The sequence below is a fragment of the Falco peregrinus genome, chromosome 5, assembly GCF_023634155.1.
Source record: "Falco peregrinus isolate bFalPer1 chromosome 5, bFalPer1.pri, whole genome shotgun sequence".
NCBI lineage: Eukaryota > Metazoa > Chordata > Aves > Falconiformes > Falconidae > Falco > Falco peregrinus.
This window is the reverse complement of record NC_073725.1, coordinates 68,734,840-68,795,787: the sequence shown is the minus strand read 5'-3', so window position 1 is coordinate 68,795,787 and position 60,948 is coordinate 68,734,840. Positions and strand designations below refer to the sequence as shown.

At 59.7% G+C, this 60,948-nt stretch overlaps 1 protein-coding gene across 1 annotated transcript; it reads right to left on the bottom strand.

Moving 5' to 3' along the window:
• Positions 1 to 694: 694 nt before the first annotated feature.
• On the bottom strand, positions 695 to 50,853 carry EFNA2 (ephrin A2). The gene is made up of 4 exons (XM_055806898.1): positions 50,266 to 50,853; positions 7,810 to 8,099; positions 4,690 to 4,755; positions 695 to 3,160 (listed from the first exon to the last, which is right to left on the bottom strand). The coding sequence occupies exons 1-4, from the start codon at positions 50,385 to 50,387 to the stop codon at positions 3,039 to 3,041; spliced, it is 600 nt and encodes a 199-aa protein (XP_055662873.1). The 5' UTR covers positions 50,388 to 50,853; the 3' UTR covers positions 695 to 3,038.
• Between the last annotated feature and the right edge of the window lie 10,095 nt (positions 50,854 to 60,948).

Sequence of the window (60,948 nt, the reverse complement as noted above, 5' to 3'; positions counted from 1 at the left end):
GAATTAATTAACAGCGGATTGTTCCTATTCTGCTAATTATGCTGAAATATGCATTCAATGCCAGGAACAAACATGGGCTGCACAAAAAAAGTTATTTAGTACATAAGGAGAAAAAAACCCACAGGTGGAGGGGTTGCTCCCCCCCCCCGCCCAGGTCTGCTGGTCCAAGGGGTGGGAGTTGCAATAGGGTTAGTGAAGGATGCTTGTACTGTCACCTACCAGCAGCCTGTCCCAGCTTTGGTGGCTTCCTGGGATGTCACCTATGCCGTCCCAGCCCCGGGGAAACTGAGGCAGAGGAGGGTGAGCAGCTGGGGCTGCAGCAACACCCGAGGAGATGCCGGAGCATGCCCAGCCTCAAGCGCCCACCCAGCAGCCTGCAGCACCTCCAATAATTAAGTACTATCAATAATTGCATATTAATTAATTTAATATCCATTATTATTAATTAACACGGTAATTAAATCCTTCCCGTAATTAACACACCACCTAGCAAAGTGGTCTGTCTTCACAGCCCTGGTGCACCGAGGGAGAGGGCTGCATGGGGAGCAGGGATGGAGCAGTGTGGCTGCCCCAGTGCTGGCGCTGGACCCCCCAGCTTGCCCCCACCAGCGGCTCCTGGTACCCATGGGGGCCTGGACCCCCCGGGGAACAGTGTGCAGCTCAACTGTGTCAGGAGGGCAAGTCATTTCTCGAAAGCAAGGAGCTCACAGGACATTTATTTTTATTTTATTATAAAAAAATACAGAATCCAAATGGGGCGGTGATCCGGTTTACCATCAGCACAACGTCGAGGACGAAAGCGGCGTGTCTAAGGACGAAGCTAGGCGGAATGGAGACCAACACGCAGAACCAGCACCAATGATGGGCTGCACCCAAGGGACACAGCCCGGCCACAGCGAAGCACCCCCAGCCCCCACCACCCCTCGCCGCGGCTGCTGGCCCCTGCCAGCCTTGCTGCCGCACTTCACTTTTCCACTCTCCCACAGTCGCTGTACACAATATAGATATTTATATATATAATTATATATATATATAAAAACACAGACCAAAGGCCAGGTTTTTGCCATCACTGCTCCCCCCACAAGCCAGCACCACGGCAGGTGGGTGCTGCCAGCTCCTTGTCAGAGCCCGGTGGGTGCTCAGCGCCCGGCTCGGTGGGTGCCCTCCCTCATCCCCTAGATAAACATGATGCTTTCGCTCGCCTTCGAGAACCACGACCTGGTCTGGACACACGGGGACAGGGACAGGACGGCAGGGAATGCGATTTTTTTTTTTTTTTTTTTTGTATTTTTTGGATGGTGGAGATGAGCTTATTGCGAGATTTCAGCTTCCTAGTCTAAAAAATAAAATAAAATAAACCCTTCCATAAAATTCATTCTCAACAATACATAAAAAAAAACCGCTCACAGTATAGCGCTGTATGTACAGGGACGGAGCCCCCACTGGTGTGTCCCCCCCACTGCTGGAAGGGGCTGGGGTGCGCTTGGAAAAGGCGCCCACAGGAGGGGCTTCAGCTTGGCCTGAGCCCATCGCTGTCATCCCCCGGGACCACTGACCCCCTGGGGCGTGGGGGGGCTCTGCAGGACAGGAACAGGACCCCCCTAGGTGGGACAGCCCCCGATTTAAGGCGAGGAGGGGTCGGGCCCTGGGGGCTGCTGGGGGACCCCTCCGTGGGGACCTGCCACCCCTGGGGGCAGGGCCAACCTCAGCTCGGGAGGTTCAGGGTAGGGGGTGTCTTATTAATGCAAAGAAGGAAAAGGAAAAAAAAAAAAAAATAAATCCCCGTGCCCAGCCCCAGAACCCCAGAACATCCCCAGCTGGGGATGCCAGCAGCAGCCAGGGGATGAAGGGGTGACCACGGGGAATGCCGCGATGGTCCTGCATGCGGCTGCCGGCCCACCCCATGGGGGGTCTTGTCCCCCCATGGCATCAGGGGGGGATGCTGTGCAGAGCAGAAGGCTGCGGAGGAGGAAAAACCTGCCCCAGGGGCAGCGCTGGGCCAGCACGCTCCTCCTGCCCAGCAAGATCAGCCCTGCCAGGGACGGGGGCTCCAGCCCCCAACCCTCGGAGCGACCCCAGCTGCTGGATGAGCCCGGCCCGCCGGCTCCCAGCACCCCCGGTGCCCCCCATGCCAGCCGTCCCCGCTGCTCCCCTCGGGTACCTCCAGGTTGCTTTGCTGCTCACCGAGCTGCCCCAGGGTCCCCTGGGGACAGTGGTGACATCCGTGGCACGAGCGGTGGGGATGGGGTCACCCTGCCGGGTGCTCAGCGGGGGCTTGTGTCTGTCCAGGCCCCGCATCCCCGTGGCACAGGGGGGGCAGGGGAAGCGCGGTGGGGCTGGCACAGCTGCAGTGTCCTGTGGCCGCAGCGATGGCCAGAGCGGGAAGGAGTCTGTGACAACGGAGCAGTCGGCACCATCGCTGGCGTCCGTCTCTCCCAGCATCCCGGCACTGCCCGTGGCTCTGCCCATGGCTAGGCAAGGCCACGGTGCTGTAGCCACAGTGGCCAGGGGCTCAGTGGGATGGGGCTGAGCCTGGCCCCGTGCAGGTCAGTCTGATACGGGGAAGCCTGGACTGAAACAACCCAGCAAATAAAAATAAAAATCTTTTTTCTTTAAAAAACAAACAAACAAAAAAAACCCCAACCCCAAAAACCCCTCAAAACAAAATAACGAGGACTCTATATTTGGTCTAGAAATGTAAAAAGCGACATCCCACAGGGAGGGCCGGCGCTGAGTGAGCCGCAGCACAGGGACGGGAGCTTTCAGCGTGCACCAGGATCCATCCTGCCGGGCAGACCTTCCCCATCCCCCATGCTACGCCCTGGCGTGGTGGCCGTGCGAAGATGGGGACTTCAGGCGGCGGCAGGATCCAGGTGAGCTTCTGGTCAGCAGCACCAACCCTCCACACCGGCAACCTCCCCAGGCACTGTCCTGCTGCCGCAGGAGCCACGGCTTGAAGGCGATTCAGGGTGGCCAGGATCCGTCCCCGGGCTGCTCCTTCCCTGCAGAGCCCACTCCCTGGCACGTCAGTGTCGGTGCTACGAGGCCAGGAGCGTCCAGACGACGGGTACCACCACGAGCACAGTGTGCGGGACCCTGAGGCTGCAGCAGGAGTTGTTGCTGGTGAAAATGGGCTCCGGGGACTCGTAGAGGGAATCGTCTGCAGAAGGGAAGAGAGAAGCAGGTGTCAGCCCTGGCAGAAGGGCAGCGATGCTTGGCACCCCAGGGGTTGGGGGCCTTGGATGCTACTGATGCAGCAGCAGCCCCCACAGCAAGGAGCTGGGTACCAATCCTCCCCCGCCCCCCCAAATCCTTGCACCACCCCCAGGACCTGAAACAGGGACACCAGCACGCAGCTCCAGTAGCCCTGTGCGATGGGGCCAGGCAGTACAGGGATGCTGGGGGTGGGCGAGGGCACAGGGCGCTCCGGGTCCTGCCCTCTAAATGGGATTAGGCAGCGTTGCATCCCATCTTCTCCTAAGCCCCCCTGACAGCCCATGTGCCAGAAGTGGGTGCCATTGTGCGACGGGGATTATCTGCGGCAGCCAGGGTGGCTTGGATGTGGCTGGGGATGGACCAGCCCACATGCGACAGGGGTACCCACTTGCCAAAAGCCTGGTGGTCCTGCAGGCAAACCCCAAGCCCAGAGCACATGGGGGAACAAGTTAAATGATGGCTAAAGCTGTTAAGCTCCCCAGGCTTGGCTTGCTCACGTTTGTTATGGGATTACAGATTTTTATGCAACCAGAGCCAGGAAAAGCAGAGTCTGGTGCTGGCTGGGGATGCTTCATCCCTCCATACACCTGGCCCATCCATTCCTCCTGTCCTGGAAGGTCCCTGTGTGGGGACCCCGAGACTGGGGTCTGCCCATGCTGGGCATTTGTGATTGAGAAGTTTCAAGGACTCATCCTGGGGCCAGACCCAACCGAGGGGTGTCCAGCCCGGGAAGCCCCTGGAGCAAAGCCCCTCTCCCCGAGCAGCACAACAGCAGCCCTTCCTCCCTGTGAAGCACTGGCATAATAAAATCCTGATATTATTAAAATACTAAAAAATAGTATCAGAAGATATTTTTCCCCCCCTATTATGCCCTAGTCCTGAACAAAACAGAATGATTTTTTACAGATGGTTTCATTATATTGGATTTTATTTTAAAGCCATGCAAATAAAAAAAAGAAAGACATCCTTTTAAATGGTGACATTTCGTAGGCACTCTTCCCCAGGGAGAGCTGCTGCCATTTGCTAATTACACGTTAACAGGAGAAGAAAATTATTAATTTGTTTTTTTAAATGGCTGAGTTATTTGATTCTGAAAAGTAGCCACTGTGCAGAGATCATTATTATTTCCCCCCCCCCCCCCCCCCCCATCTGAAACTTGGTGACAAATGTCCACCACACAGGCAATGTGCCCACTGCTGTCCAGACACTGCTGGGATGGCTCCGGCAGGGCTGTGGGCACCATCCCCATCCCTGTCACGGTGCTACCCAGGTGGGACCCGGGGTACCCCATCCCCCTCCACAGTTCCCACTCCCTGGGACCACCAGCCACCAAGAGCATCACCCTCGCCCCATGGGACAGGACTGGCCCCCTGGGCTCCACAGTCCCCACTCCCTGGGACCACCAGCCACCAAGAGCATCACCCTCGCCCCATGGGACAGGACCGGTCCCCTGGGCCACCCCAGCTCACTTACTTGTTGGCCGAACATAAACCTTCAGCTTCAGGCAGGGCCTGTCCACCATGTTTGGGGGGGATGCGGCTGCAGAGAAAAGGGGAAAGAAGGCAGCAGATTAGGGGGGGGGCAGCAGCTCAGGCCCCACCATGGGGATGGAGCAGAGCCCGGCTCAGGGCAGGGACCAACCTCAAGGACCCACCTCAAGGACCCCCCCAAGGGTGCACCACAAGCCCCTGTGGCACAGCCAAGATGCCTGGGGTGTGGTGGCAAGATGGGTGGCCACATCCAGCCCCACCGCATGGGACCGGTGAAAGGGGGGTCCGAGCCGGAACTGGGACAGCCCCCACACAGGGTTTTTCAGCTCATGGTGTCACTGAACCTCAAAAGCCTTCCCTGGTGCAGCTCCAGCGGCAAACCCTGCTTGCTGAGCCCCATAGCAGGGCTGTTCCGGCTGCCCCCACCCTGGTGGGACATGGCAAGTGGGGGGAACATCCCGCATGATAAGCTGGGTCCGGGGCCCCTCCTGGGGTGGGGGGTCAGATAAATGCTGGAGCAGCATCAAACATGGACCACAAGACGCTCTGCTGGAGAGGCTCCCTAGAGCATCACCTTGGGCAGAGGGATACTGGGGGGCCCAGCACCTGCCTGCCCTGGGGAGAAGCCCCCTGAACTGGGGGGCCACATCCTGTGGGGAACTTAGAACAAGGGGGATGGGGACTGAGCTAACACAGCATCCCCAACACAACAGATCCCTTAGCCACCCACCTGCCTGAATTTATAGAGGGGGTGAGGGGTGGGGCTGCCCCTGCCCCATCCCAGGTGAGCCCAGTGAAGGGCCCCTGATGGTCCCAGCACAGCTGGAGCTTCCCTCTGGGGGCAGGGGACAATGGCACGAGTGGCTTTTGTCCCCGTTGTGGCGGGCTGCAAGCACACAGGCAGGGCTGCGCAGCTCTCCCTCAACAGGCAAAATGAGGATAAAGCCACAGAATAAAAATAATACTCATTGGGAGAGAGAAAGGGAGTAATTGCAATAATTATCTCGGTGAAAGTCCCCTCTCAATATGAGAAAATGTGATTTTTATATATATGTTTTTAAAGGAATTTAATTTGCTTTTCTCTTTTTTTTTTTTTTTAATTAAAGAAGGGGAGAGAGCATTATTCGCAATAAAGTTTAATTTCATCTAGAAGAAGGGGGAACCAGGATGCCACTCACAGGAGAGGTGGCAGCAAGGGGCCAGCCTGGGCACAGGTGGTCCCCTCCAGCAGCACCAGGCCACCCCCACCCCTCCCCTCTGGCACTCGGGGGGGGGCATGGCAGGGTCCCCGGCACCGATTGTGACACACAGGTCACTCCGCTGCTCTGCCAGACCCATCCAATTGATTTTTACCAAATAAAACCGTGGGGCAGCTGCAGAGGGGCCATCAGCTTGGGCAGGTCCCTGCCCCCCTCATCCCCACTTGGCCCCTCTCTGCACCCTGGAGCTGCGCAACCACCTCGTGCACCCCAGCCCTCCCCCCCTGGGATGGGGGCCATGCACCCCCAGCCCCCTCAAAAGCCGCATCCAGCCCCTGCACCCCGGTCAGCATCTCGCCCGCACCGGCAGCGCTCCCAGGGGAACGGGCAGGGGAACGGGCGCAGCGCCGGTCATTTCGGGGAGCCACTAGGGATGTTGCAGAGCCCCCACGGCTGGGGTTTATTTTTCCTTTTCCTTTTTCTTTCCCTCCCTGGCGCTCCACCACACCCAGGGAAGAAGGTCACGCCAGCTGCACCCGACGCCCGCCACGCCGTGCTGTGCCATGCCGTGCCGTGCCATGGGCATCCTGCAGCAGCTCCGGGCACCGTCTTGGTCCCCTGGGCCACCCCATGCCCTTGACCCAGCACGGGGAGCACGAGTGCGTCCCCGTGCCTGCGAGGTTAATGGCATTCCAATTTGCGAGCTCGAGGAGGAGGTAATTTCTTTTCTTTCATGTCTGCTAAATACGGTTCCTCAAAGAGGCATAATTTCTAATGTTCCGCATGACATGAATTCTAACCGGTTTAGCAATGATCAGCTTCACCATTTACTTCTGTGTAATCTCTCCCTAACGACATTAAAAATAAAATAAAATAAAATAAAATAAAACGGGGGGGTGGGGGGGTGGGGGGGAAGACAGAGTTGTAGATGCAGTTATTTCACGAGTGACATTTTACAGAGGGAGAGGGAGAGGGGGGAAAAATGGTAATTTAATATAGATAAAAGGAACAAATTAAGTGGGCTGAAAACAGATGCTTTAGGAAAAAGGGGGAGAAATAATAAGGCAGATAAGCATGCTGGCTGGCTCCTGTGCGAGAAGAGAGGCATCCCTGTCTCCCTGTGACACCGTTGAGTGCTTGGGGGTCATGGTTTCTCTTTTCTTTTTTTTTTCTTTTCTTTTTTTTTACCATTTTATTGATTGCCAGACTCCCAGCACCTGATCCGAGCCCCATTAGCTTATTTTTCCATGGCTCTGGCGGGCTCCCAAGGAAGCCGGTCTGGCTCCTCTCCCCCTCCGCTGCCCTGGCCCCCGCGCCCGGTGGCTCCGGAGGCAGAAATCCAACGAGGGACCAGATCTGCTGCATCTCAGGGGGCGGCCCATCCTGCACCCAGCGCCCAGGCGCCTGCAGAAAAGTTTCCCCTGGCGTGGGTCGGCCAGCTTGGGCTTCATCTGTTGGGTGAGAAAGGGGAGCGCAGCCCCAGGAGAGCACAGGAATACACAGAGGGTGGGAATACCTGGGAGAGGACGAGAATACACGTCCACTGCCCCAGTGCAGCACCTTTACCGGTGCCTGGTGGTGGTCCCATGGGGATGGCATCAGCGTCCCCATCATCCTGCAGTCCCAGGGATGTCCCAGTCACTCTCACGGCCACCCCATGCCCACGGCTGTGACTCAGCCCCGACGAAGGGTTTCGGCACCAGGCATGCACTGGTCGGAACCTCTGCCTTGAGCTGGACGTGTCAATGCTGCCAGCACAAAGGCGTGGCTGGGTCTGGGGGCTTCGCAGCATTTTGGGTCACCAACGCAAACCGTCAGCATCTGGGTCCAGCCTGCACCACGGGGTGATGCGGGGGACCCCCACCGTCCCCCGCCCCACCATCCCTGTGGTGACCTGTACTCACAGATGTAGTAATACTCATGGCCGGGTCTGAACTCGAAGCCCAGCGAGAAGGGGGTGAAGAGCTGGAACTTCTCCGAAAACTTGAGGGGCCCGTTGGGGGAGTCGGGCCGGTTGCACTCCCAGCGCTTGAAGCCTCTCTGCCGGTGGTCGCAGGACGCATGCCCCTCGTAGTTGACCATGTAGAGGATGTAGCGTTCCATCCGCTCAGGCAGCGGCTCCTCGTAGTGTGGGCAGTAGATGTCCAGGTAGTCGTTGATGCTCACTTCCACCGTGTAGTCCCCGCGGTGAAACCTGCGGGAGAAGCTGGCGTCAGTGGGACCACGTTTCACCAGATCCCACCGTGGGGATGCCAGAAGCCCAGGTTGACCGTGACCCAGAGCCTGATCCAGCCCAGCTGTGCACCACTCTCCCCTCCCCATCTCCCCCTTCCAGGCACCCCAGCCCCCTGCCCACCCCAATATCCCCATTAACCGACGAGATTAACCCAGAGACTCCGTTTTATGCCCCATAAACCAGCGCCACTTGGTAGTAAGTCGCAAAAAGAATCATTATTCACAGCGATACCATCGAAGCGTTGGCATTGCTGCAGCTGTGCGCTGCAATCCCAGTGTAATTTGCGTTTCTGGCACTGATTATCTGAGAGATTAAGGGATTAGCGGTGCTGGAGAACTCCATGGCACATGCCGGCAGCTCCTGTCTGGCAGCTGCGCCCCCCCCTTCCCGGCTCCTCAGGGCGACACCTGCAACCCCCCCATCCCCAAACTGCACCCAGTGGGGGGATGCTGCAGACCCCGGCCGCAGCTGATGAAGCTCGCCGGCCAAACTCACCGGCTCCCCCAGGACCCAGCCTGGCAGCTTGGCTTCCCCCTGGCTCCACGTTGAGCACGTTTTCTTTGCTAATTAATTTGAGGCTCCTGGGGCACGACCCTCCTGCCAGCAGAAAGCCCCCGCCTCAGCGTGACCAGGGATGGGGCACGTCCCACGGCTCCAGGGGCAGCGCTCCAGCATCCCGAGGAGCAGCCCCGCATCGCCACAGCTCGGCCCAGGGATGGCCAGTGGCTGGAGTGGATGGGCTAGGATGGGATGGTGGCCACCCACCCCCAGCCACCCCACAGCAGCACCCCAGGGCTCCCCGACGTCCCCTGCGCCCACCTGAGTCTCTGGCAGCTGCAAGCAGGGCTGAGACCGGCTCAAACTCATCACACGGGATGCAGCGAACCGCTGGCGGTGGCAGAGGGTGACCCAAAAGGCACCCGGCACCCCAAAAAGGGAAGGGGGGACCGAAGATGGGAGGCTGGGAGGGGGGGGGGCTACTCCTCCAGCCTCACCGGAGCAGCTGACGGATGGCATCGAGCCCCCATCCACCTCATTACCTGCTTCATAAGCACTCTGATCACACAGGGAAATACGCTAATTAAGGAGAAGGGTTTTTCTCTCTCTCCTTCTCTCTCCTTTCCCGAGTCAGTTGTGCCAACCCTGCCCCTGGCAAGGTAACATTTTAAAATGTAAAATTAATACAAAGGGCTAGGATTTACTGGGAAACAATTTTCAAACGCACACACAAAACAATAAATTTTTTTAAAAAAAAAATTTAAAAACCCCCTCTTCTCTCTGCCTTTTATTTTTAAAAAAATTATTTATTTTAATGATTGTTATTAAAGCTCAAGCAAAGGCGATTGTAACAGGAGGGCTCATGCTTACCAGGGGAATAATAATAATAATTATGGGGTTTTTTTGGGGAAAAAAAAAAAATCAACTAACTCCAAGGGCCTTTGCTGGACTGACAAATTGCTGAATTAAAGCTGATTAGCTGTGATAAATGGCACAGACAGAGACAGGCGCTGGTGGGGGCTGCGAGGAGGGGTCACCCTCTGCTGGGGGGGACGGTGGGTGCTGGGGAGCCATGGGGACCCCCGGCACGGTGCACCCCCGCAGGCGGGGGGCCCTGGGCTTGCCCCACAGCCCCACCGAGTGTGGGCAAGCCCCCTGTACCCAACCTGGCTGCTGCCCTTTGGTGTCCCCACCCCCCCCCACCTGCGAGCCCCCCGTCCTGCCCAGCCCAGCGCTCTCGGGGTCCCAAGGCACAAAGCTGGGTTAAAAGCTCAGAGCAGGCTTTCGGGGGCATGGGGGTGGGGTGGGGGGCTCCAGCCTTGTCCCCATCCCCGTCCCCACCCTGTGGCACAGGCGACCCCAGTGGGATGGGACGGGCAGGGGACACCCCCAGCTGCCATTGCCGGACACCTGCACCCCAGCCCAGACCCTCCTGCATCCCCCCAAGTGCCGGGGGGGCACCGGGGCTGCCCAGACACTGTGTTCGGTGAGCGGGCAGGGGCTGGGGCACTGACACCCCCAGGCTGCGCGTCCCCAGGTGCCACATGACTTTGTCTCGGCTCTGCCCTGGCTTGCTTTGCCAGAAAACCTTCACGTCTCCATTTCCCCCCACGGATTCACCCCCGCCACTACCACATTTCTGCCTGATCAAATATTCCCTCCCTGCCAGCTCTGCCCAACGCGGCCACACGCGATGGGGGCCCAAAGCAGCTGCTCGGTGGGAGCGTGGCTGTGCCTCAGCACCGGGCACCGTGGTCCTGGCACACCGGGCACCATGACCCTGGCACACTGGGCACCGCGGTCCTGGCACACCAGGCACCAAGGCTGTGGCACGCTGGGCACCGCAGTCCTGGCACGCCAGGCACCATGACCCTGGCACACCAGTCACTGTGGCCCTGGCACACTGGGCACCGCACCCCTGGCACACCATGCACTGTGGCTGTGGCACACTGGGCACTGCAGCTGTGGCACACTGGGCACCACAGTCATGACACACCAGGCATCACGGTCGTGGCACACTGGGCGCCATGTCCCTGGCACACTGGGCACCGCGGTCCTGGCACACCGGGCAAAGCCCAGCACAGGCGGGGCAGGGAGGCAGCAGCCGGCACGGGGCAGGGGCTTATTCAGGGGTGCCCCAGGGAGGGGGATGCAGGGGTGGAGGGACATGGGAATGGGGGTCCGTGCCACTGTGCCAGGCATGGGGCAGAGCACTTGGTGCCGGGACAGTGGCTCATGCTTTGTGCTCATTCCATCCTGGCTTGGGCACTGGGAATACCGACCTCTGCCCAGCTGCCACCACCTCATCCCGGCTGGTTTTACATCCCTCCAGCACCATCAGGCCGGTAACGGCACCGACAGCCTGAATCTGGGCGTTACCGGGACATCCCCACATCACAGGGTGCTCACCCCAAGTTCCTCCAGCGTAACCGCTCACAGCCGATCCCAGCAGAGCACCCGGCTCTGCTATGCCACCGGGACGCCAACACTGGACCAGCAAGGGAAGGAGGATGGATCCAGTAGGCAGCACCCCCAAAAGCATCCCCAACCTGAGCATGCATCACAGGCACGGGGTGTCCCTCGGCACGGAGCACCCGAGCGCACGGGGAGAGGCACCGGCGCCTGGACACGCTCAGATAACCGAATTTGCTCACAGAGGCGCGTGGCGGAGGCTCACGCCAAGCCAGCCCTGCGCGCACGCACGGAGCCGTCTGTTAATTTGTTATCGTTTAAGTCATTCAGTTCGCAAAATGTCAACAGCATTTTAAAAACCCGCCACCTGGAAAGCGCACTGTCGCCCCGTGTAATACCCGCAGCAGGGCTGCCAGGCCGCGCTAATTAAAATGAGTGGGATTTCAACTGTCTAAACGAGGCACATCGCTAATTCATCTGCTTCAAAACAGAAAAAAAAAAAAAAATTTAAAAAAATACGCCTTTCAGCAGGGCAGGGAAGGGCGAGCGGCTGGGGCTGAGCCGGGTGCCAGCAGCCCCCCTCTAGTCCCCCGGGTTCAGGGTGCTCCCCGTGAGCAGCCACATGCTTGCGGGAGCCACAGCTTTGCAAAATCCATCTGGGATCCCTTTGGGAGCTGCAGCAGGGATCTGGGTAGATCCCTGTGCCTGGCACACACCGCTCCACGCCGGGCATGTACCGCTTGGGCTGAGCCCCACGCCACAGTCCCTGCATCCCCATCTTGGACACGCACATGGTTTCTGCTCCCCATGGGTGCCAGCCTGGGGTGAGCAGGACAAGTCCCCACCGTCACTGAGACCTCAAGTCCCTGAGACACGGGGATACCAGCTCAGGGCAAATCCCTGGATCTTCAGTCCACCGGGAACTGCAGTCAGCAAGAAGGGCGACCTCCCCCTTGGCACCCCAAGAAATGCCAACTCACTACATTTTCCAGCCAAAGGAAAAACTCAGCTTTGAGCAAATCCAGGTTCCTGTTACTCCACCTGGAATTGCGCAGCCTCGGCCCCTCTTCGCAGAAGGGACACCACATCCCCCCACCCACAGAGCCAGGGCAGGTCCCCCTGCCACGCTCGGGGTGGGGGGCTGCGGCAGGCAGCCAGGTGATGCTCCATCCAGCAGCTCCTGGGTAATTCCCAACCCCTCGGCAGCCTGTGTTGAATATTTGGGAAAACAAACCATGGTTGTGCTCTGGAAGATGTGCCAGCGGCACGGCTGCACCCCGGGGCTCACCGCGGCCGCTCAGGAGTCAACAGTGGCAGCCACGGAGCCACCGGCATGGAGCAGCCCCCTGCCATGGGATGGCTTTGCTGGGAGAGGCTGGGGGCTCCCCCAGCGCCCCAGCCAGCCCTCGTTCGATGGCACGGAGCTCAGCAGGGGACAGGGTGGGTTTGCCTGTGGCTTGGGCTGCCTTTTCACGCCCTGCATGAACCAGAAAAACAGAAGGTGGGTGCCAGGCTGCACAGGGCTAGTGGGGTGTCTGGGGGTCACCGCAGTATTGGGTGCAGGACAGCCCCCACCCCTCTAGGACAGACACCAGGTCTGTGCCATGGCCAGGTTGATGCACACTGTGGCACAGGGCTGACGCCATCACCAGGGCTGATGCCATGGGATGGGGCTGATGCCATCACCACTGCTAAAGCCATCACTGGGGCTGATGCCATGGGATGGGGCTGAGGCCATGGGATGAGGCTGATGCCACCACCGGGGCTGATGCCATGGGATGGGGCTGATGCCATCACCGGTGCTAAAGCCATCACTGGGGCTGATGCCATGGGATGGGGCTGAGGCCATGGGATGAGGCTGATGCCACCACCGGGGCTGATGCCATGGGATGGGGCTGATGCCATCACCAGTGCTAAAGCCATCACTGGGGCTGATGCCATGGGATGGGGCTGAGGCCATGGGATGAGGCTGATGCCACCACCGGGGCTGATGCCATGGGATGGGGCTGATGCCATCACCAGTGCTAAAGCCATCACTGGGGCTGATGCCATGGGATGGGGCTGAGGCCATGGGATGAGGCTGATGCCACCACCGGGGCTGATGCCATGGGATGGGGCTGATGCTATGGGATGGGGCTGATGCCATCACCAGGGCTGATGCCATGGGATGGGGCTGATGCCTTGGGATGAGGCTGATGCCACCACCAGGGCTGATGCTGTGGTCCACCACAGCCACCGCAGTCCTGCTGACGGGCACAGAGCTTGCCCACCACCAAAGGGGTTAACGCGGGAGCTTTGTTTTTCCCTGACAGAGACGGATGGAGCAGCCTCCCCGCCTCACCCCGGCGGGATGTTACACTTGACAATTGACTACTCGCAGCTTTCAGCTCTGTCAGCTACCATTAAGGCTGGGATCCTGGCTAATTGGGTGCTTCATTAGGGGCATTCGTTACTGTTAGCAATGCCTGACAGCCGGGCCGGCTCTGCCAGCAGGGCAGGGGACAGGCAGGCTGTTCGGTGGGCTTGTGGCCCCTTTGCTGCCCCTCAGGCATAGGGGCTCTGCCCATGGTGCGGTGGAAACCCCTCAGGGACAGCCCACGGCCTCGCAGAGCACACTGTCCTTGGGACACCGTCACCATCCTTGGGACAGCCACAGCACCCTCCCGGCAGCGCTGCGGAGCTGGGGACGGCTGTGCCACACTCCCACTCTCCAGCACCCTGGGGTTCATCCTGGTGCCAGGACCCCCCACCCGCCGAGCCCGGTGCAGCAGCAGCCACCCCACCCTCCCCAGCTTTTGGTTTGTGTTTCATTGATAACTTTCCTGGTGCTGTCCCGTGCCTGCCCCTTGGCACAAGAGCAGGAATCCACTGGAGTGAAATTGCCTGGAATAACATACTGGGAGCTGCTGAAGCCCTCCCCTCCTCCTGTGGCACCCAAACCCTGCCCGTGTCCCCGTGTCACACCAGGCAGGGTGGCATCTCCATGCAGGAACCTGTTGGACATTCACCGCCGAGGGGAAAAAAATTCCGAGCGCCCATCCTGCAAATCCGTGCGCCAGTGGCATCCTCAGCCCGAGATGCTCAGCCCCCACAGGACAGAGCCAACCGGGGGGGGGCAAACCCTGCCTGCACCCAAACCCCTGTGGCTCTCCCGGCCCTGGGTCTGGGTGTCGCGAGACCCCAACCCTGGTCCCAGCCCCCCGCCGCTGCACCCAGTGCTGCAGTTTCCCCCCTGGGCAGCAGCAGCCCCCAAAACTCCCCAACAAGGGCAGCAACCCAGCGCAAGAACAAAGCGAATTCATCTCTCGGTCTCACAACACCCTGCAAGACCAGCCAGTGTCCCAAGGGTTAAATAATTCAGATTTTTCTTTCCTGAACAGCTTGAAAAGAGATATGATTGCGCTCGCTGAAATACGGGGGGGGGGGGGGGGGGGGAGGGGGGGGGGAAGGAGATATAATGGATGGAAAAGAGCTATTTAAGCTGAAGAACAGTGTTGGCACATAAACAAATGGGTATAAACTGGCCATGAATAAATTGAGGCTGGAAATTAGGAGGTTTGTAACCATCGGAGGAGTGAGGGGTTGGAAGGGGCTCACTGCGGCGGGGGCGGCGAGGCGAGGAGGGGGTTTGGGGCAGGGTGCTGCCAGTGCCAGGGTCCCAGGTGCAGGGGTCCCTGGGCTCCAAGGGCACCCGTCCTTGTGGGGCCTGGCACTGAGATACTTAAAATCTCCCTTATGCTTTCATCTCCTGAAATCTCCTTCATTCAAATAGTCACAGCATGATCAGGAGTAATAAGCCTATTACAGAGCAAAATAAAACACAGCAGCAGCACCCCCTCCCCGCCCCCCAAAACCAGCCCCCAACATCGCCTGCCGCCCTCTCGCTGTCTTTTAAACACAACCTGATGAAAATTCAGCTGAGGAGCGGCCAACGCCAGCCCCCCCGCCAGCATCCAGCCCCCCGCCAGCATCCATCGTGGCCCCTTCCCCCTCCCCCGGGAAATGGGCACAAAGCGGCTGTCGGTGCTGGGGGGGCAGCGGGGAATGGCCCCCGTGGGAGGAGGCGCTCGCCCGGCTCCGTTACGGCTCTTTTTTCCATTAATCCTGTTGCTCGGCTGGTTCCTGGCATGTCCGTAGCTGGCAATGGACTTCACGCCGGGAACGTTTAAGCTGCTTTTCCCATCTGTTTCTCTTGCTCCTTGGACAGCCAGCACCGCTGCGCCGCAGGGCTGAGCGCTGTCCCGCGGGATGCTGACGGCAGCGCCGGGCACGAGCGGGTGGGAGCTGGATGAGGCCATCGGGGGATTTTGGCCACGTGTTGGTCACAGCCTGAAGGCAGATTCGTTTTTCCCCCGCTCAAGAGCGGTCGCAGCGCTCAGGGCCAAAGAGGCAAAAGCAGGGTCCGGGAGGAGATGGAGCCAGATGCACCGGGGCACCTGGGTCCATCTGGTGTCAGTCCAGTGGGGTCGCGTGCCCCCCTGCTCCGCCGTCCCGCCAGTGCTCAGGTTTATTGTAACCGTCTTGGTAAAATGTTTTGCAGGGCCAGAGAGCGAGCGCAGCCGCAGCGGCAGCGGCACCAGCACCCAGCGCCTCCCAAACCTCCACTGAGCCGTGCCAGAGCATCCCAGCACCCCAGCCCTGCCAAGCCCCAGAGCTTGCAGGAACGAGACGATGTCCGAGGTTACGGCAGGAGCCGCCCCAGCCTCATCTCTCCCAGCCGCACGGAATAGAGACAGCGACGAGCCCCATTCCCATCGGAGCCATCCGGCAGTGTCCCCAGCGCCACCATGGCGGGGCAGAGCGGGGATGCGCGGCTGGGGCTGCGGCTCACGGTACGCCTGTAATGTGGTCCTGAGGGACCTGCCGTACACACACCACCTAAATTATTTAATTTCTCCAAACTGCTGCACCTTTATAAATCATTAAAAGCTCCTTTTGATCTGTGTTAATGAGGTTTCCTGAGTGCGGTGGTTGGAAACACAACTTCGGCGCCAGATAGCAGATCGGCTCATTAAAAAAATAAAGGCGTGAGGAGTGGGGCAGGAGGAGGGATGGGCACCGGCATGGGGCAGCGGGCACAGGGCGATGGGCACAAGGGCTCCCTGTGACCCAGCTGGGTGGTGGAGGAGCAGGGGGTGGGTTTGGGATGCCTGTTGTGTTTTTCCCCTTTTCTTTTCCTCAGGGATGGGAGAGTCCACGCTCAGCTCTCACCACCCGTCCCCACCTTGCCGCACGCCCTGACGGTGAGCAGCCAGCCTGGCAGAGCAGGAAAGGCGGCGAGCGTCAAGTGAAATCTGGCAGGAGCAACCCAAGAGGCAGCGACAGCTGTGGCAGAATTACATTGACTTTTGAATTTCCCAAATGTTTGAGCCCCGTGCCCGCTGGCCACTGTTTTACTGGGCCAGCCAGGCTGTGGGTGCCACCCCATGGGCTGCAGCACCCATCGCCTGCTGCCCCCACCCAGGAAGCCTTTTTTCCCCCAACCATGAGCTCTCCAGGAGCTTTCCATCCAGGAAGCCCTGGGAGCGTGCTGGTCCCGGCTGCAACTGCATCACTTGGAAATGCCCATGGAGGCCAAAGCACAGGTAGGGCCGGGGTCCTTGGTCCTCCTGATCCCTGCTGGGGCGGGGGGTGGGAGCTCCCTGAACCTCAGGGTGTGAGGACCGTTTCAGTTGGGGACCGCAGGTGTCACTGCGGACACTGAGAGCCTGGGGTTGTTCCTTCGCTTCAGCCGGCAGTGGTGAGCCACCAACCCAGCCGGTACTGCAGGAAGCAGTCCCCACTCTGCATGGGGGTGCTGGACAGGGTGAGCCCCCCCCCCACGGGGCTGCCGGGGCCGTGCAGAGCCACAGCTGGTGGGAGCTGATGGGTCAGGCGGTGAGATACCAGCGGAGCAGGTGTCAGTGTCACTTCGCCAGCACTGACAGCTTCAATATCAATATTTATCTCAAATACAAAACTCTGAGCCCAGCTACATATTCAGCAGCTCGATTACAGTTATCTGGGATGACGGTGATGGCTCCCACGGACGGGAGGTTAGTTTGGGCTTAATGCCATCTGACAGCCCCAGCACCGCCACGGCCAGCAGCTGCGCAGCGGGGATGGGGACAGGGATGAGCAGCACTGCCTGTCCCCATTGCCCAAACTGGAGACACCGAACCATGCCAAAAGGTGCCGGGCTGGCAGTGGGACACCAGACCAGCTAATGGGGTGAGCCCAAGGGTGCCCAGCAGCCCACTGAGCCCCCTTGGCACCCGTTCTCCCCAGCGCTGGCTGGCAGCGTGCGGGGGCTGCTTGATGCTGCCTGCTCTGAGATGTGCCTGTGAGCCTCTCCTGACACATGGAGCTATCTTACTCACCAGGGCCAGCCCAGCGTGCCGTGACTTGGCTTCAGCATCAGCCTCCCTGAGTCACCCCTAGTCGCATCCCGTGCAGCCTGCAGGGACAGTGCACTCCAGCACCAGTAAATTGTTAATGAATTCATCACGGGAGTGTTTTTCCACCCGGTATATGAAGGATGCGCACCTTGGTGGGAAGGACCCTGAGAGCCAGGTCTCCTTTATTTTTTCAGCCTTAAAAACCTGGCGACTATGGGCTGTGAGCCTCTGCACTGGGTGCCGGTGTGCAGCACCGAGCGGTGGTTTCACCGAGCGGTGGTTTCATGGCACAGGCAGGTCCCCGGCAGGCACCGCGCCTGCAGCGCAGGACCAGCTCTGCTGCGAACCCCAAACTCGCTCCTTCTAAATACTGCTTTTTTCCAACTTTCTGGGGGTGCCGCAGAGGCCACTGGCTCACCTGCACGGGCACCACAGCGTGACAGCGAGCCAGAGCACACGGCAGGAGGACAAGCTGGCACACGCAGCCTCCCAGGCGGACTGGGGTGGGCAGGGCATTGTGCATAATGAATGCAAATTCCCATGCAGAACTGCCACTCCAGCCTGTGAGCCCTTTCCCCAGCCCTGGCACCGGTGATGCCACTGGTCAAGCTCTGGTGCTAGCCCAGCCGGGAGCGGGGAGCAGCAGCCCCCCAGGCTGGTTCAGCCTGGCCCTCCTGACACTCACTCCTTCATTTATGGCTATTTCCCTTTCCCTCCTTTTAATGTAAATGACTAAAAAACCCATAGTGGCAATCAGATGGGGGAGAGCGGAGGTAACCTCATCCCCGCTCTGCCACGCTCCCACAGGAGACAATGGCCCTGTTACCTGGGGCAACAGCCGGGAAATTACGGCCGGCATCTAAATTGCCATCATTATGCTCCAGAACCAACACTCCCCATTTACACTTTATTGTCATCTTTTGCTTTAGGGAGATGCTGAGATATTACAGGACCGGGTGACAGAGTGGGATGCGACGGGATGCACGATGAGATAGACACAAGAGATAAATGGGTACACCCGGAGCTATTATTTCAGCCTGTTCGCAGATCTAGAAAAAGAGCAGCAATCCCCACTCCTGCGGGCTAAGGGTAGGCTTTATAACAGAGAAGAAAACAAAATTTGTTTAAATGCAAGCGCCAGCTTGCTGAACCGGCAGCGCTCGGTGGCAAAACGCCGGTGCCGCGTCCCACAGCTGCTGCCTGGACACACAGCACATCGGAGAGGTTTCCCACCAAACCGGTGCCAAAAATGCAGCTGAGGCAGCCCCAGCTTCCCTCCTGCTGTGGCGAGTGGTGGTACAGCAGAGCCGGCACGGTGCCAGGTGCATCCCACCGCCGTTCCATCATTTGCCCAGCGAGGAAGCACTCAGCCGCTCTCCCCTCTCCAATACTCTCCAGGCTTATCTCACAAGATGTGCCCTCAGCCACATGGATTAATTTGAAGACGCAACCACGCTGGCCGGCTCTGGGTGTACCAGGCAAGTGATAAAAGTGACCTGGATGGAATAAATCTTCTAATGGGCTTTCGTGTACAAGGTGATCCTCGCTGGCACTCACGGGCAGCCGGTGCCAGGCTGGGGCTGGGACCCCACCGTGGGGCTGGGACCCCCTCTGCAGGGCCACCCCCGAGGGCACACACGGGCACCCCAAAGCAAAAGTGCTGTTGATATTTGAAAGTCCAAGTTTGTTCTACAGACACGCTGCAAAGTTGCACAAAGAAAATGAAAAGGCAAACTCGGGCACGATTCCTCCCGCTGTGTAAGGGGGCTGGGGGGGCAGAGCTAAGGGAGAGCTGCTAGAAAAAGTGGAAGGGGAAGAAATGTGGTCTTTCAAGTAGTTTCAAGGAAAAAAAAAAAAAAGAAAAAAGGAGTTAAAAAAATGTGAAGCTTTTCAGGAAAGAGCCAAGGCTGCTTCACTTCCCCAGCCCCGTGCCGGGCTCCAGGCTGCATTTTGCTCTGCACAGGATTGGGAACCTGCCATGGATTTCACCTTCTGCCTTGGCAATTCCTTCCCACCTGAGCACTCTGTGACAAGGGAAGCCAGAGCTGGTAGCACCACACGTATTTGGGTCCAAACCTGACCAGACAAGGCAGAGCTTTTACCACAAGTGCTGATCCGATGGGAGCTGGCTGCTCTGTGATGACCAAGCACAGCACGAATGAGCCGGGCAGACGGATCCTGCATCCTGCTCCCGTGATGCCGGCGCAGACCAGACAGGTTTTTTTCCTCAGGCTCACAAGGTTACTCGCTTATCCGGAAAAAAACACAGGTGTCAATCAGAAACAGGTATTTTTGGCAGAGCCTATCCCAAGGGGACAAACGCACTCCTGGCCAGGTGAAGCCGGCTCCCCCCAGCAGCAGCTCCTGTTTGGGGTGCTCTGCCCTTGCCCCCCAGATCCCTGGAACCGCATCAGCTGCTGCAATCCACACCCCTCATTAACATGGATGCTAGTTAGCCCCGCACTGAGACTAATCAATACTGCCGTTAGATAGTCCGTTAGACTATCCTGAATTAATGCATTTTAACCTGGTAGGCCTTAGGATATTGGTCATTTTTCCACTTAACCTGGCAGGAGGAGGTTGGTTTTTTTTCTCCGTTGCTGGTGCGTGGCAAGCGAGGCAGTGGCTCGGGGATGCAGGGACTATTTATCCCAACCGGACTGGCTCCTCTGAGGTGCTGCTGAAGGGGAGCAGGACCCCCTGCCCAGGAGCCCTGGAGGCAACTGCACTGGGAGCCCTTCTCCCTTGGGAATGCTGCTGAAGGCAGCACTTTGCCACCAGTTTTGCTCAGCCCATGGCTGCCAGATGCTCCCAAAGCTCAGGGAGCATCATCAGCGCAAGCGAAGGGCAGCCTCTGCCCCACGGCCATGGGGCTGGGGACCCCTGAGAGGGCTCTGGAGCTTCTGCCTCAGCATGGAGACCCCCAGGACCCAGCCCTCCAGTGCTGCTGCATCCCCACACCTGCCCAGGCTGGTCCATCACTGCTGCCATGGGTCCCTGGCCCCAGTGCCCTCCCCAGACCTCAGGCAGCAGCAGCTGAGCTGTTTTCCCCCAGGCACCCCAGAGCCACCCTCCCCTGCTGCTCCCGCCTGCCTCACAGTGCCTCTGGCTAAACAGAGATCAGAAATGTTAGATCTTTCTTAACATCTCCTGCCAGCACTGTCAGTGGCCCTCTCCAGAGTACCAGGGCCCTCTGTTATGTAAACACAGCACATTCTCTGTCAAAGATTAAAAAAAAAAAAGGCTCATTTGCACATAAAAGCAGCCTCTGCACTAGTTACGGGCACTGTGGCATGTAAGGAAGACTGTAGGTTAAATTCAATAATAAAGTGAGGCGGCACAGAGGTCCCTGCTCCAGCTCCCCCTCCTGCAGCCCAGCTCCGCCTGCTCCTGGCCAGGCTCTGTGGCCACTGAACAGTGCTGGCCACAAGCCCGTGGGCCAGGGACCAGCAAGGCACAGGGGTCCCGAGGAGCAGGACGTGGGTGAACAGCCCCGATGCTGCTCACTGCACCATGCCCAGCCACCCTGGGACCCCCACCCTGACCTCCCTGCCCTGATGCTCCTTGCTGCACCGTGCCCAGCCACCCTGGGACCCCCACCCTGACCTCCCCGCCCTGATGCTCCTCTGTGCCCCCCTCCTGCCAGCCGCTTGCCCGCAGCACCCCCAGACCCCACTGGATCTGCAGCTCAGCATCGTCTCCATCTTGGCGTGGCATCCCAGCCAGAGTGGGGGATGCTGCCCTGCATCCCTTCCTGCATGCTTCTGGGAGCACCGGGCATGCCTGGGGGGCTGCAGCCCAGAATGAAGCTGACCCCCACCCTCACACCCCCACCCTCACACCCCAGCACAGCTCCACCGGCCATCGCCACCGCAGCAACTCCTGGCTAAGGAGCCGCAAGGAGCTGCTTGCCCCCCATTGCGCATGCAATGACATCTCCTGCTGCTAGCCCTCCGTGCAGGAGGTAAAGCGGTACCCGCTCCACTCCTCTCCAGCACGACAGCACTTGGGGGGTGTCTCTGGCCGCCGCTGCCCCTCGCCCTCTCCGGGGAGTGCCCGCGCCTGCTTGGCTCCAGAAATGGCGGCAGACAGCCGTACATGCAGCCGGGGTCCACGCAAATTTAATCAGCTCAGAAATTCATTGTGGGAGAGACGAGGGCTGGGAAGTGTAGCAGTAATAGCGTTAGTGCCAGCAGCCCGGCTCGCCGCACTGCTCCCGGTCAGCCACGGCAGCACATCGGGATGGGCATGGCGATGCTGGGGCAGGGGGCTCGCTGCAGGCTCAGAGCCCCCCCCCAGGTCCCAGTGGGGAGCAGGCAGGGAGGACGGAGGGTGCTGGCACGAGGGAGGGAGCAGGGCGAGGGCCAGAGGAGGGCAAGCGGAGCTCTGCAAAATCAGGCAGCCAGATGGCTCAGGGGACGGCGGAGCCGTGGCAGCAGAAGGTGTTTACGGTAGCGGCTGACAGCAAAGGTGAGAGGGGCACCGGGCTCCGGCGGCGAGGAGAGGCTGCCCGCACTCTCCAGATCACAGCTCAGCACGGTGCAGCATGTGTGCCCCATGCCCACCCAGCCCAGCGCGTGTGCCCCATGCCCACCCAGGCCTGCGCACACCCTGCCCCGTGCAATCCCACGTCTACATTCTGCTCACGTCCCTGGACCGGGGCAGGAGCTCCTGCGGCCACCGGGCCCCGCACGTCCCTCCCAGCCAGCCACCAGCCACGTGCCAGCCCATGCACGAGGCCACGCGTGCACATACGTGCTGCGGCTGCTCACGCTGAGTGCCCTAATTAACATGTCTGGCGAAGCGGGTGGGTGCTGATAACGGGCACGGGACGGGAGCTGCTGGGGGTTATCTGCCGGCGGCAGCCGGGCCCCCCACCGCCCACGCCGGCTCTGCGCCGCAGCCCGCTGGGACAGTGAGATCAAGGCGCCCGTTTGGGGGTCTCCTGCAAGGGGACGGGGTAAACAGCCCCCGTGGCTGACCTCATTAGCACTGCCGAGCCCCAATACTCATTAAGGCTGGTCCTGGCATGCTGTGGGCAGAGCCCCAGGCTGCAGAGCCCCCAGCACCACGGCCATCGGCGCACAGCCCCATGGCACAGGCAGTGGCACTGTGCCAGCCTTCTTGTCCCATCTGCCGTCACCTCCCTGCTGCCCCACAGCACCCGCAGAAGGGTGAGGGGCAGCCCTTCCTCGGGGTGCCCACCCTGCCAGCCCCACTGCCACCGGGCTGGAGGGAGATGCTCAGAGCAGCCCATCGGTCCCCGCCAGGTGATGGCCACCACCCCCCTGGTCTGCAAACCCCTTTAGCTCGTACTCAGCACGCAGCCCGGCTGTGGTGTCCCCACTCCAGCCGAATGGCTCACGGGCTGGTGGCCAGAGTGCAGCTGGGTGCCACGAGGGCCAGGCACTGGGATGGGTGGCAGCAGTGACTCAAGCTGCCCAGCTGCAAAGGGCACCAGGGACATCAGTGTCACCCTTGGGTCTCTGAGCCAAACCAGCACCCTGGTGCTCCCCGGAGCTCTTTCCATCCGTCTCATCCCAGAGCCATGGCTGGGACTTGGCACAGTCCTGCTGTGACACCGGCGCGGCAGCTGCTGCCTCCGTGCCTCAGTTTCCTTGTCCCAGGGTCGGCGCATCCTGCACGGCGTGGGTCCAGTGCCACGAGCAACAAACAAGGAGAGCCTTTCCTACCCCACTTTGTTTAAGGCACACAAATTAATAAGGATAAATGCGTATTATTGCATTATTTCAGTTGTCAGCCACTTCATTTGCTGGTGGCGTCTCGGTCCCAGGCAGCTGCAGGGGCTGGGGGGGCAGCGGGGCGCACCGGTGACTCTTTAACCTTGCAACACTTTAATTCGCAGGAAATTTCACGCGAGCGGTGGGAGCGATTTCTGAGCGCATTTGCCGGCGAGCACGACTGGGGTAATTTGATCGGCGGGAGCCAGAGAGCACGCCGGCCTCGCAATCACTGCAAAAACGCCGACGAGGTGGAAATCGGGCGCCCGCCGGACCACTGGCTGCCCAGTGGGACGCCACGGCGGGGCCAGGCGGGTGCTTGGAGATGGACAGAGGGACACGGCTCAGAAGGACAGATGCAGCGGGCACAACCGTTAGCACCGGGCAGGGACCTGCTTGCTGGACCCCCAGCCCCCTCTCTGACCCCTCTGCCCCAGCCCTGTGCTACCCCTGCGTCCCCGGGGGATGCCAGGCAGGATCCAGACCCACGGTGACCCCCAATCAAAAGGACAACGTGGGACTTTTTCCCCCAGCCCTGACGGTGACGGGCTGCAGAGCCCGCGGAGCCGTAATTTATCACGCCAGCCCCTGACAGCTCCCTTTGACAAGGTCCCTGGGGGGGGCGAGCGATGCCTTTTGTCTGCCCAACAATTAATTATTTCCTAGCTAATGATGAACTCCAACTTGCAAAGCAGGTAGCGGCTGTGTGCAGGAATGAGAGCCATCCCCTTCGTTCCTCTCCCTCACCCTGCTGTGCCTCCTGCCCACCACAGGACCCCTGCCACCTCCCCCGTGGCGGACTGAGGCAGGGGTGGGGGTTAAGGCTGGGCTTTGGAACCCCCCTGCACCCCAACATCTTTTCTACAGGTACAGTGTCTCCCCAGAAGGGCACCCCCGTAAGGAGGAAGGAAGGTGCCAGTCCAAGGGCACAGATGGAGCGTGCCGGGGAGCGGGCACCGCCAGAGCCAGGATGGCAGGACGGAGTCAGCTTTGGCAGTGCCGGCAGGTGGGTGCTGTGCTGCGGCAGCAGATGTTGGCTGCGCTGGCGGCGAGCACTTTAAGTGCCAGTCACTGCGACCGCAGCCCCAGAGCGCTCTGCGCCGAGGAGCTGATAACTGGATGATGGGTCTGTGTTAATGGAGAAAATCCATTTAGGTTCACTCGATACTCTCCCACAGGCTTTCATTACACCTCAGGGGTCTGCAGTGCATGGGGCCCTGATACGGCCAAGCTGCAAGCCCAGATCGCATCTCTGCCGTTTATCTGCCTCTCGGCAGAGGCTCCGGTGGGATGCGGGGAGGATGCACATGCAGGGAGGGATGCGCACGCAGGAAGGGATGCGCGCACGAGGGCTCAGCCCCGAGCTGGCGGCCGCAGGTGGTGAGAACAATATCGGCATCCCGCTGGCTGCAGCCCTGCCAGGGACAGGCAGCAGCAGGCAGGGCCAAATTCTGGGGGTGCAACGGGGACCCCAGCCCGGAGCAGTTCCCAAGGAGCCCAGCCTGGCTCAGCCCTGCGGCGCAGGCAGGGCAGCCGGCACAGGGACCCCCGGGGCTGCCGGCGGCGGGGTGATGCGCTGGAGCCGGCCCCCCGCAACGGAAAAAGCAACGGAGCCGTGAAAAGAAGTAAAATAATTATCGGGAGCTCCCAGCTCGGCCTCCCCACCTGGTGCTTTCTGTTTAAGGCTAGTTAATAGCTAGTGTTCTCTGGTTAGGCCTGAATGACATTTCCAGAGTTATAATAACTGAGCTATTACTTGCCGTATTGATGCATTCCCCCTGCCGGCAGCCTGCTCATCCCGCGCCGCGCCGCCCGGCCGCCGAAAGCTCCTTTAGTCAATAGCACTTCTATTTTTCATTACTCCCTGGAAATGTGGCTCTTGGAAGCTCATCCGTCATTCAATTACGCCCTGGTTCAGTCCTATCATACACGTGTCATAAAGTTCCTCAGATCTGAACTGCTGTTAATTTTCTGCGCCATCCCAAGGGGATGCCCAAGACGTGCCTGGAAAGCAACCAGGCAGCCGAGGGCATGCCGGGTACGGGCGCACCAGGGAGCGGGGGCTGCAGCAGTGCCGCCGGGTGCCCGGGCATGGGGGGCTCACCGAGATGCTGACGCTGCCCCCTCCCCGCAATGGCAGCAGCGGGACCGGCAGCGCACGACCTTGGCAGCACAGGCAATTTATTCCTCCGGCTGGTTTATTCTTTTATCAGGTGTTGGTTTAACAGGGTGAGCTCCCCCCCTTCCCCTTTAATCCTATCGGCATCTGTGTTCAGCACGTCCGTACACAGAATAATCACCTGCCTGGCAGATTTGTCACTTCACCAGATGTAATCGGGGAACTTTTTTCGTTTGTTTTTTTTTTTAAAACCCTCCTTATTTTCCATTTCTCAGAAGCTGAAGCTCCCAGGCAGAGGCAGCTGTCACAGGCGGTACCTGCTCCAGGACATTTCTCCCCTAACCCAGGGGTCGCTTTGTTCCGCTTCGCTCTCCAGCTGCATTTTGGCCAAAGGAAGCAGGGAGGGTGGCAGGGCACTGGCATGAAGGGTGGATGTCAAACGCTGCTCCCTCCATCCTCTGCTGCCCATGAGCACTCCCGGCCGAGCACAAGCCTGTGAGCCAGGGGCACAGCTGGGCGATGCCGGGTCTGGGGGACGCCAGGGGCAGAGGGTCTCAGTGCAGACAAACCCCAGGTCCCTGCTGGTCCCCAGGGTGGCAGCTTGGCAAGGTGCCGGAGAAGGGGACCAGCTGCTGGGCACCCCACGGGCACCAGGATGAGAGCCCAGGGCAGCGGGAGGCACGCATCCTGCTGTGGGGTCCACTCACCGTCTCTGGGGGGGCTTGCAGAGTTTGCTCCAACATGGAGGAACCGCAGGCAGCCCTGCCTGGTGTGTCCCTGCACAGGTGATGACAAGGACCTGCATGTCCTTCACAGGCTTAAAAACTCAAGCCATGGGAGGTGACGCTCGTTTGTGGAGGGGAGCAAAAGGAGCATCGTTCCTCCTGCTTCCCCAGGCTCCTGCACCCTGGCGATGCTGTGGTCACCTTGAATGGTCACCTCCCAGCTGGGGCTGCTCGGGGGCCAAGCCAGGGATCCTGTCCAGCATCACCACTTGGGTGGCCTCGGCCACGCTGGTATGCCTCGCCTGCCTCCCAGCAGGACAATGACTTCGCCAGCATCCTGCTCCTCTGCACGCCGGTCCCCGCAGGGCCTCCCACGGGCTGTTTTCCCTAAGCCAGGCTGGACACACGCCCGGCCTGGGCGGTTTGCGAACGCCGCACATCACTTGTCAGCTCCCAGGACAGCCGTGTGGTGCCTCCGGCCACGCTCCTCCCCGGCCCCTTCCCGTTCCTCGGGGCAGCTCCAGCCACGCTAATGTCCTCCAAAATGCCTTATAAGCAAACGCTCCCCATCAGGAGCATCCTGCTGCCGCACAGCCAGGGCCAACCCCGGCCACGGGGCTGCCACAAGGTCCTCACAGCCCCCAGGACCATCACCAGCCCCTCGGTCCTGCTGGAAAGAGCCTCTATCCCAGATGCTGATCTGGGAAACGGCGGTACAGAGGGGTCTGCGCGTGCTCAGGGGGAGATGGGTGTGCTTGGCAGCTCCTGAAGCATCGGGGTGCTGACAGCTGCTGGAACATCCCCACTCCTGCAGGAAGGTGATGACCCAGGGGACCCTGGCAGCTCATGGCAGTGGTGGTGCTGGGTGGGCACCTCCTCCCAGCCTGGCTTTTCCCCCACTCCTTCCAGCTCCCGACCCAGACTCACGCTTCGCTCTGGGGCACGGCTAATGACTGGCCTAATTGATCTCTGACGAGGTTCTGCTCCTCACTGGGAGATCGATGCTGGAACCCGCTCAAGGCTCTGCGAAAAGCCATTTCCCCCTGCCTGCCTGGGCAGCAGCACCACCCCTCGCCCGCAGGGAAGTGCCCATGGATCGGGGCAAGGGGCGATGGGATGGAGAAGAGGACGAAGGGGTGGGCAGCCACCCCTGCGGAGGGGACTGGCTGGGGGGGGAACAGACCCCTGGGCAGACTTTGCTCCCACTTAGTCCAACCCCAAGGCGCCGCAGGAAGTCACCAGCCATGGGTGGGACTGGGGAGACCCTCCCAGCTATGCTGCTGGGCTCTCCCATCTTCCCAAGCCTCCTCCCAGCACAGGCAGCTGCCAGGCTGCTCCTGCACAAGGACGTGCTTGTGCCACCACTGACAGCAAGTGGCACGGCCATCGCCGGCCCTGTGAGCCCGCGGCACACGAGCATGCAAACTGCCTGTCCTGCAACACACCACGCTTTGCTGGGTTTGCCCATTGTGGTTGCATTGCCCCCCTCCCCAAAAAAACCCAGGTGCCACCCCTGGGTGCATCGCTGGAGCAAAACGACGTTCACATCTGCACCCACCCGGAGGTGCTGCTGGCGCAGGCGGCACAGGGTGCCACATCCTGACCTGGGAGCCAGATGGATGGGAGGGCAGAGCATCGTCCGGCACAGCTCTGCCCACACCGGCAGCCGTGCCACGCTGCAGCCTGGCACCCCCACCCCATGGGCTTGGTTCACACCTCCAGATCCCCTCCGGATCCCCTCTGGCACAGCCTGGCTCTGCTGTGTCTGGGCACTGTGACTCCCCAGGAGCAGAAGCGGTTGACACAAGTTACCAGAGATACGGCAGGCTTTACCGGCTCACCAGCACGGCGGTACCCAAGCCGCGCTCACGGGCGAGGGGCTGCCACCACCACCAGGAGCTCCCCCCGCACCCAGCTCGGTGGCACCACAGGGTGTCCCAGGTGGGAGGCCTGGGGAAGCCCCTCGTCCCCATCCAAGGAGCCGGGTGACCACCGGGTGCAGCAGTGAGGGGGGCTCCCCACTCCCCACCGTGTGAGGCTGGGGGTGGGAGGCAGCCCCCCAGGCAGGGGAGGGGGTGAGCACCCATGGCAGTGGGGCCAGGGGTCACCTTCATGAGCCCAGGGGAGGTCACAGGGCCAGCAGAACCACACTTCTTTCTTCCCCTGGCTCTTCCTCCCCCCCCCCCCCACCTTATTCCTTCCCCTTGTGTTCCCCCAGCCAAATTTGACCTAATTCGGCGGGACCAGCCAGGGTCTCCACTTCTCAGGGCACAGCAGCCCCCCCGCCCCTCCCCGCTCCTTTCACTGGGGTTTAAGCCTTTTTGCTTTGTCCATTCGCTCCAAGACTAATCAGATTAAAGCCTTGCCCAGGGTGCTCCCCCCACCCCTCGCCCCGCTTCACCCCCTTATCCCCAGTGGGTTCTGGCAGCTGACTTTGAGGTCCGGGCACCCCCACGCCAGGGGCCGGCGGTGGCACCAGGCTGCCGAGGGACCCCAGGGAAGGGTGCAGCGTCGGGGGGCTGCGGGGGCAGAGGCAGCAACCAGGGGCAGGGATGGGGATGAAAGCAGCCGTAGCAGCAACTCTCCGTGCCAAAGCCATCTCACTCTTTGGGGAATCCCTCTCCCTTCTCAGCCAACTTCCCATTTCAAGTCTAAAGGAGCATCTAAGAACAGAAGAAATGTAGAAAAAAGGTGGGTTGGTTTTTTTTTTTTTCTCCCTCCTCTTTTCGCCCAGGAGCCACATGTGCCAGCGCTGCTCCACGCCAGCTGCCCTTCACCAGCATCCAGGGAGCACGACGGGTGCCTGCCTGTGGGGTGGGCAGCGATGGACAAAGCCAGGACCGTGGCTCCAGCCCCAGTGCCCGCACACACGAGACCCTGATGCCCAGGCACTGGGGGCAGCCGGCAGCACCGGCACCCCATCCCCACAGTCCCCCACTCCACAGCAGCACCCCCCTGCCCAGCCTTGCTCCTCAGCAGCTTTGGAAAGGGCATAATCCCCCAGCAGAAACTTTCCAGCTCTGTCCCACTCCCCTCCCCATGTGCTCCAGCCCCCACGTTCAGCCCCAAAATCACCAAATGCCCCCCGCCCAAACCTTAAAAATTGATTTCAATTCACTTTGGCCCAGCTCCGCACACAAATGCATTCGACATGGGCACTCTCCCCCAGCCAGGATTGTATGCAAAGGCAGTTAGGGGTCAATGAATAATTCATACTTCGCTGTCTTTCAGAATTATACTGTGGAAAAATAAATCTGAGCCTATATAAAAAAAAAAAAAAAAAGAAAAAAGAGGCTGGGGGGTGCAAGGAGGCAGCTCTCGCCCCTTCACCCTCTTGGCCAAACTCAGGCAACAGGGATGAAAGCGTTGGCGCATCGGCATCTCCTCTTCCATTGAGCAACTCGACATTCAGGTCTGTGTGGAAACCACCTAAATTCCTTCCTGTGCTTTGTTCTGCTGCCTTTTCAACCGCATCTCACCGAGATGGGGAGCAGGCGGTGGGGAGGGGGGGCACAGAGAGGTCTTGGGGGGGGGGGTGTGTCCCTTTGAAGAAACCCACTCATCCATTCGACTGGTTGAGTTCAAGGGGCAGCGTGCTGGGGCAAGCAGGGGGGCTGTCCTAGCTGTGGGGCCAGCGTGCCCCTGCCCCAGTTCAACCAGCACCTCCCAGCACCCCCGGCGTCACCCTGCCAGGGTCACCTCTGCCTCCCGCCATGGGCTCTGCAAGCCCAGGGTGAAGGAGAGCAGCTCTGCCTCATCCCGGAGTGGTCCTGTGGGACCAGGCTGAGTTTTGGGGTACCCGCACCCCACCGTGCCCAGAGCACCCAGCCCAGCGCCCAGTGTGGGACCAGCTGTGCCCATCAGCCGCATCCCTCCCGAGCTGGCGGGGGCCACGTGCTTGCCGCACGATGTGCTAACGGGGAGGAAAGGAAGCGGGAGTCACTTTAATTTGGCTATTTAAAAATAAAGAAATAACACAGGCTTTGAAAGCCCAGAGGGGTCCCAGCGGAGAGACCTCCATCTCCCCCTTCAAAGGCCGCCTCTGCTTTCTTCCCCCCGTTAGCAGCACACAAAGGTGCACGAGCACTTTCGTCTCTGTGGAAAGACCTTTTTAATTGGTTCCAGGCAGAAGGTTAAAATCTCTCCCCTTCCCTGCATGCTTTTCTAAGAGGGGAAAGGGGCGGGGGGGGGGGGGGGGGGGGGGAGAAGAAAAAAAAGAAAGAAAAAAAAAGGAAAAAAAAAAAAGGAGGCAGAAGGGAGGAGGGTTCGTATGAAGGCAAGGCAGCTCTGCCCAGTGTGGGGCAGCCAAGTCAGGGACACCTGGGACCCCACCATGGGGTCCAGGGTGGCCAAGGGTGATGGGGATCACCAGTGAGAGCAGGGGCGGCTGAGGGGGGTGTGCCAAGCTCCGGAGCAGAAGCTGATGGGGAAAAGGAAGATGCTCGGTGTAAGGATGCTTGGTGCTCCCGTGGGAATGCAGGTTTGGAGGGTTTCTGCAGGGATTCCCAAAAAGACCAGTTGCAGGCATGCTGCCCAGGGCCTCCCCCTGGGGAAGAGGCTGGGCAGAGCAGGAGGGTGCACAGGGGTCTTCTCCCACCTCCCACCTCCACCAGCGGGACACCCTGGGCTGCGGGACACCCTCGGCACATCCCTATCCATCCCCAGTGAGGAGCACCGCAGCCCCAGGACACCATCCCCGAGCATCACACGTGGCACCCCAGCTCCTCGCCACTCTCCCATCCCCACCCCACCGGAGCCTCCATCCTCCCGGCACTTGGGTTTCCTTTCACGGAAGGGGGAGCTGAGAAAAACGCATCAATTATTGAGCCGGGGCGCCGCGAGCCCGACGCGTCCCCCTTGCTAATGCCGCTCAGGTAGAGCCGCGCGGAGCCGCAGCCAGACACCTCCTAACACGATTAGCTGCAGGGCTCTTCCAGCGCGCTTCAAGGTCAATTTTTCTGAGGCTGACAAAAGGCACGGGTGGGCAGCGGCTGCCCCCCGCCACAGCCCGGGATGGGGTGGCAGGACCCTGGGGATGGGCGCTGGCAGCCCTAAATGATGCCACCCAGCCAAGGGAACCTCCAGGGCAGGGTGGCAGGGCTCCCGGTGGGAAGGGGGCACAGCAGGGGGGGGGCTCCTGGCCCTGGGATGGGGATCTGGTGGGTCCCTCCGCAGCAAAGTGGCTCCCATCACACTGTGTGGGAGGAGTGGGTCTGGCCCAGCTGCACACGGAGCAGAAATTGGATCCAGATGTTTTCCCCAGCAGCCAGAAAACGCTCCCCGCCTCCCCCCCCCGCCCCCCATCAGGAAAATGCCAGGCAGCCCCTTCCACCACCCTGCAGCAGCTTCACCTTGGTGGGGACAGGCAGCGTGGGCAAGTCCTGCCCGCACGGCCGCGTGCTGCCAGTGCTGGGATTTATCCCAGTGCTGGGATTTATCCCAGTGCAGCGATGGCACTGGCATGGCAACGCCAGCTCCGCCACGGCATTCCCACACTCCAGGTTTCAGGACTCACAGTGAAGGGACACCCAGGTCCTCCAGCCGGGCTGGCACACGGGTGTCCTGCCAGCCACCGTGTCCCACCACCATGTGCCACCCTCCAGAAACCACCCCGGACTCGTGCGGGGCGAAGGAGGGAGCTGCAGCAGCAGGCAGGGTGGACACCATCTGCTCCCTCGCAACCGAAAGGAAAAGGGGAGGTAGGCATCCAGGGCTCATCGGAGGGGCAGGAGCCCACCAACGGCTGGTGCAGAGCCAGGACAGAGCCTCCGCAGGGCGGCTCTGCTTGAGATGAGCCACCTCCCTGCCCCAGAGTTCCCCCCCTGCAGACACGAGGTTTGCTCCAACACACCAGCACGAGCATCCCTGCGGCAGAAGCAGGGCTGGGTGCCCACCATGCCGGGCAGATGGTAGCAAAGCCAAAATCCTCCCCAAACCTCAGCCTGGGAGGACCCAGCTCCAACGTCCAGGCACAAGCCAGTTGGGAAAGGGTTGGCAGGTGGCTCCATCAACGGGGCGCACGATGCAGGTCACCACCAAAGCTGTTCCCAAGGGGTCTCCTGAAGGACACCAAGACCTGTGGGTCCCGGTCTACCCCTCAAGTCACATCCTTGCTTTGGGGAGGGTGCCCAGGGCAGCGTGTCTCCACACGGGACACAGGACGTGGTTTCATGGCCCCTTCAACCTCGGAGCAAAGTGAGGGAAGACACAAAAAACCCACAGAAACCCATCTGAGGAGCCAGAACCAGAATTCACCCACTCTCACGTTATTTAAAGCCCATCGCAGCTTCCAAGTCCTGCAATGATGTGAGAATCTCAATTACCATTAAAAGAATGCATTTCTGCTCTTCACATTATGGAGAAAAGCCTGAAAACCAACCCCTGGGGATTAAACAACTATAGAAAGAAGAAAAATAAAAAATTCATATAGTTTATATTACTTAAAACCCGGCAGTTGGCAAACCAGTCTCTTGACTGGAGAGAACTGGGGCTGTTCACACCTTGCAGAAGACAAGGAGATGGTCGGGGCTGGAACCCACAATGCCAGCCCTGTGGCCACGCAGATCCCAGTGCCACCCCCTCCACACCCCGCACTGGTCTGACGGCAGGATCTGGCTTTAAATGGGTTTTTAAACACCTCTGAGCTTGTGGGATGCAGCACGCTGCAGAAGGACAGCGTGTTATTTTTATCGTTGCATTAGTTCCAGTTTAATTGCCGGGATGTTATTAACTGCATGGAGCAGGGTCCGGGCAGCGGGGACACTGCTGTCAGCCTGTCCTGCCTCAAAGCCCCCCGACGCCCTCGGCAGAGCGGGGTTTGAGACCCAGCACGCTCACTGTGCACCAGCACGTGCCTCTCCTCACACCGCCGCAGCTCTGCACCGCATCTGGTGACAACCACGGATGGGAGCCATGGACCAGCACCAGAGCCAGGCTCGTCCTCTCCCACCTCCTCCAGCCCAGATGCTCCTTCTCCTCCAGCTCCACCAGACAGCAGAATGGTGGCTTCCCCTGGAACTCCCCCCTCCTCACTCCACTGCAGGTCCCGGTCTCCTCCAGTGCTCTGCAGCAGGAGTGCTCCCGCTGTCACCCACCCTCCCGTCCCGGGGCTCCATCGCAACCCATCAACCCGTCCCACCCAGGACCGCACCATCCTCCCACCATCTCCCCCCCCACCAGCCAAAATTTTGGAAATTGCATGTCTCCAACATGACAAAAAGCCACCGTTCCGTGCCAGCACTCGCGGCTGAGCTCCCTCGGGTCATCAGCAGCCAGGAGAACATGCTCAGCTCTTGCCTTGGCTGCTCCCGTGCAGGAAACCTCCCGCCAGCAATAGTCCAGAGATGCCAAAACTGACAGAGATGCCAGTTTCACCCCCAGGGGCCCACAGGGACGGCCGTGCCATCACAGGGACCCCTCTGCCAGCACCGTCCCCAGTCCCCAGCAGCTCCGTGTCCCCGCAGCGGAGCAGGAGGGAGGGCAGGAGAGCACCGCAGCGCAGAGCCGCTGCTGAGAAATCATCTCGGAGGAAACAAAACCTGCCAGTCAGCGATCTGACTAATGGCATACGGGAATTAAGATACCAGAAAATGCCCTCCCGCGCCTGCCAGCAGCTTCCCTGGCAGGTGTGTTCACAACAACTTGTTTTCACGGGGAAAGCCGGGATCATGCCTGCGCAGCACCAACAGTGTGTGCTCAGCGCTTGGGCTCACGCTTCTCCCGGTACAGCATCCCCAGCCCTCTCGGGACTGAGCCACCCTCCTGGCCAGTCCCTGCAGCCCCCTGAGATGCTGGATGGGATCAGACCCATGATGTGGGATTTGCTGGGGGCACTTTCCCACAGCGCAGGTGGGGACAGGAGCATCCAAGCAGGTGGAGCCCGCTGGGAATGGGGGATGCCAAAGGTGCTCAAGCAGGCTGGGCAGGGACGAGCAGCGTCATAGCAAGGTGATGGTGGCAATCCCAGCATACGAACTGCTTCCAGCAGGGAAAACCTGGCAAAGGAGAAGGATCAGACCCAGGTGGCCGCACTGGGGAGTGAGCAGAGTGCACCCCAAGCTCTGGGACAGTCTTGGTGTGACAGCTGCCACAGAGGGCACCAACCCTGGGACCCCTTGTTCTCCTCCCAATACCACTGGCCTCCCAGTTCAGCACTGGGGAGACGACGCCTGCCAGGGACGGGGCCGCCTGGCTCCTGCAGAGACCGGTGACATCCCCGGGTAGATTTGCTTTATAGGGTCACGGAGGAAGGTACCAGTGCGGAGATATTTAAGTGGCATTTTACCATCGGAAAAAATTAGAGTCACAATATTAATTAATCCTCAAAGCACTTTACGAACATTAACTAATTAAGCCTCCCAACCCCTCTGCAAGGTGGGAAAGGTATCATTGTCCTCATTTTACAGCTGCAGAAAATGAAACACACAGAGGTGACGTGACTCACCCAAGGTCGCTGCGAGCCAGGCGAAGGTGGGAAGGGGACCCCAAAACTTCCCCACGCACCCTCTGCCTCTCCTCTTGTCCCTGAGCAGGATGGGACCCAGCAGCGCTGGGCACCACACAGCACCCTGAAGCCCCCCTATGGCCAGCGTGCATCCCACCTCCCCCAGCATCCCGGTCCCCACCCATCGGACAGAGGGACAGGGCCGTGGTACATTGCATGAGGCGGGTACCACTCGCCACATCCCTGCCTGCCTGCACCCACCGCGGCAGGCAGAGCCCCGGGGGAAAACTCACCAGAGCCAGGGGCAGAGAGTTAAAACAGAAAATGCTGAAGGGTTTTATCGAAAGCACAAACGACCCTGCATGGTTTAAAAGCGATTAGAGGCCCTGGCTGGGTTATCAACCGGTGTCTCAATCACGCAGCATCGATCCAGATAATAGCCGGCAATTGTTCAGATACAATATCATAAAGTCACTTTAACTACAGCCATAAAGCTTCCCCCGCCTGCAGCACTGCCGGGCACTCCCCGCACCACACTGGGGTGGGGGGGACCAGAAGGCGAAGCCTCGGCCGTGCTGAGCACCGTGAGCGCATCTCGGGGCTGAGCGTGGCAGGATGCTGGGGGGCCACTGCCAGCCCACGGCTCCATGCCGGGGCGCCAGGGAGCAGCTGTCCCTGGGCCACTGACCTTCGCAGGAACGAGCCCCCCAGTCGCCTGGGAACGGAGGGTTCGGGGAGCTTGAAGGCAGCCGCTGAGATCCGCCGTTCCAAGGTTTAATCCGTGGGATTGACGGTAGCCAGGACAAAACACGCGGTGACAGCCCCAGCCTCCTGTACAGTGGCCGTGAACCTCCGGCACTCCCCAATTTTGCTCTTGCCCCTGACAAAACGGGGCTCTCAACCACATGCTGCCGGGATCCTGCTCCTCTGTTGCCGTAGCACACCAGGGAGTGGGGCTTCCCACCGCCAGCCCCCAACCCCGGAGTGTTTCCGTGCCATGGTCCCTGCCCCGGCTCTCAGCCGGTAACTGCTGGCTCCACTTTCCAGCTGGAGGGGGACGGGGTTCTGGTCACTGGCAGCCCCCGGGGACACCGCCGGCAGCCCCTGCCTGCCCTGGAGAACACCGCTTCCTCACCCACCGCTTCCCACTGCTTAATGAGCACAAAATATTTCCATGTTGCCAATTACTTGGTTCGTTTGTGCTGCTGCGGGCAGCACTGGTGCAGGGAAAATCCCCCTGGAGCTGCCCTGGCTGCCGGGAGAGCCCTAACAGGGTCCCCCCAGCCCCTCCGTGACCAAGTGTCCCTGTCCTGATCACGCGCCCCCAACACCTCCCCCCACCCCCCCTCACCCCGTCCTGTTTGTTAGCAGCCAGCTAATGGCCTTCCCACAGCCCCAGCGCGACACCGATGCAGCTGTGGTGAGAACGTGAGACCTCCCTGGGATTTACACCGGCCGTCAAAGGACTTGGCCAAGCCTCCCAGTTTGCACCAGTTGCAAATCCCGGCTCCGTGAGTGTCCCCACACAGAGTTACAAATGTCCTTGGGGCCCAAGGGTGCGGTCACCCCAGCATGACGGGGTCCCAAAGGGCTGAGACCCCCGTTCCCAGCTGCCGAACCGAGCTGAGGTGCGAAAGCCAAGTGCCATGAAACACACCGAGATGCCCGTTTTGCCCCTCAGAGGCTGGCGGGGCCAGTCACCCCAGGGGTGCTGATACTCCTTAAGCACCGCAGCAGGATCTGTCCCCACCAGACCCTGTACATGGCACAAGAGCGGGTCCAAGCCCAGGCTAGCCCAGGGCACCTCACACAGCTCCATCACTTGGGAATGACACCGGGAAGGGCTCAGCCAGGCTGCTGGACCCACCCCCAGGCTTTGTAAACCCCCTTTTTGGATTATCCCCCATTTCAGGCTCCTGATTTACACCAGAAGATGATGGCTGGGGGTACGACCTGCCATTGTGCCAGCCCTGCAACCCCTTCCAGCATGGAGAAAACCCTGAGCAGCACCACAGACATGTGCCAGACCTCCCACCATCCCAGCCGGGTCCATCCCGCTCCAGGGACCGATCCCCGCTCCCACCACAGCCCCAGCAGCACCGTTGGGGCAGGATTTAGAGCTGGGGAAGACCTCTCCCCTCGACGCGATCACTGCTGCAACACCGTCATTATAAAAACATTAAACCAGGTTGGTCCCCAGGAACAGCGTTCCTCTTGCTGCAGCTACACCTGCGCCCATAAATCCTCCCTCTACAAGGCAGCCTGGGCGGGGTGATTTATAATGTGAAGCAAATATTACAACGTTTAAGCAAAAAAAACCCCAAAAAAACCAAACCCCATCCAGCTGGGCTCCCCTCCGGCCAGGGATGGGACCACGGGGGTGAACCGGTGACACCAGGTTTTTGCCCACTCTTGGAGCAGCGAGGGATGAGGGACGCGCCGGCAAAGGGCCATAATGAAGTTGGGCTCTGGCACTGTCAAACGCGCTCAGCCGTGCGATGCACGCCGGCGCCAGCCGCGGCTCTGAGCCACCGCGGCTCCAAACCAGCCCAGAAGGAGCTGCACCCCCTCCTCGTGCCCCCGCTTTGGTGGACACGACGAAGGGGCTTCGCAGACGACGCCACCGGCACCGCTTGCCACGCTCCTGGTGCTGCCGGGGGATGCTCTGGCTCCCAGCCGAAATTCCCAGGTGTGGCCACGGAGCAGGAGGAAACACCGCACAGCGCTGGGAGAGCTATGTCCTTTTCAATCTCTCCATGCACTCTACAAATATTAATTGCTTAATTTAGCCTCTGGCAGCGATCCTCACCTTAACGGCGGAGAAACTGAGGCTGGGAGGGGGGAAGCCATTTGTCTCCGTGTAACGAGCTGGAAACCGAATCCAGAACTCACACCCTGCTTGCTGTCTTAACGATGAGAGTATCCCTCCACCTTATCCAAAAGCTTTCTATTGTAAAAGACAACATTATGATTTATTATTATTAATCAGCTCTAAAACGTTTTCTGGAGTCCAGACTCCTACTGCTGTACGCGCACACCAGGCCCCCGACACCCTCCCAGCATCGCCCAGCCCCACCAGCACATCACATCGCAACACCAGAGCGCTCCAGCATGGAGCCAGGGCAGAAAACGAACAATTGTGGATGGCAGCAGGGATGAGCCCGATCCAGCTGGAGAGCCGGTGGTTGGGTGGCTGGACCCGAGAGCCATTGATCCCAAGAAATAGCTCGGACAGGGATAACAGGCAACAAAAGCCGGGAACCGTGGGCAGGGGAAGACGGGAGCTGGTCCAAGGCAAAGAGAATTGATGGCGATGAATGTCAGGCACGCCAGCACCAGGTGAGCTGGATGCCACCTCCGGAGCACATGTCCCACAGCAAAGGGCGATCCCTGTTCCCACCCCTCGTTTTAGCCTCTAATTCCACCTCGCAGGGCCCGGCAGTGTGGGAATGGCGCAGCAGCCGCGGCGCAGGGGGACCCCGGTGTTCCACGGGACTCAGCACCCCGCACGCCCAGCCGGCTCCAGCCAAACCGAGACCTGCAAACCCAAGGCAACCCAACGGAGACGACGCTGGATGAGGACCGGAGCCAAAAGCCATTTCTATTCTGCACAGCAGTTGGGATTCTCTGTTGGAAACCAAACCCGCAGCACCATTTTGACCAGCATTTGCAGCCAGAGCTGGTGCCAGACTTGCCGCGTGCTGGTGCCGTATCCGACACTCAGTTGTAAAACCACAAAGTGGTGCCAGTGGCAGCAGGATAGCCCCTTCCCCACCCCCCCACCCCCCCAGCCCCAGGGATGTGGCACGGCACAACCTGGCAGGACCACGGCTCCATCCCACATCCCGCAGGGCTGCCGGAGCTGGGGCTGGGGGGGGGGCAGAGGGTCCTCCTGACCACCCTGCATGACCTTGGGAAACCCAGGGAGAGAGTCTGGATGATTTCCAAGAGAGACACCATGCCCTGAAGCATGAGGCTGCCCTGGAGATAAGAACCTTGTAGGGTTTGGGATAACAATAATTTCCTGGAATAAAGGATTTCGGAGCCTACCGCACTCCCAAACACCACAGCACTCACGCGGGGAGGGGATGGGGGACAGCCCCCACCCCAAAACGGGGACCCCGCAAGCAGGGAGCTCGCCCACTGCCCTGGCAAACAGACAGCACAGGGAGATGGAAATACAGTTACAGGTTTTGTGCAGTTTTTTAAAAAATATGGAAAATGGTGGAAGGGCACAAGAAAGAGGAGCTGGGACAAAAACAGAAGAACGAGGCTGTGGGGAGAGGAGGCAATTCCCCTCTCCCTGTACCACACAGGGAACACAGCCACTCCAGGGACCCTAGGATGCTTCTGCCCCCAGCAAAAAAGCCCCGTGGGGCAATTCCCCCTACCAGCACCCCAAACACAGCCCCTTCCCCTTCCACCAGCCCCAGGCGCTCTGGAGGAACAAATAAATCCGGGCTGATCCACAGGAGGTGCCAGCCCAAAAGGCAGCAGGTCCTGTTTTTACGGAGGGCAGCGAGGGGCTGACCACAGCCCCTCCGAGAGGCTCTAACACCCGGCGGGGTCCGGGACCACTCAACCACCCGGCTCCCAGTTTTTCAGCAGAGCACAGGGAAATGCCATTGAACACCCAAGCACCAAACCACCAGGAGTGCAAACCTTTGGGAGAGCATCTTCACCAGCAGCATCTCTCCCACCTCCAGCCCCGCTCACCAGCACCGCGGCCACGCCAAGAACTGATCCGAGGTCTGTGAAAAGGCTGGCACACCGACTCGGGCACAGGCGGCTGCGGCACCGGGTCCGGCAAATTGTCTTGGTAAAAATAAAACAAAATTTGCAGAAGAAACGCAAGAGGAAGCATCGGTTAGCAAAGCATTGAAGAATGTTTGTGTGACGGGAAGCTGGGGAATTCAAGCTGGAAGGCCTGAATATAAAAAAAGCTGATATTCCTGGTGCGAAGGGGGAGAGGAGGCTGATAACTGTTCCCTTTCATTCCAGGGCAAGGGGAAAATAACAACTATTTAGCAAACGTTTATGTATTCTTTTAAAGCACCTAACATTTCAAAGCAACACGGAAATAAAAGCTCCCATCCCAGAGCTGAGGGTTGTTCCATTGTGTGAAAACCCTGGCTGCAGCCACCACGGCCCCACACAGCCCTCCAGGTACGGACTGGGGGGGATGCAGACACCAACTGGACCCTCCACTGGTGCACAGGGATGGGGTGGCCACGCCACAGCATCGCTCCCGCATCCTACAGCTGCTTGGGGCTGGACCAGCATCCACTGGCACTTCGGGTGCTGGGTACCCCCGGTGCCTCGCCCGCCCCGGGGGGGCTCTGCCCCACGTTTTTCCACTCAATTTCCTTCCTGAGTCGGCAGGAGATAAATCCCTCTGCTGAGGCAGGCGGCCGGAACGGCAAAGCCAGCCGTGCCAAGTTTAATAAGCAACCCTGATCGAGAAACCAGATAATAATTGGGATTATCGAACTGGCTGGGAAAGAGCTTCCCCAGCTCCTGACGGCCCCTGGCAGCCGCTTGGGCTGTTCCTGACCGCCTCGGCACCTGGCACAGGGTGGCATTGACACCCGTGGGGCTGCCAGAGGGACTGGGACATCTGCCGGGCACGGGGAGGCCGGGACACTGCCAAAGAGCAGCATTAGCTAATTTATAATTTAAAAAAAAAAAAAAAAAAAAAACAAAAAAAAAAAGCAACAAAACCCTTTTTGGATGCACCATGCACGGTCGGTACCTGCAGCACAAAGAACCCAGCCACCACCCTCTGCCCCCCCAGCCCCCTCTCCACCTCCACAAGCGCATCCCTGCATCCCAGCTTGGGGGGGACCAACAGTGCCACCACCACCGTCCCTGCGCACCCCTGCATCCCAGCTCAGGGGGGGGCTTACAGTACCACTGCCACCGTCCCAGCACCTGCAGCTGCAGCAAGCTCAGCCGCTGAAATAATCCCGTCGCGGTTGGATTTTGTGCAGGGCGCAAGGTCCAGGGGCTTTTTTTCTCAGTGGAAACAGGATTGGAAAAAGGAAGAATTGGGATTTTTCAAGTTCTCTACAGGGTCAGGCTTGGCTGATTTTATTTTACTGCAAACATAAATAGGGCTTTTTAAAAATAAAATAAATAAAAAAAAAATCAAGCCAGTCTAAATAAAAACCCACTAGAAGACACAGTGAGAAATCCTGCTGGAGGACACGCAGAAAAATCTGTAGCCGGGCTGAGTGCTCAGAAATATTTGTATTTGCTGTCTAAACACTTTATCTGTTTCCTAGCACATGGGAGAGTTTTGCTCTCCGTGTAATGTTACAGAAAAAAAAAAATAAACCAATACAAATAATTTCTCCTCTTCTGCAGAAAAAAAAAAAAAAAAAATCCTACAAAACTTGGTTGCAGGCACACCAGGGGAAACAGCAAATGTTTCCACTGAAATTAGGCTGAACGCCACACTAATCAAATAGATGGAGGAGACAACTCCGAGGTATCGGGTGGAGGAACTGGGGGGGGCATCTAACAGGTCTTCCCCATTTCCAGTCCTTACAAACCCCCTTCGTAATTTATTTGCCGTTTTGCCAAAGCCGGCAGCCCTGGGGAACGGAGCCAGGGGAGATTAACATTTTGTACAAAAGATCTGAAATACAAAGTTTAATTCTTGGTGGGGATTTCAGGGCTGCACGGGGAAGTAGCTTAAATAAAAGCACGTTCCTGTATTCAAATTAAAAGAAAAAAAAAAGTATTGAAGGATGGGTTTAAACTCCGCGGATCCTGGTAATGCTTCCGCAGTGCACGGTGGGAATATCGGCGGTGCCTGTGCGGATGCCTGCAAACTCACCGCTGCATCCCAGGGGACCAGCGGCACCGGGTCCAGCGCCAGGCTGGTGGGTTGGTGGGACCAATTCTGCACCGGGCACCCGGGCGCACAGGGGAAGCAATGGAACCCCCTGCAAATGCAAGAAGTAAGGCCAGGGAGGGGGCAGGGGAGGGGGGAAATGCCAAGAAAAGCAGGAAAAAAGGCAGGTCAGGGAAAGCTCACGTGCTGAGCAAGCCCACAGCTGCATCACACGGCAGCCCACCATGGCTGCCCCTCCGGCACAGCCCCACTGGGATGCAGCTCAGCACCGTGGCTGACCCGCACCCAGCAGTGGCATCGCTCACCGCTCCTCTGCTCCCACAGCACAGGTCTTGGAAAGCAAATGCAGGAAGAGGAGAAAAATTAAAAAGAGGGAGGGGGGAAAAAAAAAAAAAAGTCTTTATCCCCATTCCTGCCTGCATCCCTCTCCCTCCTTTAATGACCTGGAGGAAAACATCAAATGGATCCAAGCAGAGCTTGGAAATGGGAGTGCAGGTCTCGCCGGCCCCAGAGCTGACTGGCTTCACCAGAGGCCGTGAGATGTCGATAGCCTCGACAGCCACGCTCTGTGGCATTTAAATCACTGCCGGGGATCGATGTGGCTGAGCATCACGGGCTACCACCACCACCACGAGCCTCGCCGGCTGGGTGAGTCGCAGGTGAGCTGGGCAGCCAGGGGCATTTCTGGACAGCGTGGGAGCTCAGGAGCCCCAGCCTCACCCCAAACCCCCTCCCTCTGCCCCAGGACCCCCACATTCCAGCACCAGCTGCCCAGCCTAGTCCTGCCCCAGGCTGATCGCCACTGAGGCACTACGTAGGCAAGCCCCGCTGGTATGCGGTGTGCCCTGCCACCCCACAAAGCCACCCCGGGAGGGCTGGCCAGGACAGTGGGGACCACCCCAAAGCTCCCACCATGCCCAAAGTCCAGCATCTCCCGTGCCTTTGCACTTCCATCGGCTCACACAGGCTCACTCCCCTCTTTGGGGGCTGCAAGCCCCTGCGGGGCCAAACCCCTCACTGCCCCATGGGCACAAGGGAAGGGGATGTCCTTCCCGCTCTTCGTTATTATTCTAGGGGGTGAATTTCCATCCTTTGTTTTTTATTTTTCCCCACTGCTGTTGCTTTGACCGCCTCATCCCCCCCTGAAGTCTGGGATCCTCCTACCCACCCCCACCACCAGCACAGGGGGGACAAAGCCTGGCTTCAACCAGAGCTGGGCAGGGTGGAGGTGGGTGCTTTCCCAATCCCTCTGGAGAAATATCCCTTTTTTTTCCCCCTTCATCACATCTGCAGCATCGCCGTCCAGCACGCAGAGGAACCGCATGCAGCCTCATGCCCACGGTGCCGCCCCAGCCCCAGGGACACACATGACGTGCCAGGATCTGGCAAGCGGAGACCAAACTTCTGCTCCTCACCCCTGGGCTGGACAAGGGCCCTCCACGGTGCTGCCCAGCTCCCTTCTGCCAAAGCGCTGGTCAGCGGTGAGGGCTCCCACCAGCCTCTCACCAAGGGATGGGCTCAGGTCAGGAGGAGACAGTCAAAGCAAAGCAGGATTTATCCCACCAAGGGCAGACGCAGGCAAGGCGTAAGCTTGGAGGAGCCCTGGTTTCAGCATCTATTGCCAAAATAGAATACGTGCCCGAAAGGTTACACAGGTCCCATGGACAGGGCTGGCAGAGGCGTCGCACTGGAGGAGCTGGGAACCTGCTCCCAGGCTCCGTGCCGAGCACCAGCGCCGGAGCCAGCGTGGCAAATCCCGTGGGGTTTTCATTTCTCCCCAGGAGTTACCAGGTGTGGGGCTCAACGCGGGACTTTTGGCAAAGCCATTCCCCAGCCATCCTTTGGGATGAAGCCCCCGGCTAGCAGCTCCACCACCGCCAGCCGAGGAAGCCCCCAGTTTCACGGCGCGGGTGCGGCAGAGCTGAACCCAACCGCTGCCCTGGGGAGGGTCCGGTGACCCCAGCCCTCCCGTCACCCAGTGCCCTGCCAGGCAGCCTGCTTTCACCAGCCTGAAAAGCAGCCCACCCCACAGCCTCCACTCTCGCTTGGCTTTTGAGTAAGGAGCCTCATTAAGAGGTAATTAGCTCTCGAACAATGGGAAGCTATTTAGCAGCCCAGCCACAGCAGCATCAACAAGCAAAGGGGGGAAGAGGAGGGAGGAGAAATAAATAAATAACAACACCCTGACCGCCCAGGAGCAAGCTGGGATCGTGCAGGGTCACAGCATCGTGCCCAGCTGGTGGCACGGCTTGGCACGGTGCTAGCCAGACAGGCTCCCTCCTGGCTGCCCTGCTCGCATAGCCTCATCCCTTCCCAGCTTTCCTGCTGGGGGAAAACCAGTCTGGGTGCATCGCATGGGATGGACAAGCCGGGATGGCCCCATGGGCACCGCCACCCTGACACGACTCCCACCCAGCCCGGCAGCGCGGTGGGGACAGTAATGGGGACCCCAGCCCTGGTGGCCAGGGGAGAAGGGCTGGCCGGGCTGCTGGCAAAGAGCTCGCAGCCAGACAAACACCCCCTACGCACCACTGAAACACAAGCCCCGTTTTTGGGGTGTCCCTGGCTTCAGAGACGCCTCCCGAAAAGACAAAAGCATCAGCGGTGGCCACCTGCTCACACCAGCGTTTGGCCACCACAGCTCAGGTCACAACAGGTCAGACCGCGGTGTCAGTCCCCATGGGGGCAAACCAGGGATGGTCTTGGTTTCATGATGATGCTCAAAGCACTGGAAACGGCTGGACTTGGGGCTGGAGCATCATCAGGCTCAGATGGGCCGTGGTGGGCATAATTTAAACTCTTAGGGGCTGAAAGTAACCACACAGATCTGCTTGCCTTCTGTAAATCCCATTAAACCTAATGAAGCAGGGCAAGATCTCTGCCCCAACTGGGGAAAAACATCTAGGATCAAAACGAAACCTCTAAAATCATGATTAATATCTAACACAAAAGAACCGAAATTTTCACCATCAGGAACAAGGAGCTATTTAAAGAACAATTGCTGCAATTTTACAGACAACCCGACAGATGAACCTTGTCAGACGTACGCAGGTACGGATACGGACAGCCACCGCCACCAGCACGTGGGACAGCCATGCGTACGCAGCCAGACAGACAGACAAGATGAGGCCTGGATGCCAAGATCAGTGTTTGGAGACACGGGAAAAAAAAAAAAACAAAAACCTGTTTATGTCTGTCAGCCCACAGGTAAATATTACACATATATATAACAGGGGGACGGTTCCAGCCACGCACAGAGGCACGCCGGGTGGGCGTAGGTGTCTTTGGGCATCTGTATTATTTGTGCGTGTCAAGTGTATATAGGTGCGTGTGTACGTATACACACACACATATGTATATATATGTATATGAAAGTACTTTTAAAGCTTTCCAGTGGTAACTGAAGGCACCTCTCTTCCTTGCCTCCTGCACTGTTCCCACTCCACATGATCTTTGTGCATCCCCGCACTGGGACAAGCCGAGGGACACTGGGGGTGCTGGGGAGCAGCACATCCCCCCAGTCCCACCAGGACAAGCAGAGGGACACTGGAGGTGCTGGGGAGCAGCACATCCCACCAGGACAAGCCGAGAGACACTGTGGGTGCTGGGGAGCAGCACATCCCCCCAGCCCCACTGGGACAAGCAGAGGGACACTGGAGGTGCTGGGGAGTGGCACATCCCACAGGGACAAGCCAAGGGACACTGGGGGTGCTGGGGAGCAGCTGGCCCACCGGCAGCACCACACACCCCCAGCCCGTCCTCGCATTAGGATGCGGCGCATGGCCAGCATTTGGATACCAAATGTGTGACCAGCAGGGAATGTAATTGCGGTCCCTAGAAAGGGACAGGCAGAGAAAGAGGGACAGAGAGAGAGAGAAAATCTTGTCAGAGATGCTGGACCTGTGTGTATGTGCTCTCCATTAACCGCGGTCGCCGCAGACCTGGGCTGGTGAAGAATAGCTAACACGGCTTAACGGGCTGGAAAAGAGGGGTGGGAAGGGCTGCAAATGATCTCGGCACAAAGGGAAAACAGAACAGATGAAAACTAGAAGAGCAGGAATTGCGCAGATGCGGGACGTGGCCAAGCACCGGCACACTCAACCACCCCGGCACTGCTGTCGGCACCCCGAGCCCCGTGTGGGGACTCGACCTGCTGCCGGTATGGGAACCACCCCAGAGTTCAAATTCAGATTAAAATCACTCCCAGGGGGAACAGGATGTGTTTCTTGCAGAGGCTGGTGCAGCCCCTGGTGCGCTCCAGCTGGGAGTGGGGAGGGGGATCACGCAGGGCTGGGAGCTGAGCCCAAAGGTCCCAGTCCGGGCAGAACTGGGACACGGAGGTTTCTGCAGAGAAGCCCCATGGCAGGGTTGGCACCAAACCTGCCCCAGCACGCAGGCGGGGGTGGGCACGTCTGCCCCCAGGCCGAGCCCTCCCGCTCAGCCACCCCTCTCCAGCACCAAATTCCCCTGGAAAAGAAAAAAAACAAACCACCCAACATACACAAAACCCAAAAAAACAAACTCGTGCCATCTTCGCTCCCTCAAAGGAGAGCCGGCACACACGGGCTGCCATCACCCTGGCCACAGCTCCTCATGACCCGCAGGCCAGTTTGCCCAGGCTTGGCCAGTCACTGGGACATGGCCCCAGCACTGCGGGTCCCCTCGCCCCAGCCGCCGCACACCGAGCTCCCAGACAAAGCACTGGTGGGCACCGGGGCTGCGGCAGCATCGGAGAAGAGAGGCACAAAAGCCGAGAGGCCGGGGAGCACCATCCAAACCCTCCCTCTGCCCAAAGACGTGCCCCCTTCACCCCAACTCCACCATCCCCGCAGCACGGACCCCTCGCCCGTGCACAAAGGGCCCCCCAAAAGTCCTACTCCACCATCACCACTGTCCCTGAACATCACCTGGGCTCCCGCCAACCGTGGTAAATCCCCCTGCTAGAAAACCATTTCTCCGGCTTCCCGATCCCAGGATTGGGGAGTGCAGAGGAGCAGAACAGAAATCCCAGCTGTGCTCACAAAACAAAACAAAAAAAAAAGTAAAAAAAAAAAAGAAAGAATCAGAAAATAAGCCTTCCGAGGCAGAGAAATGACCTCACAGTTAAATATAGGCCACAAGTAAAATCTAGACCATTTACAGCATTTGTATCTGTACTGTAAACAGAGAGAGGAAAATACCTAATACTTTGTACATTTCCCCCTCTGTAGATACAGAAACACACGGCAGCGTAGATGGGAACTGCGTTCAGCTGCAGGAACACTGTCATTCTGGAATTACTATAACCTGCCCATTAGACAACTGTAGGTAGAGCAAATCTGAAATCCTCCATCCTTCCTTGGCTTTCCAGAGGTTTCCAGTCGCAGCCCCGCAGCCACAGGTTGGGGGTCCCGGGATCAGGGACCCTTCCAGGACAGGTCACTCCTTCCCACAAATATTATTTTTTTTTTCTCCAGAGCACGGAGGTTTCCCAGACACCAGATTTCTCGCCACACAACACCCCGTAGCACACCCAAGACATCCATCCTAAACCCTCCTGCGGCACAGGGGGCCAAAGCCAGAGCCACCGAGGTGCCTGGGCGACACCGTCCCACCGGCGGATGCTTCCCTGGGATGCCAGACTCGACCCGCTGCACCTCTCGCCCAGTCCCACGGCTGCAAATCCACCCCAGAACCCCACGGGTAAGCGGTACCCACACCGGCTGGGAAACACAGAGTGACCACGCAGCTGCCCAAGACCCCACGGAGGGCAGAGCCCTGCCCCGGCCGGACCCCTGCCCACCGTGCCGGACCCAGCACCCTGCGGTACCAGCCGCACCGCACCTGCACCCATGGCTGGGGCACGGCCAGCGCATCCCGCACCCCGGGAGATCAACCAGCGACAGCTCGTCTGTACGTGCCACAGAGCAAAAATCCACAGTTATATGCAGGTATTGAAACAGCGCGAGTTTCTATAAAGCTACATCCTTCCTCCTTTGGCTATTTCCAGGATAACCCTGGAGTTACATCCAGCAAAACCCCACGCGACCTTTTCCAAATGCATGCTTACAAAAGCACTTTTTTAATAAATAAATTAATAAACCTGTAAATCCACAGCGAGTGGCTAAATATCTCCACAGAACAGGCAAATTGCAGCATCCCGAGGAACCACTTATTTTTAATTTAGACCCAATTATGATATATGGAATTATTCTAATCTGGGCAAATCATATTGACCATGAGGATTTATTGCTGTCTTTTATAAAATATAGATTGCAATATAAACCTGAAGAAAAATATTTATCGCCAGATCAGGTCTGTGGATTCAAACAAGCACCAGGCATTTTAACCTTTTTTTTTTTTCTCCCCCCCCTTTTTTTTTTTTTTTATTCTTTTTTATTTCCCCCTTATTAAATGAGATGGTAGGGGGGAAAAAAGAAGGAAAACAAGGGATCAGAAAAAACATGTATACATGGTCCCTCGTTCTTAAGGATGAGCTAGTCTTCTAGTAACTCCGGAGACAGACAAAATAAAAACACCGCTGGGTTCAAAAAGGAAATAAGCAGAAAACTCAATGGCAGTTTCAGTATTTGTACCACCTAATAAATTGCCATGAATTCTGAGACCTGAAGGCACCCACGGGGAGCACCTTGGCCGACTGCGACACGGGGTGCTCCCACATTGGGGAAATTTGGGTCACATCCCGGAGCCAGGCGGTGCGGACGTGCCTGCTAAAGCCCACCAGCCATTGTCTGCTCTTCCCTCCCATCCCTTCACACTTCCTTTGCTCTATTTTATTTTTCTCCTCGAAAATATTTTCCTGGGCAATGTCACTATTAGAAAACAAAACAAAAAAAAAAAATGTGGAATAATGAACCACCACCTATTTTTGAGGATAAATTCCCCACTGCCTGCTCCATGGCGCCCATCCCAGCACGTACAAGGCGGTGATGGGGATGCTGTGCCGAAGCCATCCCCGATGCCAGGTCCCACGCCGGCTGCCAGGACGCCCATCACCCAAGGGCCAGGGGCTACTTTTGACCATCAGCATCACCGTAGGAACACTTGGGTGCTACATCCCAGCCACGGCCCTGACCGCTCAGCGATGCCGTCCTCATCTCCAGTGGCCGGGATGCCAGTTTAACTGGGCGGGGGGGGTGGGGGGGTGGGGTGGGGTGTCCTCGCAGATGTTTGGCATTTGGGAGAACAAAAGAAAAGAGCCCAAAGTGTGGGAGCTGGGGAGGACCAGGAACTGTAACCAAAAACTTTGCAATGGGAAAAAAAAAGAAAAAAAAAAAATAGTAATTCCCTGCCTCTTACAATCCCCCACAAAAATGTGAAGGAGATAATAAAATCCATATGCACCGCAGGCGGCCCACGGCGAAGGCACTGCCACGCACAAAGGGACAGACTCGCCCCAATTTCGGGGCGACACGAGGTGCACAGGCACACGAGGCACCCAGGCAGCCCCCCGAGGGGACACGCGGAGGAGGCTGGACAGACACCGACGCTCACAAGGGTTCTCGTCCCCGTGCACGTCCCGCCAGCTTCGGGGGTCTGCGGCCACCCGCCGAAACGCAGCCGGGAACTTTATGAAACTGTGATGGTGTCACCGGGACGCTGCCAGGAGAAGAAAAGGTGCCACCAAGGGTCCCCTCCCAGCTCGCCCCCTGCCAGAGGGGACAAGCCCCCCAGGCGGGCAGCGCTGGCCCCCACCCCGCCGCAGGTCCCCAGCCAGGGGACGAGGGCCAGGCCCCACTGTGCACCCACACGGCCCCGTGCCACACAGGGACCCACGGGAGACAAAACCTCCATTTTACCCAAAATGGGTAAAAAAAAAAAAAAAAAAAAAAAAAAAAAAAAAAGAGCAGCCCAAAGCTGGGGGCAGCGGGCGCAGAGCACCCACCAAAGCGACCCACGCATCACCATGATGCACCGCATGGCTCGGCGGGTGACACTGCCGGGGCCACCATCACTCCGGTTTATCAGGGGGGGAAAAAAAAAATAAAAATGGGAGTTTGGTGGTAAGGTTTTTTCCAATTTTTTTCTTTTTTTCTCTTTTACAGGAGTCCCCCGCAAACAGGTCCGTGCGTGAGTTGTATCCGAGGGGATGAAAGGGGTGGGGTGGGGGGGTCCTGGTGGTCCCAGCACCTGAGCCAGGAGCAGAATTCCTTCTGGCTTCAAACTCTCCCAACAGTTTTTGGTTCTTCCTCAAGATGATGAACAAAGAAATACGACAGAAATTAAATTCTCGCTGAGGAGGGGGAAATAATAATGCTTGGGAGGGGGAAATAATCTAAATCCAAAGACAGGGCAACCAAAGGCGGTTTCTCTCCCAAGACGAAGCCCAGGCGGGTGGTCCTGGGTGCTGAGCCCGGACCCCCGCGCCGCCGCCAGCCCCTTCCACAGTGCCCCCCCACAGAAAATGGTTATTTTTGACGTTCCCGCGGCCGCCCAGGCATTTTTTACCATATTTTGGGCTTTTTTTTCACAGGACCTTCGCCGAGCCAGGGAGAGGGATCGGGGTGGGGGGGACACGGGACATAGGGGGCTGGGGGGGGGGGAATAGGGGGGTGGGGGGCAGGGGATGACAGGGAGGAGGAACTGGAACTTCTCCGAAGTTGGGCGCAGAAGGGGGGGGGTTGGGGGGCCGAGCCGCAGCCCCCCGGCACCGCTCCCCACGGGGCGATGCTGCCGCAGCCCCCGGAGCCTCGGGAGGACTCTGGGGGGCGAGCGCCGGAGGCACCGCCGGGCCCGGCCGCACGCCCCCCGCCGCCGGGGCCGCCCAGCCCGGCTGCCCGAGCAAACCGGGGGCCGGAGCCGCACTCGCCCCGCAGCGGCCGCCGGTCACCGGTCGGGCGCGGCCCCGCGGGGGGCGGGGAGGGGTCGGGAAACGAGCACTCAAACTTGGCCGCCGCCGCAGCCCGGACCCCGCCGCCCCGGGCCCGTCCCCCGCCGCCCCCGGCCTCACCTGGGGTTGCTCCGGTTCCAGTAGACGGCGTACCGATCCGAGATAACTTTCCCGGTCTCGTCGGTCCAGACGCAGACGCCGACGAGCGCGGCGAGCAGCGCGGCCGCCTCCCAGCGCACCATCGTCCCGGGCAGCGGCGGGCGCGGCTCCGGCCGCTTCAGCGGGCGGCGGAGCGCTGGGGCCGGCGGCGGGCGGCGGCGGGCGGGCGGACGGCCCTCACCATCGCCCGCGGCCCCGGGCGCCGTCAGCGGGGAAAGTTGGGGGCGGCCGCGGTGCGGCGGCGCCGGGGCAGCCGCATCCCGCGCCCGGGCGGCGGGGACCGGGCGGCTCCCGCGGCGCACCGGGCTCACCCCGGCACCGGGAACCTCCCGCCCGCCCACAGCCGAACTTCGGCCAAGTTCCTCCGGGCGCCGCCGCCGCCGCCCGGTAGCGAACCCCGGTGCGCGTCTCCCGCACCTGCGGGGCGGACCGGGCTCAGCCGCAGGCCCCCGCGCGGGCTCCTCCGCTCCGGGGACACCGGAGAGACAAAGGCCGGGCCGGGGAGGCCGCTGCTCCCTCAGTGCCGCCGCGCCATGCTGCGCCCGCCGCCCTCGCCCCCCGCCCGCGCCGCCCGCCCCGCCCCGCCCCGCCCCGCCCCGCCGGGGCCCCGCCCCCCGGCCCCGCCCCGCCGCCGCCGCCGCCGCCGCCTCTGACACATTGTTGCCACCGGCGGCCGCCGCGCGCGCCCGTCCCGGTCTCAGGGCGGGGCCCCGCGCGCCGCCTCGGTCCCTCCTCTGCGGGGTGGGGGGGAGGGGGGGGAACCGGCACCGGGGGAGGTCGGCAAGGGGCGTCAGCAAGGGGGGGGGGGGGGGGCGCACACCGGCACCGGGGGCGGGGGGGGGGGCACACCGGCACCGGGGTGGCTCTGCAATGGATGGGGGGTGACGTACCGGCACCGGCGTGGCTCTGCAAGGGATGGGGGGGGTCACACCGGCACCGGGGTGGCTCTGCAAGGCGGGGGTGCACCGGCAGGGCTGGGGTCCCTTTGCGGGGGGAGGGGCACACCGGCAGGGCTGGGGTCCCTTTGCGGGGGGGGCTCTGCACCGTGAGGCGCAGTGCACGAGGGGGGAGCTTTGGGGGTGCTTTACCGTGAGGAAGGGAGGGGCGCGTGCACACGGGGGGGAGGTGTGTGTGTGATTTGGGGGGGGGGTGCACTAGGCAGGGAGGTGCACAACCGAGGGGACCGGGTTGTGTCCCGACGGACAGACGGACGCCCCATCCCGGGCCCAGGCCGGCAGGATTGGGGACCCCCTCCCGTCCAGCCTGCGCACCCACGGTGTCCCCTCCAATTAGACAATAATTTGCATGAACACACCGCCCGGCCACCTCTGCAACACGCTGACGTGAATAACGCGGCACAGCACCAGCTCACGCCAGCCCCCCGTGTCACCAGCCAGGGGCCACCATGTGCCACGGCCCTTGTCCCCTGCATCACTGGCCAGGGGCCACCACATGCCACGGCCCTTGCCCCCCGTGTCACTGGCCAGGGGCCACCACATGCCACGGCCCTTGCCCCCCTGTTTCACTGGCCAAGGGCCACTGTGTGCCTCAGCCTTTGTCCCCTGCGTCACCAACCAGGGGCCACCAAGTGCCTCAGCCCTTGCCCCCCATGTCACTGGCCAGGGGCCACTGTGTGCCACAGCCCTTGCCCCCCTGTGTCACTGGCCAAGGGCCACCGTGTGCCTCAGCCCTTGCCTCCTGTGTCACTGGCCAGGGGCCACCATGTGCCACGGCCCTTGTCCCCTGCATCGCCAGCCAGGGGCCAGCCATGTGCCATAGCCCTTGCCCCCCATGTTGCCGGCCAGGGGCCACTGTGTGCCACAGCAGTTGCCCCCCACATCACTGGCCAACAGCCATCGTGTGCCACGGCCCTTGTCACCTGTGATGCCAGCCAGGGGCCACCATGTGCCTCAGCCCTTGCCCCCCACGTCACTGGCCAGGGCCCATCATGTGCCACAGCCCTTGTCCCCTGCGTCACCAGCCAGGGGCCACCGTATGCCACAGCCCCTGCCCCACTGGGTGGCACCTCGCTCTGCTGTGGCACCACCACCCGCGGTGCGGGGCCGTGGCTGGCGCAGGCAGCCGGGAGCTCAGCCACAGAAATCAGACGTGTGGGACAAACTGGTGGGGTTTTTGGTCCTCCACCCAGGAGGGTCTGGGCTAGCAGGGACACCTCGGAGCCACCCAGGAGGGTCTGGGCTCATGGGCTGGATCCGCTCCCGGACCCCCTCAAGTTTCAAAAACTCCATACATGAACCAATGTCGCTGCAGAAGGGTGAGCAGACACGGGCAGACTGACCCCCTCCCCGGGGTCCGCTGTGAGTCCCATGGGATGTTGAGGCCACCGAGGCAGCCACTGAGCCCCCGGAGCCCCCTGGAGCCCCCCTCCCCAGAGCTCCTTAGGTGCCTCCAGATGCAAAGGAGCATCCAGTTGGATCCACAAGAGCGACAAGGTGCCCATTAAAACTGACGGGAGCAAGCGGCTGAGGCGCCTCCGCAAATCGCACCAGCTGCCCGTCTTTCTGCTTCGGCATCTAAATATCCTTGTAAATCTGCCTCTGTCTAATGTGCTTTTAGTTTGGAGTTTGTTAGCTTTAACAGCGAGAAAGAGGTCCATTGTAAAACACCTCCGGTGCTGCATGTAGATAGGTGGGATATAAATAAAATATGGATCACGGTCATTATTTATTTAGCAAATCTATTTGGAAAAACTCAATGAACTGTAGGGCTCTGCATCCCCCCCCCCCCCCCCCCGAAAAAAAAAAAAAAAAGTAAAACAAATAAAGGCAGAATTATTTTTGAATAACACTGCCAGAGCGTCCTCCCACACAGCCAACTCCTCATCCCCCACCATCAAGGTTATACATCTCTTTATCTGACTCCCATCAAGATATTTCTCTATCAAGCCACCGACAACCAATCTTTCTCCCTGTCAGTGGGAAGCTATCATAAAGCTGTCCACTTGTCTATCAAGTTTATTTGTTTTCCTTTATCCACCCGAGCCACTAAAAGCCTTTCCAGGCATGCCGAGAAGGCCAGCAGTGGTTCCTCCCCAGCACGTGGCCATGGCCAGCGTGGGGGACACTGAAGGGAGCCCCAGAAGCACCTTGTCCAAAGAGCACAGCTCGGGGTGGGGGGAGGCTCTGGGGGGCACCCACAGTTTGGCCAACACCGGAGCTGGCACCACCTGCAGCGAGGATGCTGCAGGAGTTGAAGCCTCCGAAGCTGGACCACCAGGAGACCGCTGCAGCCGATGGAGAAACCTCCTCAGGGGTCCTGGAAGGAGCTTTTCTGGGGAGGATCTGACTGGGAGAGGTGGATCTTGACCCAGCCACCTCAGGGATCCCAGAAGAAGCTTTTCTGGGGAGGATCCAGCTGAAAAAGGTGGACCTTGACCCAGCCTCCTCCGGGATCCTGGAAGAAGCTTTTCTGGGGAGGATCCAGCTGAAAAAGGTGGACCTTGACCCAGCCTCCTCCGGGATCCTGGAAGAAGCTTTTCTGGGGTGGATCCAGCTGAAAGAGGGGGACCTTGACCCAACCTCCTCAGGGATGCTGGAAGAAGCTTTTCTGGGGCGGATCTGGCTGAAAAAAGTGGACCTTGACCCAGCCCATCCACAATGGGTCCGTGCACATTGCAACCACATCTGGTTTGCTGATGGTGAGGGTTGTGCTGGGGCAGAACCGCACCGGGGGCTCCAGCTGCCCTCAAAAACATCACAAAGGAGCAACCCCAGATAATCCCTAATATCCCTGCTTGAGCTGCTCCTCAACCCCTGAGCTCTGCGGCCACCCACGGAGGTCTGGCACCAAAGGCAGGTGGAGGGATGGTTCTTCTCAGGGTACCCACCACCAGCACGAGTGGGGCCACTAGTGGAGGCAAAGCACGTGTCCGCCACTGCCAAACCAGTGCAGGAGCTACTGGGGAGCCGCGCTAAACCACCACGCAGCAGGACAGCAGCTACCGGCAGGAGACTCACAAATGCCAAGATCAAAAACCCTTAAATTTCAAACATAGCCTAGAAAGCCGAGAAGGGAGCACGGCCCCCCTGCATGGGCAGAGAGGAGGCTACGAGAGCCCCGAACGCTGCCAGCCGGCCACCCCGCTCCTCGTCGGGCGTTTGGAAAGTGAAAACATCAGCAGGAAAACTGATGGCTGAGGCCAGGAGTGTCCAGGAAGGGATCAGAGTCCTGGCCCAGCTCAAGCCATGGCAGCGAGGAATTGAGCTGCCAGATCCATCACCTCCAGGCTAGGTAACTCCAAGGCCTGGATTGGGGCTGGGCAATTTATTTTTCCTCCCAGGAATGCAAAGCAAGGTCAGGGCTGGGCTCTCCCACACACCAGATTTTGGCTGCCCAGCCTCGATGAGGCTGCCAGACTGTGGGAGTGCTGGCGGCAGCGATGCCAGGGATGCCAGATCACCCTAGGTCCGGTCAAACAGCGCAGACACAGCATGTGGGACACCCTGGGACACCCTGCTCACCCCTGGCTCCGATGCCGAGCCCTCACTCGGTTTGGGCTCCCAGCTGGACCACAGGACAGACTCCTCCATGCCAGGCTCCGCGTCCCTTCTCCCAGGCACTTGGGCTTTTGAAAGAAAAGGTCACTGGGATATTTGAACACAATTAAAAAAAAAATAATGTATTTTTCCTAAGCCTTGTTCTTGGAAAGAGCTAAACAAACTTGGCTGAAATTACAGGAAAAGACGCCTCGACTGAGAAATATCGTCCAAAGATTAAAGTCCTAAGGAGCTAAAAGACCAGGTACGCAGCAGCAGGCTCTGCTCCAGCCCTGCCTAAAACACCTCGGGCAAGGCTTGCCGGAGAGGCAGCGCCTTTTATTAGGCCAACTGATAGAGCTGAGGAAAGCAGATAAGCTTCCGACACCACCAGACATTTCCCAGGTCCCTGCTCCCAGGAACTGCGCCGAGCTCAGCGCTCCTGCCCGCAGGGGCGGTGGGGCAGGGGGCCACGGGACCAGCCTGGCAGAGTGAGGGGCTGTCCTGCCCCACGGCACACTGTGCCCCCCCGGCACCCCACTGCGGCAGGGCGATGGTTGGCACGGGGGTCACAGCTGCCCAAACGCTGCCGGGGGTCTCCGAAGGGCTCCGGATCAGGATCGGGAGGAAAACACCTTGAAATCAGAATTATTAAATTAATCAAGCTTCACCACATCCCTGGAGACTAATCAATTCCACAGTTATTTTGTGGACTGAGAAATGGAAACCATAAAAGGACCATCCTGCTGCCTTCGCTATTGATTTTGGTCAGCCGGGGTTTGGGGTGCCAGCTCCCACCCAGGCACCCGCCGTCCAGCAGAGCCACCGCGGGCACCGGGCAGCACCGGTGAGTCCTGCTGCTTCCCCCGGTGCCCCGCACGGCTCTTCCCTGCCCATGCAGGCAACATGCGGGGAGCTGCTGGTTCCTTCACATGCAGGCAGCAAGCCCAGCACGACCCAGTGCAGCCCAGCTCAGCCCAGAACAACCCAGTGCATCCCAGCTCAGCTCAGCGCAACCCAGTGCATCCCAGCTCAGCCCAGCACAACCCAGTGAGCACGCCCCAGCGCAGCCCAGCACAACCCAGTGAGCACGCCCCAGCGCAGCCCAGCACAACCCAGTGAGCATGCCCCAGTGCAGCCCAGCACAGCCCAGTGTGCCGCAGCTCAGCCCAGCACAACCCAGCTCAACCCAGCGTGCCCCAGTGCGCCCCAGCTCAGCCCAGCACAACCCAGTGTGCCCCCAGCTCAGCCCAGCACAACCCAGCACGGCCCAGTGCAAGAGCTCATGCTCCACTGGAGGTGTGGGAGGCCACGGATCCAATTCACTGGAAAACAGGGAGAGCCCAGGGAAGCAGCCCCGTTAACCCTTGCCACCCAGCTCTCCGACTGCTGTTTGCGTCCCAGCCCAGTCCTGGTTTAGTTTCTACATGTCTCTGCCCGGCACAGAGCCCAGCACCAGCTTTGCACACAACTTTTTCTTCCCCCCTTCACAGTAATTGGAAGGAAAACATTTTCTATGGTTTTTCTTCCCTTCTAACAGCACCGGGCCGTTTTTCTAACCAAACAAAAACAACTATTTGCCTTAATTATTGCAAATCCTCCAATTTCCAGCCCCTAGCTACTCTAGGGGGGCAAGGCCAGTTGCAGGGAGGTATAATTTACACCCTCTTCTTTAGGTTTAATTGTATCAGCCTAGAAATTATGGAAAATATTTGCTACCAAAAGAGAAAACTTCCCACTTAAAAGGTGAAGAGTTGCAACAGAAATGCCTGGGAAGAGCCGGCGCGGAGGCAAGCCTGCTGCCTCCTTACAAAGGCTGGTTATAATTTAGCTGCAACAGGAAAAAAAGGGGCCCAGGGTCCCTCCGAGCTTTCCGAGCCTGAACACAAACCCTCACGCAGAGGCAGGGTCTGAGCGCAGGGGGGGGGATCCTGGCTGGCGGCGGGGTCCAGCCGGGCGGTGCGGTGGCAGCACGCTGGTGCTGATGCCCCAGCATCCCTGGCACAAAGCCAGCGTGGAGCCCTGGGCACCCACCGGCACTCGATACCTACTCACACCCCCCCTCTCCAAACACCCAAGAGGCTGGGGAGGAGGGGGCTGGGGGGGGGTTGCTGTTTAAGGCATTTGCTATTTAAGTAAAGACACATGTGAGAAATGAAGGGCTAATTTACAGCTGGTCCTGGGCAGCCGGGGAGGGGAAGATGCAGAGGGGGAAGAGACAAATCCATTAAGTGACCCAAATGTCAGAAACCCCAAAGTAATGAACAGCCACAACGTTACCGCCGGCTCGTTAGCAGCCGCTGTCAGCTTGGGCATCTCTGCCCACCTCGAGCCGCGCCGGCGCTGATGGCAAAGCTCCTGACCACGGGCAGCCCTGCCTGTACTGGGGTGCACGCTGGGGACGGCTGCTCCCCCCTGCCAGGAGGGACGGGCTGGCACCAGGCCAGGCAGCCACACGGCGAGGGCCAGGAGCTGCTGGTGGTGGCTCCTCCATCGCTCTTGGGGTGGCCAGAGCCAAGCGCCATGATGCTTGGCTCTGCCCCAGCCCCCGCCTTGGAGAGAGCTGGTACAAGGATGCAGTAACTTGCTGCTGGCTTCACCTCCATCCATCGGGCTGCCTGCAGTGGGGCAGCCTTGTGTGAGCCCCCACAGCCCAGAAACCATCCCGAGAGGCGGTGAGAGCTGCACTGGAGCTGCTGGAAGCAGCTGACACTTGTGGGTGCCCCTGGGCACCCGTCGCTTTGGGTCGAGCTGCCCCAGGAGGAGCATAGGATGAATGCTCCAGGCACCCTTCCAGTCGCTGGGGCAGGCACGGGGTTAGCAGCAGGGACCAGAGGTGTCTGCAGGGAGGGGGCCATCCCTTGGGGTTCCCGAGGGACAACGCCACGTTGACAAGGCTGGTGGTGCAGCATGGTGGGCTGTCCATCAGCGTGACCCAAATGAGACACAGGCACAGCTTGAGCATCCAGGTTTTGTCAGCTGGGAGAGGCCCCTGGAGCTTCCCCCCGTGCTCCCTGAGCCCACCCTTTATTTAGGAAATCCCTTCCAAATCAACAGATGAAATGGTGCAAAACACCGCAATTATAACCCAAACCTGGCTGTAGCCCAGAGCTGCTGCGTGGATCCCCCCAGGACCCCTGGCATGGTCTCCCCTCGGGTGAGGTGGGTGAGACAGCCCCAAACTGCAGCTCAGGGTGGAAACCCAGAGGAGGGGAACATCCAAACCTCTCCCACACCCTCCACGAACAGACACGCTTTGCCTGGGGCCACCCTGGGCACTCCCGGAGCAGGCATGCACCTTTCCCCCAGCAGCATCGGGCATGTTTTGCTGCCTCATCCGATGCTTGTTAACACCCAGCACCAAAATCCAGCTGCAACTAAAGCCTTCCCCCAGCTGCGGAGCTGTCCCTCACTCGAGCCGTGTTGGTCTTGGGGACCGTGGTGACAATCGCCACCCGAGATGCCCCTCCACGAGATGCGAGCGCTCGGCTTTCAGAGACATGGGCAGTGCGAGCATCCGCGCACCTCTCACAGCAGCCATCCTCAAAGCAATTTGCAAACATTAATTAAACCACAGCCCCTTCACAAAAGGGGGTGGGAAATGGTGCAGGATGTCACCTGGATGCTAATGCAGCTGCCACCTCGAAAAACAGCCCAGTAAAAACCACCCCACTGCAGCATGGGAAACTGAGGCACACAGGGATGTCTCTCAAGGTCAGATGAAGGTGACCCTGGCGGGAGGAGGGAGCGGGGGCCCGACTCACAGCCCAGCATCACTCAGACCAGGCACACGGTCCCTTTGCAGGGCAGCAGCACCATCCTGTCGGTTCTGCCATCCTTCCAGGAGGACGGGGGGACCGTACATTTTTGCAGCAAGGCTCACCTGCCCTCGCCAGGGCTCTGTAAGTCCCTGAGGCCCAGGCAGGGCAGTGCTCTCACCTGTCTGCCGTGATTTCCCCACCAGGGGCCAAAGCCCAGGCCCTTCTTATGGGGGTGGGTGGGTTTGCTCATGAAAGGAGCCCACAGGCAGGGCTGGGGCAGCTGCCTCCAGTGCAAACCTCATCCCCAGTTGGGCAGACAGGGAATGGGGGATGCAGGTGAAGACCAGGGGATGGCTGGGCTGAGCCCTCGCTCCTTCTGGAGCCCAGGGCTTTGTTTAAACCTCCTGAGGAGCTGAGCTTGCTGAACCCCCAAAGTAGCTAAATGCAGGAAAGGCATTTTCACACCTGACAGCCGTTGCCCATCCCTGGTGCGCTGCGGGTTGGCTGTAGGCTATGGGATACATCTCCCTCGCCCTGGGCAGAGCGGGGAGTGCTAGAAAAGCTCTTTGAAAAGCCTCCAGCTCCCCACGTGTGCCTTGGCAACGAAGCCTCTACCTGGAAACCCTCGCTGCAGCCCCAGCGCCTCCAGCTTGGTGAATGAACACAGACCCCCAGCGCCGAGCAGCTGCTGCAGCCTCCCAAGGGCTTGGCAGGGGACGGACAGACAGCCGGGCATCCCCTCCAGCAGGCAAACAGCGTGCGGACAGACGGATGACCCCGGCGGCACACCGCGAAGCGAGGAACAGCTTGTGCAGATCATCTCGGCAGGCGTAATGACTGCGCCCTGTTAACGAGCAATACGGTCTGGCCTTGGAAATAGCTGCACCTCCCAGCTGCTGAGCTGCCACCGCCAAGTCATGGAGGGCCCTTGCATGGGCACGTACGGTGATAACGCTGCCGGCTCCGGCACCGCTCCCCGCTCCCATGTGGCTCTGCCAGCATCGTGCCAGTGGGACATGAGCTCCAGCCTGGTCCACCCAGGCCAGCACTGAAGCTGTCGGTCCCACGCTGGCAGAGGTTTATAGCAGTCCAAGGATTATTTTCCCATGATAATAACTATTTTCTAATGGCTGATCAGGGTTTGATCCACACAAGACAGCCCTGGCAAGAGGGTGGCCAGAGCCAGCACCACACAGGAGCAGTGGGGTGGTCATGGCCCCCCCCCCCCCAAGACCCCTGGCCAGGCACTCCCCGCTCTGCCCAGGGCGAGGGAGATGCATCCCATAGCGTACAGCCAGCCCGCAGCGCACCGGGGATGTGCAACGGCTGCCCAGTCGCTGCGTGAAACCCCAGGGTCCATAATTCCAAAATCTTGTGGTTTTCACCCAAAGTTGAGGCGGGGTGGGCAGCAGCAGCAGCAGCGGCGCGGAGCCGAGCAGCACCTCATTGCTTAGCCAACACCCCCCCCTAGTGCCGGTGCCCCTCGGCGGGCTGCCCGGGCTGGGGGCTGCATCCTGCTGGTGCTCAGTGCCACGGCCCCTCCCCCGGGCACGGAGGCAGCGGCCGTCACCGTGGACTCAACCGGTCTGTGCCAAGCGCTCCGCACAGCCCCAGCCTTCCCCAGCGCCTTTGCTTTGTCTGGGGGACATTTTATCACCTGGGAAAAAAAAGCAAAGACCCCCAGACCCCCAGGCTATAGCTCCCCATAGCCCTGCAGCTCCCAGCCCCATAGCTCCCCAGCCCTTCGACTCCCATCGCCACACCCCTGCAGCCCCCAGGCAGCTGGGAACAAGCAGAAGCGGCTCAGCTAAACATCTGGGGGCTTTGCAGGGGGGTCTGCAGCCCTTCACCCCTTGGGGATAGTGAGGAACCCTCCATCCCTGCAGATGCCATGCCCAGAAGTGCCCCATTAACAGCTGATGCGAGGACACGGCCCAGTGCCAAGGCCATGCATGTGGTCCCTCTCCGAGCATCGCTACCCACCCCGTGCCAGGTCCGGAACCCCGCTGGCACCACGGTACCAAGAGCATCGCACAGCCCCGCTGCCATCCCAGAGAGCAGAGCTGCCCCAGCCACGCTTCAGGAGCTTTTGAATATGGAAAGCGTCGGGGAAAAGCGTTTTTCTTTTCGGCCTGAACCCACCCAAGTGGAATGGGAAGGGGAGGAGGGGAGGGCAGCCCAAAGAGTTAATCCACTTTGAATTGCAGCGTGGCTCCAGCCAACTCGCAAACACATCGGGGCTGACAGCTTGACAGAGACGGATTGGCAGCTCCCAAGGTGAAACATCCCGGCCCGAGCCACGGAGCCGTATTAAAACCCATCTTGAAGGGGGCAGGTTTCATTATGTCGTTTTCCACAGAGGGAAAAATAAATTAAATAAATAAAAG

Bases quoted from the DNA above. Each gene is read 5' to 3' on its own strand.
- EFNA2 (XM_055806898.1), bottom strand. From the start codon at position 50,387: ATGGTGCGCTGGGAGGCGGCCGCGCTGCTCGCCGCGCTCGTCGGCGTC. The intron at 8,100-50,265 runs GTGAGGCCGGGG...CTTCTCCCGCAG, and splicing joins TGGAACCGGAGCAACCCCAG to GTTTCACCGCGGGGACTACA. The intron at 4,756-7,809 runs GTGAGTACAGGT...TTTTCTCTGCAG, and splicing joins CCATGAGTATTACTACATCT to CCGCATCCCCCCCAAACATG.